This window comes from Vulpes lagopus, chromosome 9 (genome assembly GCF_018345385.1).
Source record: "Vulpes lagopus strain Blue_001 chromosome 9, ASM1834538v1, whole genome shotgun sequence".
In the NCBI taxonomy this organism is placed as follows: domain Eukaryota; kingdom Metazoa; phylum Chordata; class Mammalia; order Carnivora; family Canidae; genus Vulpes; species Vulpes lagopus.
The window spans coordinates 33,858,632-33,930,720 of record NC_054832.1 but is presented as its reverse complement, the minus strand read 5'-3'; the positions used below and the strand labels follow the sequence as shown (position 1 = coordinate 33,930,720).

The 72,089-nt window shown below is 39.4% G+C and overlaps 1 protein-coding gene across 2 annotated transcripts; it reads left to right on the top strand.

The window, feature by feature from the left end:
* The first annotated feature begins 30,498 nt into the window (after positions 1–30,498).
* ATP6V1C1 (ATPase H+ transporting V1 subunit C1) lies at positions 30,499–69,562 on the top strand. 2 transcript variants are annotated; one of them, XM_041769429.1, is made up of 14 exons: positions 30,514–30,648; positions 34,751–34,826; positions 44,059–44,229; positions 45,653–45,720; positions 51,795–51,880; positions 52,485–52,579; positions 54,151–54,242; positions 55,270–55,368; positions 57,220–57,288; positions 64,310–64,402; positions 64,489–64,582; positions 66,182–66,279; positions 67,232–67,358; positions 68,641–69,562. In XM_041769429.1, exons 3-14 carry the CDS (start codon positions 44,098–44,100, stop codon positions 68,734–68,736), a joined length of 1,149 nt encoding a protein of 382 aa, XP_041625363.1. In that variant the 5' UTR covers positions 30,514–30,648; positions 34,751–34,826; positions 44,059–44,097; the 3' UTR covers positions 68,737–69,562. The 2 variants fall into 2 exon arrangements, with proteins under 2 accessions (XP_041625361.1, XP_041625363.1); XM_041769427.1 differs by lacking the exon at positions 34,751–34,826 and having other exon boundaries at positions 30,499–30,648.
* The last annotated feature ends 2,527 nt before the right edge of the window (positions 69,563–72,089 follow it).

Below are 72,089 nucleotides of genomic sequence, written 5' to 3'. Positions count from 1 at the left end.
ATTGATGTAGATCTATAATTATTGCTTATGCATTTGCATTTTAAACCATCTAGCGGAAAAATGAATTACAAACTAAAAATATAATACCTGGCTTTGTATTTACCTTTGTAGTTCTACTTCTATGTTAACATTTCTTCTAGGGCAGGTCTTCAAGTTGGCATGTGTGAGGATGTGAAGATGTGAACCAACTGGGGAGTTGGGAGGACACCTGGCAATCTTTTCCCAAGAAACCTAGATCAGAGCTAAATTCCACCAAAGGACCCCATTTTGAGCTGGATTCATGGAAGTGCCATTTTCTCTGCCTTATATAGGCCTTGTCCTGGGAGTCAAGGCATCTGAGTAATAGTCCTGCTTCTGTCCCTAATTAACCATGTGACTTTGGACCAAATTGCTTATCTTATTGAGGCTTTCTTACTTATTTATAAAATTAGGTGTTCAAGAGCAGGTGGTCATAACTTTTCTGTAGAAGGCCAGATGGTATTTTAGATCTCACAGGCCATAAAGTCTCTGTAACAAGTACTCAGCTTTGCTGCTGTAGTGCAAAAGCAGCCATACAAAACAAGTAAATGAATGGCTGTGTTCCAATAAAACTTTATTTATTAAAACAGGAAGCAGGCCAATTTGGTCTATGGGCCATAGTTTGCCAACCCCTAAGAGTCCTTCTAACTTTGAAATATAAAAGATCTGATGATCTGCACTGTCATTATGGGTATCCTTTTATTCCTTCACACCATTCTAGAACATTATCTCTATCAACCAACACACAATGGCAAGAATCCACTAGCACTGTTTGTGTACCTATAGACCAATAATTTTTTTTTGTATTTTATTTATTCCTCCCAACAAGACTACTAGATGTATACTATTATAATTACTATTTTAGTATGAAGGAATGAAGAGAGGTTCCCTACCAGGTCCCAGACCATAGTGTTGGCAATAGCAGAAAGCAGGCTGGTAGGCCTCCAAAACCTTGTGATATGTCCTCCATCTCAGGTCTCCTAGTTTAAAGGTTTTTTAGCACAGTAGAGAATCCAATTTTCTTGACAGGGAAAACAATTTTTAAATATACTAATCTTAGGATTAAGCCACAAACATTCCACACAGACCATCTTTTAATTATAAACAACTAAAGTGATCAGTTCCTGACTTAAAATGCTATCTCTCAAGATGCAAAGCCGGCAAAAGAATATATTGATACCCTCAAAAATCTCTCCATCTGTCTGGCTAGACATATGAAAGAATTAGTGAGCAAAATACAGTTCCAAATTAATTACAGTAGAAGCACTTTTGATTACTCTTCACTGACTGCAGTTTCCAGGCAGACTGACATATTTCCTCAGGACCATTCTGCCCACAGCACTCTGAGTACCTCTCCAGAGCAGGACCCCTGGGTCCTGTCTTAGTACCCATGGAAGGCTGTGGCAAATTACTGCAGCCCTAATGGCTTAAAACACAGTTCTCTTATCTTACAACTCCAGAGGTCAGAAGTCCTAAATCAGTCTCACTGGGCTAAGGGCAAGTGTTGGGCCAGGATAGTTCCTTTGGAGGTTATGAGGGGGGAAATCTGTTCTCTTCCCTTTTTCAGCTTCTAGAAAACTTCTGTATTCTGGTTCATGGCGCCTTCCTCATGTCACTCCGACTTCTTGTTTGTAAATGTTATATGTTATACCACCAACTGCCTCTTTCTTTTAAAGACCCTTATAAGAGATTATGTTGGGGTCATCCAGATAACCCAGGATAATCTCCCCATTTCAAAATCCTTCTCTTCCTCGCATCTGCAAATCCCATTTGCCATTACGAGTAAAACAGCTAGTTATTTTACCAGCAGCATGGGTTTGAGAATAGCAGAGAATTTGCAAGTCAGAACAAGCAAGCTATAGCAAAAACCAGAGGCAAGTCCAGAGAACAAGGGAGAGGAACGCTCTTTTATGGAAGAAAGGTGGAAGTTGAGGAGGCTGTTATAAACAAAGAGTCCATTGGAATAAACTGGGAATTCAAATTGCAGTGGCTTTTCACTGGCTGGATTGTGACTGTATCATTGTCTGGGCTGTTGCCAGGCAAAGAGAAAAATCTTCCTTCCTCTTGCTGGAGTAGTAAAGCAGCATCAACTAGCAACATGCCTCTCTTCCTGTTGAGGTCCTTAATTGCAGATTCTTCCTGTTGGGGTCTGTAGCTGATATCAAGTGGTAGTGCCTGTGGGCTCCCCCTTCTGGCCTCTGGAGTCTATGAGAAGTGAGGTTTCCCTGTATGAATTTTCATAGCCATATAAGGTAACATTCATATGTTCCTGGGATTAGGAGAGGGGCATCTTTGCCAGGTCCCACCTGCCCCTCCCCCTTCCACTCTCATGGATGAATCATACTTTTAGCAACAGTTGGTTGTGTTGGTTTCCAGCACTGTTTCTGTGCTTCTTGTAACTACCTAATGTAACTTAAATATTATGAAGCCAGTGAAATCTGGGGGCAAAAAGAAAGCATTGCAGTGGCTATGGAACAATTAAATAAATGAAGGCAAGTCATTTAAAAAAAAATGTGATCAGATTAGTGTAGCCAGGCAATCTGTGGAAATTTGAGAAAAAAATGTCAGACCCAGTGGAATTAAACAATGTGTGATAGGGATGCATTGGAAGAAAGCTGAAGCAAAACGCTTCTTAAGGAAGACCTACTTGAACAGGCCTCATGTAAAAAAAATTTTTGGTCAAAAAATGTATATTTAGATGTTTGTATTAAAAGTTTAAAGCAGGTATATTTAAATTATTTTCCCACTTTAACTTTTTAGGTTAACTAACCAATTACTCTTCAGTCTTATTAAATTTGATTCAGGGCTTCAGAGATGATATTAATCATTTAGGGCTGCAAAAATTGGGGAAGAAGCTTTTATCAAGAGTGGGGCTTAAAATACTCCTTGAAAGTTATGGAGGATCTGAAAAGGTGATTGGGGTAGAAGAAGGCACGTGGGATGAAACAACATATTCACAACTGTCAGGTGGAAATAAGTAGGACTGATCCTTTTGTAAAAACGTAATATCTAGGGGCATCTGAGGGTCTCCGTCAGTTAAGGGTCTGCCCCGCATCAGGGCTCCTTGCTCGGTGAGAGGCTTGCTTCTCCTTCTCCCTCTGCTTGCTGCTCTGCCTACTTGTGCTCTCTCTCTCTCTGTCAAATAGATAAATAAAATCTTAGAAAAAAAAAGTAATCTCTACACCAATGTGGTACTCAAACTCACAACCTCTGAGATCAAGAGTCACATGCTATCATATGATGTTGATCAAAAATCTGACCTGAGGGACGCCTGGGTGTCTCAGTGGTTAAGCATCTGCCTTTGTCTCAGGACGTGATCCCCCAGTCCTGGGATCAAGTCCCACATCGGGCTCCCTGCATGGAGCCTGCTTCTCCCTCTGTCTATGTATCTGCCTCTCTGTGTGTGTGTGTGTGTGTGTGTGTGTGTGTGATGAATAAATAAAAAAATCTTAAAAAAAAAAAGTCTGACCTGAAATGAAATGAAAGAGAAAAAAAAAAAAAGCCACACACTCTTCCAACTGAGCCAGTCAGATAGACGCCCTAGGACAAGGGACAATTTTAACCCCTAAGGTAGAACCTTGATAGTTCAAATGGATCTCATTTCAGCAACCTCAGCAACACCAGGAAGCTGGCTTGAAATTTGGATGGTCAGACCTCATCCCAGACCCACTGAGCCAGAATCTACAATTTAACAAAAGCCCCAGGTAATTTTATTTGCACATAACCTGTGACAAGGGCTGTTCTAGAGAGAGCAAGAATCTTCTTCTTCTTCTTCTTCTTCTTCTTCTTCTTCTTCTTCTTCTTCTTCTTCTTCTTTAAAGAATCTTCTTAACTGGAAGAGTTAATTTGGTATAAGCAAAACAGAGTGGCAACTGAGTTTATTAAGTACCTAATATGAGCCAGGCAAACTAGCAAGTGCTTTGCAAACCCTGTCCTAATTCTCAAATGTCCCAGTCTTGTGAAATAGAGGTGAACTTCATTCTCAGTAATGAAACAATCTTCTCTGCTCTCTGTGATGCCTTTGGTTGAACTTGATGTAAAGAATACATTAGTGTCTCAAAGCCTCAAAAATTGCTTCTTAAAATTCAATATTTAAAATATTTTGACAGAATATTTTTTGCTCTCTTTATTCCCTGGATTGCAAACTCTTACAGTTGGGATGATCTCAGACGCCTTAATAATTTCCACCTATGAGAAATGAGATGTAACTCAGAAGCCTGGTTAGAGCAGGGGCTTTAGTATATGTGCTGCCGAAGCGAGCACAAGAACAGGGGCTTAAAATAAAAAAAGGCAAGAAATACATACTGCTAAGAGGACTTTAGGAATGATAAATCAGGGATCCCTGGGTGGCTCAGCGGTTTAGCGCCTGCCTTTGGCCCAGGGCGCGATCCTGGAGACCCGGGATCGAATCACGCGTCCGGCTCCCGGCATGGAGCCTGTTTCTCCCTCCTCCTCTGCCTTTCTCTCTCTCTCTCTCTCTATCCTTCTATCACGAATAAATAAATCAGATCGAGCCAAATCTCAGAGAGTTTGGAATAGATTCTGGGTACTCTTGTAGCACCGCATGCCCCAGCAGTTTATGCAAAAGGGACCAAGTCCTTGCTTTCCTGAGGAAGCATTGAGACTTGCCTTGTTCAGACTAGGAAAGATAATTGTACCTTCTTGCTTATCTCTGAGCTCAGTGCTCAGCCCTACTGAACAAGGTAGAAATACCAGTAGCAATCCAGAATTGGGCATTTTCGGGGTGCCTGGGTGGCTCAGGGGTGCCTTGGTGGCTCAGGTCATGATCCCAGGGTCCTGGGATTGAGTCCCCCATCAGGCTCCCCATTGGGAACCTGAGTCTCCCTCTGCCAGTGCCTCTGCCTCTCTCTCTGTATCTCTCATGAATACATAAACAAAGTCTTAAAAAAAAATAAAGAATTGGGCATTATCAAGAGCCAGGAAGACATGTGTGCCTTGCTCCCTGAGTTGGTTTTCAATGGACTTCCCATTCTTTTTCTTTCTTTCTTTCTTTCTTTTTTTTTAAGATTTATTTATTTATTTATTCAGAGAGAACGAAGAGAGAGACAGAGACACAGGCAGAGAGAGAAGCAGGCCCCATGCAGGGAGCCCGATGACTCAATCATGGATCTTCAGGATCACACCCCAGGCTGCAGGCGGCGCTAAACCTCCGCGCCACCGGGGCTGCCCTGGACTTCCCATTCTAATTAAATGACTTTCAATAAGAAAGAGTCCATGGACCACACCCAGCTGTTCTCTTTATACAATCAGGGAGGGCAGACAGAGGGTCCCTAAAACTGACCCAAGTGCTGGGTGAGCGGCAGGATAACTAGTGCTTACCATTACTGGGTTTAACCCCAGAACTAAACCTCCTCATGATGGAGATGTGGTGCCGCTGAGGGGCTGGCAGGGTTGAGGTGTGCGGGCATTCCTTTGCCTCAGACTTTCATAGAGCACACGTTGTATTCTAGAGTCAGAAATCTGAGTGTGGGAAGAAGTGGCTTAGCCCTGGAGAAAGAGAAATGAGAATCATGGGTCTCTGTAAAGAGCTGGAAGTTTAAAAAATCTAGGCTGTGCTTACTTACCGTCCGTAATTCAATGGGATTTTTCTTTGCCAGCTCCCAATACAGCCATAAAAGTGCCTGGAATCAAAGAAAAATTCCTACAGAGCAAGGGATCTTCCCTGCCTTTACGCTTTAAACCTTATGGGATGTATAGCGCGTATCTGATCAGTCTATTTAAAAATACTTAAAACGTTTGGGGTGCCTGGCTGGCTCAGAAGAGCATGAGATGCTTGAGTTCAAGCCCTATATTGGGTGCAGAGATTACTAAAAATAAATAAATAAATAAATAAGCTTTTAAAAAATAAAAATGCTTAAAACGTTCTATACATGTATTAATGTTTAGTATTGTTTTTACATTATTTAAAAATTTACTTAAATGATATCATAGCATATATATATATTGAAATTTTCTGTTCAGTGACTCAATATTATGTTCAGAGATTTATATTGAGGTTTAATATGTTTTATTTTATTTTTTTAAAGATTTTATTTATTTATTCATGAGAGACACACACACACACACACACACACACACAGAGGCAGAGACACAGGCAAAGGGAGAAACAGGCTCCATACAGGGAGCCTGATGTGGGACTCTATCCCGGGACTCCAGGATCACGCCCTGGGCTGAGTGCGGCAGTAAACCGCTGAACCACCTGGGCTGCCCTGATATGTTTTATAAATTATGTATTATATTTCATCTGTTTTAACTATATGGTTTTGTAATTTGTGAATATGGCACATTTTATTTATCTATTCCCTTACTGATAGGCATTTAGGTTGTTCCAATCTTTCACTATTTCAATTTTTCACCTATATGAATAACCTTGTATTTTCTTTTTGAGCACAGGTGGGGAATTTTCTCTGGGATTTATGCCTAGACATTCTGCAGTTTATCTTAATTTTTTTTCTTAAAAGAGAGAATACAAATATCTGCCTAGTGCATGGAATAGCTGTTTGAACAAGTAACACAGTAAATATAAAAATGCTTTGTAAATTGTGAGACATCGTATAAATAAACAGCATTATCATTCACAACTTAGTATAGTGATCTCTGCAATCTGGTTTAGTAGAGAGTTTATATTTAGGAGACTGAGAGCGTTCCTCCAATTATAACATCTTTACCATCACAGAATAAATTTTTTAAAAAGTTACTTCTAACATAAAACTGAAATAAAATTATTTGATGGATTGTTTAACACAAAAAGGTCTTAGGATATGGACACATATTGTTGGAGAAGTAGTAGACATGGGATGAAATTTGGGGTATAAGATATTTATTAGGGATCAATACTTAGAAAAGTATCAGGGAGGAGGAGAAGGATTAAGCAGAAGTTGAACTGTGATATAGTGCCACAAAGCTTTCAACCTGGTGGGGAGCCCTGAAGTGTGGATTGCCCATCTATGTCCTGCATCAGATTGAAAGGGCTGGGTGTTTACACTCCTACCTTACTAGGCACCAGAGAAAGGTGTGAGCTCAGGTGAAATGGCTCTCTGCTGCTGTGGCAACTCTGAAGAAAAGGACAACCAGAGGTTATTTATGGACCGCTCTCCCTGCAGCTGGGCTGCACCTCTGTCCTTCCTTGAAGGGAGATTCTGGGCTGTGTATCCCCATACCCTCCATCTCTTTATGCTGCTTGGATCCATTCTCTGTGGGCATTGATTGAGAGAGCAGCTTCTCCAGGATTCCAATGGCCTCTATTCTTAAGATACCCTTTTGGAGAAACAAATCCTGCCCCCATCACTACAGTTGGCCTTGGGCCACAGTTGACCTACATCATTTTCCTCCTTCACTATCCATTCTAGATCCCCCTCACCCTTGGCTATCACCTCTTCTGGCCTTGGAGTCTTACCTGGAGGCTTGAACTAGACTAGAACATCAATGTGGGGTCTGAGTCCTGGTCACCATTTCCTTCTCAGGTCAGGCTCCTGTGTACCTGTCCATTTACAGTCATGATTGGGCCATATTTATTCCTGACCATGGTATAATAGCCTTACCTGCTCCTAATGCTTGGGGTCAATCACCCCTGCCAAAATGATGGCTTTTCTTCTTGCCTGCCAGTCCTTGGACACAAGAAGCTCAAAGTGTTTGGGCAACAGCTATAGCTTATGATTCAATGCTCTCCTGCTGGGTCTCCTGGCAAAAGTGAGTCCTCTTTGGGGTCAAGGAACTGTAACCCTCCCTACAAAGCCCAGCAATGTGGGGACAGGAAACACAAAGTACCTCAGAGGTGGGTCATTGAGAATGATGAGTAAATGGGGCCATTGGGCTTATTTATTATTCCTATTGGGGATATAAGCTATCTAAAGATTGTTCAATGCACATGTTGTGCCCTGCAGGATGCATCCTCATAGAATAATGTCTCTGGCTGGCACTTTAGGTCTATCTTTAGCAGGCTGTTCCAACCCCATCAGGCTTGCAATGTTTGAGTGATAGGATTGATGAATCCCATGGTCATGGCAACTCCTTCCTGGTTAAGTTAGTTCCCTTGTCTGACACAATGTGGGATCTGTTGTGGGTCAGACACTCTGTAAGTCCTCAGATAGTGGTGTTGGATGAGGCTTTACAGGTAGGAGAGGAAAGCTCATACCAGAATATGTCCTGTGGGAATAAACTGCTGACCCTTCCAAAATGGAAGGGGCCTAATGTCCTAATGAGGCATGAGGGGCTCAGTATCGGTCTCTGTTGCAGACAAATTGGACATTGGACAGTGGCCTAGGTAGATCAGTCTTCGCAAGTGTTGAAAGTACAGTAAGTCCTGGGGCACCTTGGTGGCTCAGTCAGTTAAGATCTGTCTTTGGCTCAGGTTATGATCCCAGGGTCCTGGGATCGAGTCCCACATCGTGCTCCCTGCTCAGTGGGGTGTCTGCTTCTCCCTCTCCCTCTGCTGCTTCCCCTGCTTGTGCTTGCTCTCGCTGTCTTAATAAATAAATAAATAAATAAATAAATAAATAAATAAATAAAATCTTTTTAAAAAAGGAAATACAGTTAGTCCTTGCCTTTACATGGTTTCAATATGCAGAAACTTCAGTTACCATGATTTAAATAATAACACCAGTCCCCTAAAAACCATGGTTCAAATTTCAATTTCAATAGTGTACTCTGTGCATAATTGCATAGATTGCAAACCCCCATGTTAGCTCTGTAGTCCAGAGATTGCTATGTAACTAGAAGGCTGCATGTCATGATCAGTACTGATCACATTACTTCTTTCAAAATCAGTTGACAATTGTTCACTGCCCATCTTTGCTCAGTTCACACACAGGCAGCTGAGCATCCAGTCGTGTTGCCTGCTTCCCTGTGGAGAACCCCCCCCCCCCCCCCCGGGACAGTCAACAATAATGGATACTCAAAAGAGAGAATTGGCCAACAAAGATGAAAGTGCAGCAAAAAAATTCCAAAAGTGACAATGCTGGAAGTGAAATTTGAGTTATAAATTAATTACAGAAGAAACAGCAGACTGTGGGAACACATACCCAGCTGCCCTTGAGGAGCCTTTAGAGAGATGGACAGCAGAGGCCCCGGGTGAAGGCTGAAGGTAGTGACAGGGATTGAGAAAGAGGCAAGAGAGAGAGAGAGAGGATGGAGATGTCCCAGAGGAAGTGGACCTGGCAAACACGTCATGCTGAAGCAACTCTGAAAATTTTCATGAAATTCAATTTCAGTTTCAATTTCATTGAAAGCACAAAGCATAAAATGTGGGGAGCTGATCCAGACCTAGAAAGGAACATAACAGTTCCCCACAGAGGCATAGAAAGATGTTCTTTCTGTGTCAAAAATTATATAATAAGGTGTCCAAACTATTTTGGCTAAGTTTACTTACCTAGGAGTAAACCACTAGTTTCTATGCATTCCCATGTTTTAAGTTATAGTGTACTGAATAAATATTAGTTGTACTATTGTCTTTCATTTCCCTATACATTTATAACCAACAGTAAAACAGTTTTTAATATTTTGACAAAGCTTTTAAAAAGTCACAGAACAATTGTAACTTTTTCCATTGACTATTAAGATTGTTCTGCATGGTTTCAGGGTGCATGGTCATTTTTTTTAAAGATTTATTTATTTCTTAGAGAGAGCACCTGCATGCACTGGGGACAGGGGCAGAGGGAAAGGGAGAGAAAGTCTCAGGCAGACTTCCTGCTGAGTGCAGAGCCTGCCACAGGGTTCCATCTCATGACCCGAGATCAAGACCTGAGCTGAAACCAAGAGCTGGGGCAGCCTGGTGGTACTGCAGTTTGGTGCCGCCTGCAGCCTGGGGTGTGATCCTGGAGACCCGGGATCGAGTCCCATGTCGGTGCTCCCTGCGTGGAGCCTGCTTCTCCCTCTGCCTCTCAGTCTCTCTCTCTCTCTCTGAATAAAATAAATAAATCTTAAAAAAAAAAAAAAGAAAAGAAAAGAAACCAAGGGCTGGACGCATAACCAGCTGCACGACCCAGACACCCCTGGGTGCATGGTCATTTTTACCATCCTGCACTAGTGTGCAAGGTGAGAATTGCCTTTATGTGCTCTTGGAAATATTCTTAGTCTGCATCTCTGTCACTGTGGCCTCTCCATTCACGTGCCTGCCCATCAGGCCAGTCCTAGGGTGGCCAATGGCTTAGGAAGTTCAGAGTCTGAGATGTCAAAATCTTTGGGGACAGTCACCAAGATATATCCATTCCATCTGTCAGGATTAAAAGTTTTTCTAACTGAGACCCCAATCTTGACGCAGACCTGCCTTAATTTTTTATGGAGTCCTATCTCTTAGCTGAAAAAGTCTAAAACTTTTCTTGTCCCCCCCACTGCCGGGCTGAAGGAGCACCTTTGAATATCCAATGAGCCTCCTGGCTTTCAGAGCTTGATCTCATACTTGGTTTTCACCTTAGCTGCTCCTTAACTTTCTATAGTCATGGTTGGGACTTAGCAATAGCCACCGAATCCCATTATCCTTGTATCTACCTTCTTCCAAGTCTCAAATGCTTGATACATTGCACCCAGTGGTGCATTTGCTCCCCCTGGGACTCCTGACCAAATCACCCCTGCCCCTGTGGGAGATGTAACAATTGAATGGCAACCCGTACTGGCGGTGTCTGGACTCTACTTGCCACCAGCGATGGGGTCCTTGGGGCCAGCCCAGGAGTGTGTGACCCACTTCCCAACCCACACTTTATTGCCTGCTTTCTGGTGACACCCCCAGCCTCAACTGTTACAGGTTAGAGTCTCCAGAAGTTTGGGGAGCAAGGTGTTGATTAGAGTCTAACATCTGGGGCAGCCCGGGTGGCTCAGCGGTTTAGCGTCACCTTCAGCCCAGGGCCTGATCCTGGAGACCTGGGATTGAGTCCCACATCGGGCTCCCTGCATGGAGCCTGCTTCTCCTTCTGCCTGTGTCTCTGCCTCTCTCTGTCTCTGTGTCTCTCATGAATAAATAAATAAAAATCTTTTTAAGAAAAGAGTCTAACATCTGTAAAAGGATGTGATAGGAGGCAGGACCACTTTGAGGAAGACATGAGCTACCACATCCACTCAACAAAGCCTTGAGCAACCCAACAGCAAAATCTGGAGGAAGCATTTATTGTCATCATGGTTTCCCCAGTTAGGCCAAAACAGTTATGCTAAATATCCCCACTTTTTTCTCAGTCACCAGACATGGGCATGGAAAGGGTGTGACCTTGGGTAAATCAGTTCAAGCAGCTGGGGCCCACCTGGAAGGAGCTGACAGCTGGTGGCACTGTTCCCGGCCCCTGCTGGGCAACACATCCCCCTTGAAGGGGGACCTGGGGATGCCTCTGTGCCTACCTCTCAGGGGAGAGACCTCCCTTACTCCCAACTCTGCCTCACGTAACAGTGTTGACAATGTTCCTTCTAGTTGTAAACCGATCAGAGAAAACCACAAAACTGGAGTACAAGTCTAACAGCATAAACCTCAACCTGAGAAAGAAAAAAAAAAAGAGAGAGAGAGAGAGAGAATCATTTATTCATATATTTTGTAGAAAAAGCTTTGTTATTTCTTTATCACACACGGGTACTTACAAAAGAAAATAGTCATTTATATTTTCCTCTTTTAAGTCTCCTAGAGAAAACATCTTGAATGATTTTTCCTTGGAAGAGTGGAGTCATCTAGTCAACCCTGTTGCTAATATACGATTAAACTGTACAACATTAAAACACATCCCACATGACAGTCACAAGTTTCTTCTGAAGAGCTGAATCACATATACAAAAACAAGCTCCTCCAGAAGAGTTACAGAGACATGGAAACCAGGAGGAAGCCTCGGTGCTAAAGACCCAGCGGGAAGGGAGCTTGGAGGTTAGCCACGACCTAAATTCCTACTGTGCGGAAATCATACCATTTTAGTCAACCAACAAGTGTTCTGTTGGCATCATCATTGTTGCCTCTGAGGTTGCATGGGGTCCCCAGGGGCAGCTGAGGGCCACAGGGCCAGACCGGCTCCCCCAGGGTCTGTGGTTGCACAAACCAGGACTGAGCCCTGCCTCCCCCCTTGGAAGAACGCGCTCCTGACTCTCTTCCTCTCTTCAGGTTGCTTTTTCTTCAGCAGGGAATGATGTTTGGTATCCATATGGATATAAAATGGCAAAATCAAAGCTATCTTGTTTCCTTTCATAATCTCCTTTTTTTTTTTGAGATCCCCTCAGCAGATGCCATCAGCGTGCCCTGACTCTGGGTGTGCTTTCCACCACCAGCCACACCTCTACCACAGCCCCCTTTACCTGTGCTCCAGGGAGCTGGATTTCCCTGGCAAGGATCCCCCTCCCAGCCTCCACCCCCCAGGGCAGCCCTTAATCAATGACTGGCAGATATGGGGACTTAAATGTTCCCATCCCTGTCCTCTGATGGGACAACTCTTGAGGTGTGACCTACCCCTCCGCAACTCACCTATGCTTCATGTCACTCCCTTACTTGGCCCTCTTTTCTTCCCTGCTCTACTTCCTTATTCTCCTAAAGATTTTTCCTGGGAACACTCTGTAATACATCATTTTCCTATGAATTTTCCTTGTCTCAGAATCTGTTTCCAGAGAGTACAAGTGGAAAACCACCAACTCTGAAATAATAAAAATATTGCATCAATACTTATTAATATGATAATATATTTATTATTGTTATTCTTGATTTTAGACAGGTTATTGAGCCTCTCATGTCTAAATTTCTTCCTGAGCCTCTCATGTCTAAATTTCCTCCATAAAACGTGAAAAATTCTCTCCCTCTCTTCCCTCCCCTCCTCTCCTTCCCCTGCTTTTCTCCCCTCCCCTGCCTTTCTCTCTCTCTCTCTCTCTCAACTGCCTGTTTTTATGTGGGTGTGAGTTGGGGACTTGGCACTCAATTAGAGACGCTGACCAGGTCAGTGCTTTGGTGTGCAGTGAGGCTGCAGCCACGTAACTTGCTGACATGTCTATTACTAATGCCTACGACTACAGGGTGAAAAAAAATGTTTTCCAAATCTGGCTGATCAGTAGGGCAAGAGAAATGGTATTTTTCCATATCCCTCATGGGACTAGACCACTGAACGATTTTGTAAGCCCTTGTTGGCAGACTGGAAAACACAGCCAGGTAACTCCCAGAGGGGACAGGAGCTTTGTGAGGGACACAGTGGCAAGTAGAAGCTGAAGGAGAGAGAGTGGAAGAGGCACAGGCTAGAGCTTTGAGCTCGACCTGGGGAGGGGACAGGAGGCCTGGTCTAGTGAGGTCCTAGGAGCCTCTGAAGATTCCACAGAGGGATGGGATGGTGGTGGGAAGGCCTGAGGGGCCTCACTGAAATAGGTGAACCTGCAAGGGGACACAGGACAAACACCTGGAGGAAGAGAAGCTTCCAAGACGTTTGTAATCCCTTACTAACTGCCAGGCAATTAGTGGTGGGTAACTGTCAGAGGATTATGGTTCAAAACACCAACACACCCTATTTGTGTAAGAAGAGCCTAAACTGGCCAACCACGGTGACTGGAATTTCCACAATTAAGCCATTTATCAAGACAAGTTTTCTTAGCTTGGACACACAGCCCAAGGACCTTGAATTCAGCCGGGGGGGGGGGGGGGGGGGGGGGGGATCCATGAACTTGCGCGAAGAGAAAATTTTTATCTTTATTTTCATTCTCATCTAACTGAGTGTTGAATTATGAATGTAGTCAACAAACCTCAGCACTACCTAAGACTTTGTCACCAATATAAATCATAGATGTGTTCATATAACGTTACAGTTGTTATGAATATTTCAAAATATCATTTATACTCACTGTATTTTAAAATTAAGAAAACTACTAAACAGGCCTCTAGATCTTGTTTTCTAGTATATTAATAAAGAACATGTTTCTATTTCACCTTTTAGAACATAATTTGAAATTAGCCAGGCCCCAGTTCACCTGGAAGGTGACAAGGGGCAGTCACTTCCCAGACCTACTAGAACATAATTTGAGAACAGTATTTCAATATAATTGGTTTCCTTTTTATTTTATTTTATGAATTTAAAACCATTATTCTGAAGAGGGATCTGTGGGGAAAAAAAATAATGAAGTCACTGAAAGCCACAGATGAAAGCTCACATGAGTAATTATTACCGGTTTCTCTTACATTCATTGGAAGAGCTTCATCCCCCCACTCCCAAGAAAGGATACAACAGAAAAGGTGAATATTGATGAGAGGGAAAAAAAGAGAAAGATCTGCTTGAGAGGACAGAGCTGGATGTTGGCACCACGCTTGGGGAATCTTCAGCATACGGGAGGATATGCTTCAAGAAAGAGAAACCAGAGGATCTGTTACCAAAACAAACAAAAAACAACCTTCTTTACAAAGTGGTGTAGATTGAAGGATGAGTCAGCCAAAACGTGTACAGATTCCTACATTCAACCCAAAGCCTGAAAATCTGGATTTTTAACAACTCTAGGCAATTTGGTGATAAAACCTAAGCAGAGAGTCTTGACTATACCCGAATGTTGGGATAGAAGAGAATGCTGTAGCTTTCCTGGGAACAACTCGGCTGTCCTTGACATGCTAATTTACACCTGACTCCTCAAGAAATGGAGTTTGCATCCCTGTGTGTTATAATCCAGGCCCCTACTGGGGGCAGGTGGACCTTCTCCCTCTAGGAATTTTATTATTTTTTTTTTTTAAAGAAACTCTTGATTTTTTTTTAAATTATTTATGATAGTCATACAGAGAGAGAGAGAGAGAGAGAGAGGCAGAGACACAGGCAGAGGGAGAAGCAGGCTCCATGCACCGGGAACCTGACGTGGGATTCGATCCCGGGTCTCCAGGATCGCGCCCTGGGCCAAAGGCAGGCGCCAAACCGCTGCGCCACCCAGGGATCCCTCCCTCTAGGAATTTTAAACCCTGTGTCATTCATGAATGTATGGTGCCATATTTTTCAAAGCACCAGGTTGGGGCTTTCCTTGGACTAAATGAATCTTTTTAAGTAAGTCTAAATTCTAACTACATTTCCTATCTCAGTTTTATAAAGAGCGGAGTATTTACTTATTATCAAATACTTATGTAAATCATAACATTCTAACCTTAGTGTAATTGAACGCAGTTTGGGATTTGTAGGGAAGTTCTGAGGAGTAAATCCACAGTATGTTTCAAAGAGAGATTTAAATTGCTAATTTCCTTCTTAGTGTTGGAATGTGAGTAAGGATTGTCACAGATTTAGTATGCAAACCACGTATTTAACATTCGTATTCAGTAACAGTCTCTTAAATTGTGTTTTGGTTTGAGAAACAGAATAAATACAGCAAGAAGGGGAAACTTTGTTGTCTATTTTAAAGGGGATAAAAATGTATGAGGAGCTTTTGCCCACCAGAAAAGAACTTTTTTTTAGTCTCTCTCATGACTTTATACCTCTAATCACACTGGAAAGAACTTTTTTCTCTAATGCTATCTGAGTTCTACATTTTGGTGCCCAGAACAAGGAAGTGAAGAGCTATGTAACACACACACACACACACACACACACGCACGCACGCACACGCACACACACACAATAGAAATATAAAGAACAAGCAGATCACCAGACAATATATGTGATTTGGAACAAAGACATAATTATTTGCCTAAGACTCAGAAACTTGTGCTGGGAATGCTGTGAGGAGCTAGAACTGGCTCTTTCCTTTCCCAAGCCCAACGGTAATCTTAGGCACTTCCTCCACATGTATTCTGTTTTGATGGGACAAGACATGGCATTTTGACTGGTAGCAAAACCTCGTTGTGACATTTTAATGGCATAATTAGTGACAATTCAGCCAATTTGTATTGGGCACCTTCCATATATACCAGGGTCTGGGCTCAGCCTCGTATGTCCATCAGCTCATTGAATCCTCATAGTAACTCCATTAGGTAGGTCTTAATCATCCACATTTTATAAGTGGTTGGCACAGAGTAAGTACTCATTGAATAGTGCTCATTGTGGTAAATCATCATTATTACTTTTATGAATAACTTCCATGTGAGATAATCCACTTTCAGACTCTTACTTGGGCCTTGGAAAATAGGTTTAGTTTTGCTAGCCAGAGACAGGGAGGAGGCAAAGGGTAGGCTAGTGTAAACCCACGGCTGAAGGAAGGAACTATAAGGAGTATGTGGAAAATGAGGAGTAAAGTTGCTTATCTGAATTGAAGAGTTTGGAAAGAGGCATGTTTGGAGCCATGCCTGGAAAGTTAACTGTGGGTCTCATTTTGGAAACTTGTGAGGCCAGGGAGTTTTGACATGAATTTAAAGGCAATAGGAACAGGGATGCCTGGGTGGCTCAGCAGTTGAGCATCTGCCTTCAACTCCGGGCATGATCCCAGAGTCCAGGGATCGAATCCCACATCAAGCTCCCTGCATGGAGCCTGCTTCTCCCTCTGCCTGTGACTCTGCCTCTCTCTCTCTTTGTGTTTCCCATGAATAAATAATAAAATTTTAAAATAAATAAATAAATAAATAAATAGAGGCAGTAGGAACTCACTGAGGGTTTCTGATTTTGAGAGCTGTTTTGGAGTACATAGGAAGGACTAGGCACACAGCAGGGGGAAAGCACAGGGAGTAATGCGTTTTAGAGATACTGCAGTATTCCAGGTCTGAAGTGATAAAGGCAGAGCCTGAACCAAGGTAGTGGTTGTAAGAACAGAAGGAAGGGGTGTGTGTGAGAGAAATTATGTAAGAGGGCTTATTAGGACTTGGAGCCAGGTGAAGATTGTGGAGAAGATGAAGAAATCAAAGATCGTAATCAAGGTCTTAATCTTGAAAAAACTATAGTATCATTTCTAGATAAAGGAGATAGTGTTCAGATATAATTTGGTAGGTCTGACTTTGAACACATTGATTTTGATTAGAGTGCAATATATAGATGAAACTGTGTGCTAGGCAATCACAAACTATAATGGAAGAAATGGAGACTGGAGGGCCCATTCTTTAGAAAGACTCATCTTTCGTGGTACAGGAGGAAGGGAGCCATAGAAATAGAAGGAAAACAGTTTTGACATGTAAGGAAGAGAAGTTACAGTAAACAAGTGTCAGGTAAGCCAAGAGAGGAGACAGATTAAAGCTGGGGGGGGAGGGGTGGCCAAAGTGGTGGCCACTGGACATTTGTGGGAGCCACTCATGTTCTCCTGACCTTCCTGCGTCTGAAAGGCACACACAGAGGTTATAGAGGCTTAAGAGAATGAGGTTAACTTTGTAAAGATTGTAGAACTTACATTCATGTTTTTATTCATAGCCCCAATAAACCTTACTTGTGTCAGTAGCACCATCTGTGAATATGGCATAGACATTGCTTTTTATTTTTAATCTAAAAATTTTTTTTGTATATTCTTTTATTGGAGTTCGATTTGCCAACATATAGTATAACACGCAGTGCTCACCCATCCAGTGCCCCCTTCAGGCATAGACATTGTCATTGTCAATGTCATCTTAAACCATCAGGATATACATTGGCAGCAAATACAGAAGCAGCTGCAAATACAGATACAGACCCAAACTAGTGTTAATGAATTGGAAGTCCTGAGGTAGGGTAGATGTTGCCGTTGGTTGATTAGAGGCTCCTCAACAAAGTAATTAAGGACCAAAATATTTCCCATTTCTCCTCTCTGCTGTCCCCAGTGGAAACTTCTCCAGAGAAGTAGCAAGATGGCTCCTGCAGTTCCAGATATCACAGAAGGATAGCTGTTTGGAGGAAAGAGATCACCTTTTCTTGGAGCTCTCTCGGAAGAGGCAGGAAAGTTGGCAGAAGCACCCCAGCAGACTTCCCCTCATGACTCATTGGCCAGAAATAGGTCACATGTAAATACCTAACACAATCTTGGTAAGGTAATGGCATCACCTTCGGAGGAATCAGCTCTATTCCTGATAATTTCCTCTGACATACTTGGCTATATGGATGGGTCCCTGGACAAAACTAGGATTCTGTTAGAAAGGAAGGAAGGAGGAGTGAATGGACCCTGAGTGGGCAACTCTTAAGTAGAGGTTATGTTATTAGTCTCTAGGATTACAAAGAAATGTTTGCTTAGGATTCCTATCTGAGAGAGCCTTTTAATCTAGTTGGTGGTAGACACTCCAAAAATGACAGCAGATTTTTCAGTAGAATTTAGATACACAGTAAGCACTTATATTTGTTGGATGCATGAATGTATCTAGTACACTCTAAATGCTAAATGAATAATACAACCAGGCACAGAGTTTCACATCTACTACTGAACCAGTTCTAGTGAAAAGATTTATCAAATTTAGTGAAGTTCTACTAAAATACCCTAGGGCACCTGGGTGACTTAGTTAAACATTTGACTCTTGGTTTTGGCTCAGGTCACTATCTCAGGGTCTCTGCTCCTGCTGTGGAGTCTGCTGGAGATTCTTTCTCTCCCTCTGCCCCTGCCCCTCCCCCTGCCTATGCTAATTCTCTCTCAAAATAAATAGATAAAATCTTTAAAAATAAAATAAAATACAGATACTCAAGCTGCATTTCCCCAGAATTCAAATTCAGTTTTTTTTCATGGCTCCAGTTACCTGCATTTTTAAAAAATAGTTTTTTTAGTTACTTGCATTTTAAACAAGAAGCCTAGGGGGTTCTAGTACAAGTTCCATGGGTGTTAGGGAGGGTAGCTGTAAGGGTGTGGTTGAGGTAGGTAGGCACAATTTCTTTAAAAAGCATTTAATGAATCATCAAATTAAAGAACTAGTGATTTACCTTCTGATATTTGTAAAGTGGTTGCTAGGATTTACAAAATAGTATTTTATGGTTCTTATCAAAGAACCACATGTAAAAAGTAAGCTTGTTGTGCAACTGTTCCCTTCTGGTCCTAAACTTATTGGCTGCTGAGGTAAAGTTGAATTAAACAAATTCCAAATTTGAAGGTGTTTGTTTTATTTTAGAATACAATCACATAAAATTATCAGGTTGCTTTTTAATAATGGATTGAAAACATTTTCTCCTATTTATCCTTCCCCAACACCAGTTAACCTCCCTCCCCCCGATTTCTTTATAATTTGTCATACTCAGAAACTTATAGGTGGAAGGAGAGACTCTTCTTTCCTTCTGGATTGCAAAACTTACATTTATTGGAAGAAAACCTTAGTTTGCCACAGCTCTTATTTAACAATCTTAAATCCAACCAGCAGATTCACCTGCCTGCTTTCACGTTGCCAATGTCATTTTCATTTATATCTGGTATTTACCTCTTTCTTAATTCACCCTTTTACTTGTGCATTATACTCAGACCTTTTGCTGGTGTGTGTGTGTGTGTGTGTGTGTGTGTGTATGTGCATATTTTATTTCTCTCTCTCTCTCTTTTTAAGATTTTGTTTATTCATGAGAGACAGAGACAGAGAGAGGCAGAGATATAGGCAGAGGGAGAAGCAGGCTCCCCACAAGGAACCTGATGCGGGACTGAATACTGGAACCCCAGGATCACGACCTGAGCCACACGCAGTTGCTCAACTGCTGAGCCACCAGGGTGTCCCTTTTCTCAGTGAATGCACTGGTATTGATATGACATTTGGATTGGATATTTGTAAAGCCTGGTTGGAATGCATATAATAATAATAAATCTAATACAAATTACATAGGAAGCATGATTTCAAGGCACTCTCACTTCCCTTATCTCAAACTTCAAAACTTACAAGGTGCAATCATATCATTTAACAAGTTAGGAATTTGAAAAAAAAAAAAAAGTTAGGTATTTGATATTTTTCCAGGATCACAGAGCCAGTAAATGATACAGCCAGGAAAAAAATAAAACAAAACAAAACCATATATGCTATGATGGATTTGGTAGTGTCATATAAGCTGGATTTAATTTTATAGGATTATTTTTTTTGAACCTAAAAGATCATCTTAGATGCTTTTACACAGCAATAGCTATATTTGGATGCTCTTGCAGGGGTTATAAATGAGAAAACTGAGATTCAGACAGAGCAGCAAGTGGCAGAGCCAGGGTCACCTGAGCTGGTGTTTTGAGTCCCTGCCTAATACCCAGTCTGTCTAAGATCGTGCTTTATAACACCCTTTCCTTTTATCCAGGCCACCCTCACTCTTGATAATCACAAAACTCTCATGTTCTCCAGAGAATCAGTTATGCCAAGATTATTTTGTCAGATATTCATTTGTGTTGAACATACTGTTTCCCTCCCCTACAAACAAAGTGATATTAATAGTACCTTTCAAAGTTCACCCTCACCCTGTTTGAGGATCCTTGCTTTGGAACCAGGTCACACATCATGCATGACTTTGCCGCTGTACAGTTCAGGACTTTCGATCAGTAGGCAACGATTGATCGACAGGACCAAGCTCTACACAGGTATTAGCCTGAACTTTAACCTCAAATTCATTCTTCACAAATGTTAAATGATTAGCTCATTTTAGCTCAGTCCAATATCTATTTATTGAACAGGAACTTATGCCATGCCTTTAATGAGTTGGGTAGGTGGAAGAAGAGAGAGTTTGTCAAAGAATGTGCAGAGTGGGATTTTACCTTGCTTACAAGATAACAAGTGTATCTGCCAAGTTTTAATGGATGCTGGTATAAGGCACAAATCTCTGGGGTCAGAGAAAAAGGACATATTTTTTAATTTAAATTAAATTATTATTATTATTTTTTAAGTAAGCTCTATACCCAACATGGGGCTTGAATTCATGACCCTGAGATCAAGTCACATGCTCCACCAACTGAGCCAGCCAGGAGCCCCCAAAAGGGCTTTGTTTAAAACTCACCACATGGTAAGCAGCATAGTTATAAACATATTTATGTCTGCTACCCCTGCCTCTGAGTCCTATAGGGGTGATGTGGACAGACCCAGGTGGGTGTCTGGAGACACAGTGGGTTGCATTATAGGAGAGGGCTCTGAGCTTAGGGAACCCAAATCTTTCAGACTACATGGCATAAAAGCTTACTTGGACAAACGTACCATACTAATATAGGATGATAATTGTGCAAACTGAGTAGAGGGTTCATGGGAACTCTGCTATCTTCACAACCTTTGTATAAATCTGAAACTATTCTAAAATAAATATTTGTTTTGAAAATTGCTTACCAATGGGCTTCTGGGTGGCTCAGTCAGTTAAATGCTCAGTCAGTTGGGCATTTAACTACTCAGGGTCATGATCTCAGGGTAATGAACCCCATGTGGAGTTCTGCACACATCATGGAGTCTGCTTGAGATTCTCTCTCCCCCTGCCTCTCTCTCCTCCCCTGGCCCTCATCCTGCTTGATGTGTGCTCTCTCTCTCTCTCTCTCTGTCTCTCAAATAAATAAATAAATAAATAAATAAATAAATAAATAAAATCTTTAAAAAAATGCTTACCAGAATTTTGTTCTAGAAAGAGATAATATCTCTATCTTCTAATACTGTTTGTTACAGAAACATCCTTAATAAGAGAGGCCAACCAGGACAGTGGCCATGGAGGTCAAAATCTGCTGAGAAGTAGATATAACAACTTACCTGCTGAATTAACTATTCCTGAAAATGGAGGGAAAGAAAGAAGAGTTCAGAACAACAGGAAAAATGCAAGAAACCCAGGAAGCATTATCTCCCAGTGATATCCACCCCTCCTTTCTACACTGTCTTGGTTTCTTGTGAATTTTTTTATGAATATTTTTAATGAATATTAACCCGACCGAGTCTGGCACCACATAGGTTCAATATGTCTCCTATAGCATCTTATTAAGGCCACTATTTACAAGAATCCCAGCAAAAGGAGGCAGCCATCCCACAGCAATGGGTTCAGCTACATATCTCAGGATCTTAGAATCAACCCATTGAACAGATCCCATAACCCAGAGTCTAACTTAAGAGAAGTCAGGGGACTCTTCCAAGTTTCTCTGCTGGTCTTTCCCCTTGGCCCAGAGCATTAGTGCAGGCATAATAAGTCAATAATATTGACTCTGCCTTTGCCCCTGAGGAAGAAGTTTAAAGGAATTCTACCATTGATAATATCCCTGGCAAGTTAGTTGAGCCTGACCTGAATGGTTTCCAAGGCCAAGCTGGTGTCACTGGTCACTTCAGTTAAACTCAGAGACAAATTTTGTACTGCTTTTTCTAATTGGATCGCTTTCATTGTAGCAGTAACTGAACATCAACTGACATAAAAAATGAGCCCGTTATCCCTTTGGGAAGCTTTTCCAGGTAATCAAAGTCTTGATTTTGAACTTCATTTTGGGTTCACAGTCAATTGAGGGCTTTGTGGTCTGCTAGTAGTGTTTCCTTAAACCCTTGATGGTCTCGTGATCATTCCTAAGGTACTAGTCACCATGTTTCTGGAAGTAGGTCAAGAAAATGCCTGGATGCCATGCAATCACTACAGTTCTGGGGACATACATGGTAGTCCTGGAAAGAAAGTGTGTGTTTTTAAGGTTTTTAAAATTTATTTATTCATGAGAGACACAGAGAGAGCAGAGACATAGGCAGAGGAAGGAGAAGCAGACTCCCTGCTGGGAACCCCGATGCGGGACTTGATCCTGGAACTCTGGGATCACTTCCTGAGCTGAAGGTAAATGCTCAACCGCTGAGCCACCCAGGCATCCCAAAAGTGTTTATAATTGTTGGTGCACCCCAAATAAACCTACATTATTCAATGGGAATAACTCCACAGTACCACTAACATGGTTGCCCACCAGCTGTTAAATTGTAGGCTTCTCAGGTCACTTTGATTAATTGAGTCTAGTCCTGTTTAAAGAAGAGCTGCCTGAGGAAGCCAGACTGAAATAGTCTATGTAACCAGGCATGTGGCATTTATCCACCCCCTGGAATGGCTGAGCAATGGCTACAGGAATGGGGTTGGGGAAGACATCTAGAGGTGTGACAGGTGTTTTGTGTGGGACAAGCAGGAGCTGGGACCACTCCTTGCTACTTCAGACACACATGTTGGTAAGGTTAAGGGATATGACGATCAAACCTCAAACTGTTCTTGAAGCCATCTGGCAGGGGAAAGCACTGAATTAAATTGCAAGTGCTTGCAACTGTTTATGAGAATCACAGTAACATATTCTCCTACCTGAAGAAGGCTCCAGGGAGGTCTAGGGTGTTACTTGCCCAGGTGCTGGGTTGTTCTTCCTCCATCACAAAATCAGTGTGTCCTATTCCAGTTGGCTACCCCCTCACTTTTCCTCAGTCATTCCCTATTCTCACCCAGACCTTTCATCTGGAAAAACCATGCAAGAAGGACAGGCAAGAGGATTTGTTATTCCCTCACCCCAGGGAGACTTGGCAAGTGGTGTACTCAACCAAGCAGTCATTATCCTTATGATCTCTAACTATGCTTTGATTGGGGGTGGGTGACTTTCTGTTCACCCAGGACAAGTATTAGTGCTAGTCATTATGAAGGGAGGACCTGAGGCTGATTGTCAGAATGGTGAGGAAGTGCCTCTGCCTGGAGAAGAGTTAGCAGCATGGCAACCAGGGCCCTATCTAGAGTCTTTGAGATGGCATGGCCTGCAACCACCTCTGCAATTCCTCCTCAGTAACAAGCTATAAAGCAGAGGGCCATATATTTCTCAGAAGATATACAATTTAGCCTACAACTGATTCCCAGGGACTGTACAATTTAGCTTATTATCTATTTTCATGGCCATCTTACACTAATCAGCCCATAAGATCCTCATCCTTACTCTTACAAAAAGCTGTGTCTCTGATGTATTATTTACTATCACAAACACTATCAAGAACTGGGAAGGGTCTGATATTTAACCCTACAAGGTAATTTGGCTTCTCAGAGTTTCATGGATGCTAGCTGCAGACACAAGGCCTTTGGGTCAGAGACAGAGGACTTTTACTCACAGCACAGACTTTTATCACATCAGCATATTTGTATTAGTTCCCCTACCCAAATTCCCACAGGGGGGACATGGATGGGCCCTGGTGGATGTGGGGACACACAGTCAATTTCATTACCTGAGAATAGCCCTAAGCTCAGGGAACCCAGATCTTTCATACTGTACAGTAAATGTGGCTGTTCAACACTTCAGAAGGAAACGTTAGCTCTATGTTCCAAAGCTGTGTGCTATACAAACATCCTTGCAAAGACAGTCCAGAGAAAAAGGTTGTTAGTATCTCTACTAATAGGGCATGCAGAAATGTTAGAGACCCATGAAGAATTGTTTCCCTACAGGAGTCACATAAATCAATACATTTAATAAAATAGTAAGGGCTGAGATGAAAGTATTGAAAGGGTACTTAAAATGAGTGTTCATCATTTCTGTTGGTAATTTTAAAAAACACATTCTCTTGTCAGTAAATCAATTGTATTATTAACTGTTTTGAAAGATATATGCCTGTAAATTGAGGAATTAAATGTAATAATAAATGGGCAACTAAAGAAAACATGCTTCTAATTATTATCAGTTGTTTTGTTGCATAATTTTCCTTTTTTTTCTTTAACTGATTGGTTCCTTATAACTACCAAGTGCTAACTTCTTCACTTGATCATAGCCAAAAGGCTGAGAAGTGATCCAAATGCTAACTTCTTGTGCTATTACTTTTAGGTTACTGGTATAAATAAGATGAAAATTGAATAGATTTAGTCTGTAACCAGCCACTTCCTAGTAGAGAACAGTAGTCGTTCAATATCTTTCCTACTGGGTTAAAGTTGGAATGAGCAAATTAAAAATTAATAATAAAGTGAACAAAATCTTGAAATACAGGTGAAAGGACAGAACTGCTTTTTTTTTTTTTTTTTTTTTAAGATTTTATTTATTCATGAGAGACAGAGAGAGAGGGAGAGAGAGAGGCAGAGACACAGGCAGAGTGAGAAGCAGGCTCCATGCAGGGAGTCTGACGTGGGACTCGATCCCCGATCTCCAGGATCACACCCTGGGCTGAAGGCGGTACTAAACCACTGAGCCACCTGGGCTGCCCCAGGACTGCTTTTTTTTTTTTTTTTTTTTTTTTAATTTTATCTTCCTACTTCTCTGAACATTTGCTGCTCCCAAGAAGCTTTCATAACATTTCCAAGGAGATATGACAAAGATAATAATTTCTATTAGTTCAGGGACCAATAACACAGGGAACAGAAGAAAGGAACTGACAGGTTTAATTACTCAGTAAGCTCTTTCCTTCCCCTCTGTCATTAAATGTTTGAAAATCCAAACTTTAATTGTAAAACCTATTCAATCGTCTATTGGATGTACAATACACATTCAAGACTAAGTAAAAGGTGGTCTTGGTAAGGTTGATAAATTGTAATGCAAGTAAAATTAGCTAAATGCCATAAGAATGCCATGAAAATTCAGAGTATAAAATAAGTATGTCCAAAAGATAGTGCAAGAAGCTTTATGCTGCAGAGGTTAAGAACATGGACTTAGGAGCCAGAAAGTTTGGCTTCAAAACTCCGATCTGCCCCTTACTAATTAGTAAAATTACATTATCACCTCATGCCTCAGTTTCCTCATATGTAAAATGGGGATAATAGTACTTGTATCAAAGGGTTGTTCTGAGGATTAAGTGAGTTAATGTATGCAAAGCACACAGAACAGTGTTGAGCACAAAGCTAAGGGCTTTAAAAGTTCAGCTCTAATTGCTGTTGTTATATGTATGATTATGCGACTCAGAAAAAACTTTTATGAACGAGGATGCACTGCAGGTGACTCTGGTTAACAGCAGGAAATGGAATGGAGACAATGTCAGACATCCCTCAGCTGACAGCCCAGCTGAGGCACCAGAGGGATGGATGTCCTAGACTCTTGCTCTGAGAGAAGACTAGACACAGACATTCCCCACCTGCTGCTCTGAGCCTATGGCAAAGGTTGCATATGTGTATGCATCTCAATCAAAATATTCTTGAAGGATGTACCAAATTCATTTTCCCTGAGCTGCGGAATAATGGGTGATGTTAATTTTCTTCTTTTTCTTAACTATACTTTCTAATTATGAAATAATTAATATCTATTATTATAGGAATAAATGAAAATCTATTTTAAGAAGCCATTATTCATCAAATAGTTGGCATTTATTGTTTTAAAAATTTCTGTCTCTATTCTTCCCAAGCAAGGGGCACGATATGCAGAAATTTGTGACTGTGACAAGTCCAGAATTCACTATGAGGCTGGCATATGGGAACCAATCTTTTAGCTACTGAGTGAGTCTGGTTGACAACCCAAAGTGGCAATGTGACTATAATTTATTACATGATTCCATATAATTCTTATATGACAATAGAGGTAGATATTATTGCCTCAATTTTATGGATAGAAAACTAAGAGTAGTATATACCATCTTAGTAATCAAGAATTTGGGAATCTAATGAGATGTGGGCTGGCTCAGTCAGAAGAGTATGTGACTCTTGATCCTGGGGCTATGAGTTTGAGCACCACATTGGGCATAGAGATAACTTAAAAAAAATAAAAGTTAAAAAAATTTTCAGGGCACCTGGGTAGTACTGTCAGTTAAGCGTCCAACTCTTTTTTTTTTTTAAGATTTTTATTTATTTATTCATGAAAGACACAGTAAGAGAGAGAGGCAGAGACGTAGGTTGAGGGAGGAGCAGGCTCCCTGCAAGGAGCCTGATGTGGGACTCAATCCCGGATCCCAAGATCACACTTTGGGCCAAAGGAGATGGCTCAACTGCTGAGCCACCCAGGCATCCCAAGTGTCCAACTCTTGGTTTTGGCTCAGGTCATGATCTCAGGGTCGTGGGATTGAGCTCTGTGCCAGGTTCCATGCTCAGCATGGAGTCTGCTAAAGTTTCTCTCTCCCTTTGCCCCCCCCCCCACATGCTCTCTCTCTCTCTCTCATAAATAAATAAATGACAAATAAATAAATATTTTAAAAAATAACCTTTGGAATCTGAGAATATCATAAGGTCTAGTACTAGAATTTTCATTTCTTAGCACTATTGATATTTTGGATCAGATAATCCTTTGTTGTGGAGGCTGTCCTGTGCATTGTAGGATGTTTAGCAGCATCCCTAGTTTCTACTCACTAAATACTTGTCATATCCCTCTCCTCACAGGTTGTGACAAGCAAAAACATCTCCAGACATTGCCAAATATCCTGATTGAGAACCACTGGTTTAGTGTATTCTATTCATTAATTATGAATATTAAACTCCAAACATTCAAGATATAAACCTCAAACCATTTTCAACACTTCACCTTCATAGGGGGCTTAGTTCTTCAACTAAATCTTCAATTGATATCATTGTTGATGACAACAGATATTATGACATAATGGACATATTATGCATAAAGATTTTCCTATCTTGTGAATTACTTCCATCCTAATGTAGATCAAATAGACATTTTTAAGCCTTCACTTTCATTAGTCAAATTGCTGACCGTAGAAGTTTACGTTTCTGCTACCAGTATGAGAGTCTATCATACCACATTCTCATCAGCATTGGTTGTTATGTATACATTCCTACCTTTGCTAATATAAGTTCTCATTTATATTTATATATTTTTGTAGATACTTGTACCGTCTTATTTACATAAGATTTATTTATTTGAAAAAGAGAGACAGAGACAGAGTGCAGGGGGGGAGGGGCAGAAGGAGAAGGAGGGAGAAACTCTAAGCAGACTCCATGCTAAATGCAGAGCTGGATATAGGGCTGGATCTCAGGACCCTGAGATCATGACCTGAGCTGAAACCAGGGGTTGGAGGCTCAACCAACTGCATCCAGGTGGCCCTTGTCTTATTTATATTTTTGAACACTAGTAAGGGTGAATATTTTCCCGTATGTTTTAGCTAGTGGTGTTGCTTCCTTCCCTAATTGTGTCTTTTCTTCACTTTTGTGTTGGGAGTCTTGTTGATTGTTCTTATCCATTTGAGCTCTTTATGTAATGTAACCTGATAGTAGAAATTTCTACAAACCAAAAGCATATATGAAGCATTTGAACTTAGACTTTATTAAAAATTTGGGCAGATGGCAAAAGATTTACATCAAGGCAATCTCAATTGGAGTTCTGAGCACTCTTGCTTTTGTAAGCCCTTTAATCATGTTGCTTTCTCTTCTCTTTTCCTTTCACTTCCCTATGCTTTCCTCCAACCTCTTCACCCCAATTCTGTTTTTTTTCCAGTCTGAAAACTAGTTTAGTTATGTATTTGGCTTGTCTCCATTTACCCAAGCTCAGTTTATCTTCTGTTTTGCTAATTTATCAAAGTGTTTTCCTAAGCAAGCACATTTCCTTTTCTCAGGGAGATACCAGTACCAACTTTCAAGATATTTATATTATAGGAGGGCGAAGTGATTTTTTTATTTCTATTGTGCTATTAGTTTCAAATACTTCCCCCACTTTAATTAAAACATTTATCTTTTTCCTTGAAAAAATTGTTAGGAAAAATTAGGTATTCTCTATGCATTTTTTCAGTGCCTTTAAGCTCAGAAGGTACTTCCTGGTGGGGAGAATATAGACAGTTGGAAATGGAGGGAAAAGTGTGGCATGTCTGCTATACATACTGACATACTTAGCATGATCCTACCTGTATTATAGAAAAGTGAGCTTCCTCTTTTTGCAAAACATTCTCTTACTATTAGAAGGTATTAGAAAGCAATCATGTGCTGTTTGTATTAAATATGCTTGCTAGATTTTTTAATGAGATAGGCTAGACCTAATAACTAGAGCTAACATTTATTGAACACTACATTACACTGCCTCTCAAGTATCACATGTTTTGTTTTTACGAATTTATTTATTCATGAGAGACAGAGAGAGAGAGAGAGAGAAAGAGAGAGAGGCAGAGACACAGGCAGAGGGAGAAGCAGGCTCCATGCAGGGAGCCCAACGTGGGACTCGATCCCAGGACTCCAGGATCATGCCCTGGGCCAAAGGCAAGCGCTAAACCGCTGAGCCACCCAGTTGTTCCAGTGTTTAAAACATTGGAAAGTATCAGGAGGTCTAGAAGTGGATGCACTTGAGTTTAAAACTTAAGAAACTGAGATGAGAATTCTGCTTCAGTGCCACATACAAACAAAAAACTCCAAAAGGTTTCAAATGCAGACCCTAAAATTGCACTGTCCAAAGCAGTTGCTAACCTCTTGCGTGTATTTGAATTTTAATTAAAGTGAAATAAAATTTAAAATTCAGTTTTGGTCACACCAGCCACATTTCAACTGCTCAGTAGCCCCATAACGTTAGTGGGTTCCATATCGGCAGCACTGAACAGCATTTCCATCATTGAAGAAGGTTCTATTGGACAGTACAGTGCTAACAAAATATTGCCTTTAGGCCCGCTTTTGGATGCCAGATAAGGCTTTTGGAATTCCTGACAAGTTTCCAAAGCTGTGTTATAGAACTGGTTGTTGGAATTGCCTGAACTTCATCCAGAACTGGTGAAGCATCTGGTTGGGGATGGTTTGGTTGGTTGTCGCTTTCTGTCCAATTTAATATTGAGGCTTTAAGAAATTCTGTGTTGAGTTTCTCCAGGGACACAAGAGCAGAAAAGGCATGGAATAGCTCAGAACACCTGGTCGGGTCACCTACAGTAATACCGGTGACCCTTTCCTGGGTGTTTCCTCTGCCAGACACTGTGCTAACTGCATACTTCCTTCAACCCTCACAATACGTCTAAAAGGCGTGTACCGTTACCACCGTTTTGTAGGTGAAGAAGGCTGAACGTTAGCGGCCTGAGGTCACACAGTTAGTAGTAGTGTAGCCGGAATTTAAGACAGATATGTTTATGCCCCTGTGCTAACCAGCTCTGTGACCCCTGGTTCTTCACTTTCCTCATCTACAAATCTAAAAAGACTAGAAAATCCTAAAGTTCTCTATCGTTTCTAAAACTAAGTTCTAAATGAGAATACGACCTCCTTATTTTCCCAAGCCAAAGAAATACGCAGGTCGGAAGAGCGCTTTCTACCTTCTTCTCTCCCACCACCTCCCCCCGCCCCCAGCCCCCAGGATGTGCTTTTCCTCGTCCACATCTCTGTCCCGAAACCTTTCTTGGTTTCCCATCATGTAACGTGGTTCCAACTATTGTGATGTTTATTACACGCCACACAGACTCCTGAACTAGATAACGTGCCCTCTCAGGGCAAGAAGTGCATCGCTCTGGGAGATAAAGCCCTTAAAAAAAATTAGCAGAATGCCTGCAGTGCGCAGCAAATGCTCCACGAACATTTATGGAATTAACTGGAAGTGGACCGGAAGGAAAATGTGAATCAGCTGAAGTAAACGATTAAGGCTATTACTCAGAAAACGGGGCCGCCCGCAGAAACCCCGCGTGGAGTAGCCCGTGTCGGCTGCTGGACACAAAGCCCGACCCGCAGAAACCTGAAAAAGCGGGGTCGCGTCGGGGACGCCGGCGGTGACGGTCACCAGGGGCGGGCCAGACGGCGCCAGGGCCCGGGGCAGGCGGCTACCCCACCCCGCCCGAGCGGCGGCCTCCAGCCCTCCGGGTCTCCCAGGCTGTCGGAAGCGCCGCCCCGCCCCGCCCTCGGCGGACGGTCGCGGCGGCGGCGGCGGCTGCGCAGTGGCGCGCGCGTAGGCGAAGCGGCGCGCGCCGCGGTCAGCTGACTGCTCCGGCTGGCACGTGACTTGCTCCGTAGGCGCTGGGGTCGGAGAGCCGTGAGGCCGCCGCTTAGGGCCGGGAGGCATGGAACGCTGAGCCGTTAACGTCCGCAAGGCTGTCCGCCCCCGTAGCTGTTAGTGAAGCCACTTCGCTGTTTGACAGCTTCCTGGGTCAGTGAGCGATGGCTGCCCCGGGTGGGGAGTCCTGGTCGGGCCGAACCTTGCACCGCGGTCGCCGTCCGGGAGGAACGGGGGTGGGTGCAGGGGCCGAGGCTGTGGCGTTGAAGCTGGCTGGGTGGTTGTGTCTGTTTTCTCGACGCCGGTTTGTTGAAATCTTGCGCGTGGGTTCCTTTTCTGAGGAAGAGGAAGAAGGGAAAAAGAAATGGCCCTAGTAGCCGAGGCAGAAGGAGAAACACTGAGGGTCTAGGACATTTTTCATTAGAAAGGGGGGGGGGGAGCGAATCCACGCCCCTTGATCGAGAGGGATGAAATGTGACAGAGTGGCCCAGATGGGGGATCTGGGGTGGTGTGTGTGAGGTCACAGCGAGCTCTAGAGCCTTCACTGGGTGTACGCGCTTGTGAGTAGGGAGATGGCAGGTTCAGGGGTCTGGGAGCCCCTCGCTGTAGGCACTGGACTCTCACAGAGGATGCAGGGTCTTTGTAGGCAAGGGAAAGTACAAGAATCCAGAGAACTCAAATCATTTTTTATTAGGATGGGGGAAGGGTAGGCAAGAAACCCCCGTAAAGGAACTTGAGGGGAGAGTCACATCAGGCAAATTGAATCACCTGAGAAACGAGTAAAGAGAAGCTCTTGTTCTTTTCAGAGGAAAAAGCTGGTATGTTAGGGAAAAATCAAATATTTCAGTGAGAGCTCAGTACTTAGCACTGCTCTGGGAGTGCAGGAGTGGGGCTGTAAACAGTTCAGCCTTAGGAGTTCCCACCAAGGCTGAGACACACACACGACACGTTGAAGTACTGTGAGGTTGGTTATATGTAATTATATAAAAAAAAAAAGCCAAGTGCTTTGGAATTGTGGAGCAGGGACAGAGGTATGAACTGACGCTATCAGGAAATATCCTGGAGGAAAGATAACTGGGGTTGGAGCTTTGCAAGCCAGTGGGATTTGAACCGGTGGTGAGAAACGAGAACTTTCTAGGCAGGGAAAGCCACAGGATTAGAAGGCCTGAAGATGAGAAGAAAGAGTGCACCTAGGGAAGTTAAAAGTCTAGGTTTGTGGTGGATTTGAATTGCAGAGAAGTGAAAAATAAAGTTGAGGTCAGATAACGAAAGCTTTGGATGATATTTACTCATTCATGCAACTGATCTATATTGAGCTGTATACCAAATACTATGCTGGTACTGAGATTTAGAAAACAGGATCTCTGTCATAGAGCTACAGTCAAGTGGGGGAGATGGGTTTTAGTAAATAATTATGCAAGTGTAAAATTGCTTGGAAGAAATAAGAGTGGTATGAAAGTTTGTAAAGGACATGGCCTTCATAGAAAGTTCAAAATAGACTTTTTCGTGCATATAACTTTCAAACTGACATCTGAAAAGAGGCTATAAAGGATGTGAAGGTGTGATTAAAAATGTTCCATACAGAAGGAACAGCTTATGTCAATGCCCTGAGATGTGAAGAGGAATAAAGATTTTGAGAAGTTGTGGGGGTACTAGCAGGGTCGAATCTGGAGGGAACTATGTGAGAGAGACAGGGGAAGGCTGGGATCAGGCCCAGCAGGGCTTTTATCCTAAAAGTAAAGGGAAGCCAGTGAAGATGATAGACAGTAGAGTGAGTTAGACATGTTTGGTTTTTTTTTTTAATTTATTTTTGTAGAGAATGTGGAGAGTGCAAAAGTGAATGAGGGGAAATTACTTTGGGAGGACGTTGTTGTAATTCCTGCCAAGAGATGGCAAAGCAATTTAAGTTTCCTCCTATAGGAAATGGAGAGCCAGTGAAGTATTTGAAGGCAGGATACCTTCTCTCTCCACTAAGGAATTAAGGAGTTTTAACCATATTCACTTCTGGAAGAGCTAAGGAGTTGGGGAAGGGAAAGAATGATTAGATTTCATTTTGACCCTTCACTGAGGTACAGTTATAACTACCCCCTCAGCAGCCTTGACAGGGGAGGCTGGATCATTTGGGGGTTGACTGGAGATTCCTTTGTAAAAATCTGTTCTGGCCTTCCAGACTTACCCTTTGGTAATGTTATCTCCTCCTCAATACCTTTTATTGAATAAGAGTAACAGAGTGGATTCCATTACCTTTCATGTTTATTTTGTTCTCATAGGTCTTTGAGAGAGAGTAGATGAAAACGCATTTCATTTTATGGATAGGAACCTATCCAGACCCTTGGAACTAGAAACAGATTTATCTCAGTCTGGCATAAGTGCCACAGTGTGTTGACTGCTGGTGTATTGTCCCTGCTGATTACCTACATAATACTTAACCACAATCGTATCTAGAGAGAAGGATGAGTTTTCCTGAAGTAAGTTGTAATCTTTGATTCAGCACTTTTGGTGAACTTTTTCGATTAGGACACCGTCAAAGGATTTGGCAGTAGTGGTCAGTGTTTTAAAAACTGCTTTTCTGTAAGCTTGGGTAAAGCTAGTCAATTCACAGTTCAGCTGGAGGAGATAATGAGCAACAAAGTGGAGCTCAAAGTGCTTAGGTTGTCAATCACGGTTCTTTGGCAACAAGCAAGTCTCAAGTTGTGCCGAAGACTGAGCCTTGAGGTTGTGTCTTAGAACTCCCAGATCCTTTTCTCTTTTGGTGTATCTTGCAGGGACTAGATAAAATCTAAAGAAACAGTACTCAGGATCTGACTGAAGTAAATGCTGAGAGCTAGGTAATTAGTGTAATTCTGCTTTTAAAACTGGGCAGGAGATACTTGTTTTTAATTGTTGGCATAGCAGTCTTAGCAGCCACATTTACACTGGCTTTTACAACCGAAAAAGAAAAATTTAGGGCTTCAAAAATTTGATTCTGTGATTATTTCCATAACTAATGAAATGATTCCATTGGCCAAAGAACAAAACTGGAATGCCAAAATAAACCTTTGCAGAAGAATTGCTTTGTAGTCCACCAGTTCAGAAGCAGTCTTCCTATTGAACTTGAGTCTGTTTAGGGGTATCTATGGTTTTAAGTATCTCCTAGTTAAATTTTATTCTTGTATGTATTTTCATCTGTCTGCAGAAGTAAATCTTTTTCACCCTTAAAAAAAAAAAAGATTTTATTTATTTATTCATGAGAGACACACAGAGAGGCAGAGACACAGGCGGAGGGAGAAGCAGGCTCCTCACAGGGAGCCTGATGTGGGACACGATCCTGGGACTCCAGGATCATGCCCTGGGCTGGAGGCAGGGCTAAACCGCTGAGCCACCCGGGCTTCCCGACCTTTTTCACCCTTTGGATGTGGAATTATACGCTATTTTAGTTATAGACTAATTCATGTTAGAGTCTCATTCATTGACGTTTTTAAGACATAGTAGAAACCATTAGTATAGTGCCCTTAGAAAGATAGCTTGGTGCATTCTAAAATTTCTTACTGACACGAGTGACTCTTGGAACTAGAAATTTCAAAATATAATCTTGATAATGAAGCAAAATTATTTTTCGTGGGAAATATACTTCTAATGTTATATCACTGTGTGAATCTGCTATACATTTATTGAGTTTAAAAAGGAGCCAGGTGGGCAGTGGAGGAGAGGTGCTTTGGTTATAGCAGAGGATGAAAGAACATTTGCTCTTTATCTAGAATAAGGTGTGTGTAGATTTGAAAGTACAAAAATGGTGTTTTATAGAAAGAAACTGGTGTATTTTTAAAGATACTGCAAGCAAATTGTTGATGAATAGGAAGTTATTTGTAAATTAAGCTGATTAATAGGTGGGTTCACTTTACCATGAAGGGTTTTCTTTATGAACTGGGCTATAGTTCAGTGTTTTTGTCTGGGTGCTACCTACTGGCGTTTTGGACAGAATTGTCTGTTCTGTGGCCGCCCACTTCACTAAATGCAGTTAGTAGCCTCCATGTTGGGAGAACCTAAAATGTTCCGTACATTTCCAAACTCCTCCTGGAGGAGAGAGGTACCATTTGATTACAAAACACCTGCATGCAATGCTACCATTTATTTGTTGGACAGATATTTGAGTGCATGTTAGATGTTGGGGGTATAGAAGTTAAGAGCAGTGTTTTCATTAGCATGTAAAATGTGTATAGTCAGTGGCTGTGTGATCTTAGGCAGATAATTTCATTAACTGTTCTTTCATCTACAGGTGGGGGTAATAACATCTGTGAAGAAAAACACAATTGCATGGCATATTGAAGTGCTTATCACATAGTGCCTGCTCAGTAAGTGGTTGTCACTACAATACAATAAACAGAATCTTAAGCTTACTAGAGTGATGAATTGGGAAAAACGAACTTGTTTTAAGTCTATAACTTGATGAATTTTAGGCCGCATTGTGTTAGAGATATAAGCATCTAATGGTGGAATGTGATATTGTGGTCCAATCACTGTTATAAAATGTCAGCCCAAAAGAAAAGGGAAGTAAGACTTTGGGAACCATGAGTGTAGGTTCAGGGATTCCCCTGGCTTGGAAGGAATTGTTTGTTCCTCGGGTCATTGCTGAGTTGCCTGCGGCAGAGAGGAAGTCTCTGGGAGCTGAGGTCTTGATGATTACTTTCCATAATAGGTATACAGTGCTCTCCTTCGATGTCTGCCAATTCATCTAGCTTAATCAGAAATTACAAGAAAATTTCCCTAACTGCCCCTCCCCTGCACATTTCAGTTTTTATGACATGTCTATTGCAAAAGTTAAGGCTTGGCTTTTACAAATTTATTTCCAGTCAACTGTGAAAAAGATGGTAGTTTAGGGGTACCCGGGTGTCTCAGTTAAGCATTGGACTCTGTTTTTCGGCTCAAGTCATGAACTTGCGGGTTATGGGATCAAGTCCTGCATCGGGCTCTGTGCTTAGCTGGGAATTGCTTGAGATTCTCCCTCTCCCTCTCAAATCTTTAAAAAAAGATGGTAGCTTATAAAATATGTCTATTGAAGAAAAAATTGTCTTACATACTTAAATGTATTTATGGCATGAAACTCAGATAATTTGTAATGGGATTATGGAGCAATTTTAAATATTTCAGTTGAAGACAAAGGCAAAAATTAAGATTTATTTAAAGAAGGTATATGTTCTGACAGTTATTTTTATTTTTAATTTTTTAAATTATTTATTTTTTTAAAACATTTTTAAAAAAATTTATTCAGAGAGAGAGAGAGAGACTGAGAGGCAGAGACACGGGCAGAGGGAGAAGCGGGCTCCATGCAGGGAGCCTGACACGGGACTCGATCCTGGGTCTCCAGGATCAGACCCTGGGCTGCAGGTGGCGCTAAACCGCTGCGCCACCGGGGGTGCCCATGTTCTGACAGTTTTTAAATTTCATTCTATATGAATCATGAAACTACTCCTTGAAGGGTAAAATTCTCCTTTTAATTATTGGAAACTTTTAAACAAATTTTAGTATTAGTAGGCCCTTCCCACAATCTCAGCTAAGAGGCTTCTGTTTTGAAGGGCAGAATTTAACTTTGAAAGAGGAAACAGTTCTTAGTTTTGATTTGTATGGTGTTAACAATTTCTAAGGTAGGATATGATAACTTTTTTAAATGAATGGATTGTGGTAGATCATTTGCACTGGTCAGTTCTTTTAAAAGTTGATGTATTGTATGTAGTTGGAATAGTGTGTGATATTTCGCTGACATGTAAGGTATTTCTTCTTGTGCTTGTTGAAATAGGCCACTTTAGTAAACCTGGTATTTTCAAGGACTGAAAAGGAGGTGGTTCTGCATGTAAACCACTTTCAATCTTAATTTATTGTGCAATTTTATTTACTGTGAAAGGTGGTTACAAAGGACTCTTGATTTCTTGAAAGCATTAAAGTGAGTTAAGTATTGGAGCACTTACTGTGTTTATAGCCTGCCATAGAAAGTGTGCAAAAAGTACGTTGATGTATAAGATTTCTAAACTCTACAGAACAAAATAATTTCTGTATTGTAGAACAAGCAATATTGGGGATGTCAATAATGGCAAGTTATGTTTTTTTAATGCTTTAAAATTTATATTTTATCAATCATGTTAGCATGCCATACATTTCCAAATTAATGACACATGTATGAATATAGGGAACATTTATTCAAGCTCCATCTGATCCTTTTTTTGTTTTTTAACTAAAATGAACATTTATCTCCTTATTACCAATACATTTTCATTGTTGAGCCTATAGGATTACTATAGTCAAGCCCTGCTTTCAAGCCTACTTTTTAAAAAATGGAACTTAAAAAGCTGAAAAATATATCTAAAATGAAAAATTCACTTTGTGAGATGAATAGCAGAATACTGTAAAGAAAAGTTAGCACCCTAGAAGATAGAGCAAGAGTGTACCTGAACTGAAGCATACGGAAACAACTGAAAAAAATGAATAGAGGCTTTTTGACTTGGGGCAATACTAGGTGGTTTAACATGTGGTTTTTGTCTCAAAAAAAAAAAAAAAAAAGATAGGGAAGCAGAAAAAAATCGAAAAAGATAATGGGTGAATTTTTTTCAAATTTGTTGAAAACTTAACACAGTTTCAAGAAGCTAAGAGAAGTCCAAGCTGTGGAGTAGGCAGATATTCCTTATGCCACAGGTTCATAGCACTTTTGTTGTCAATGGTCCCAAACCAGAAACAGTCTAAATGTCCCATCAGTGGACAGATAAATAAGCAAACTGTAGTATACATTCATGTAATGAAATATTAAACAATAAAACGATGTACCTCTGATAAACATAACATAGACAAATATCAAAGACTTGCTGAGCAAAATGGATCAGGTACAAAAGAGTATATATTGTATTTTCCGTTTACAGTGAACTTCTAGATCAGGCAAAACTAATCTCTGGTGTGACAGCAGATCAGCATCTGCTCCAGGCTGGTAGTGTAGTAGGGATTGGCTGGGACTGGCCATGAGGGAAGGCTTTGGGATGACAGAAGTATTTATAATCTTAGTTGTGGTGATCGTTATAGATGTGTACATTTGTTAAAAACTCACCAAACTGTACCTTTATAATGAGTGCATTTTGTTGTATATAAATTATATTTCAATAAAGTTGATTTTAAAAAATACAGGGGAAGTGAAGAGAGAGCTCGAACCAGTTATAAACCAGGTGCTTTGTATTATCTCATTTAATCCTCACAGTTCATTCAAGAATATTCAGGGATGCCTGGATGGCTCAGTCAGTTAAGCGTCTGACTTTGACTTAGGTCTTGATCTCAGGTCCTGGGATTGAGCCCTGTGTTGGGCTCTCTGCTTAGTGGGGAGTCTGCTTCTCCCTCTCCCACTGCCCCTCCCCCCACTCATGAGCATGTGCACTCTCTATCTCAAAGTCTTTTTTAAAAAAAATTCAGATACTTTTTGAGGTTCTACATACTGGCCTCTATGCCAGGCACTGAGGATACTGAGTTGTGAGCAAAAACTGTCATGGTTTCCATGTACTCTAAGGGGCAGTTTATGTGCAAGAAAGACATTAATAAAAAGTGTCCCTCAGGGAAATACTGAAAAGAACATGTTATGAGAGCATATAATACATTTCATTCTTAGCATATATATATGCTGTCGTGATATATGATACATATCATATTTCTAATTTATGAGGCACTTTCTGTGCCTTGGTTCTTTGTAATTACTACCCACCTGATAAGGTTGTTTTAAACATACTAAATGAGTTAATATATATGAAGTGTTTTGATTAGTGGTAGTAAATAGGAAGTGCCCAGCAAGTATTGGCTGTTATCTTGATGACATTTGACAATTCTAATTACCTAATGTTGCAGGGGTACACCTGTAACTAAGGGAACACTGGAGAAGGACAAGGTTTGGGGAAGAGATTATGAGTTTGACTAGAAATTTGGATTTTAGGATGCTTTTGAGGCATCCTAGTGGAGACATCTTATAGTTGGTTGAGGAGCCTTGTTGGGTACAGCTCTAGATGTAGCAGAGGGGCCTGGGCTGGATATAAAAATTTGGGAGAGTGTTCAGTCTAGCTTGGAATCACCTTGAATATAGATAACATCTTTAAGAGAAAAAGTATGCACATACCTTTTTTTTAATGTTTTAAAGATGTTTAAAAGAATTTCTTTTAGAGAGAGAGACAGACTGACAGACAGCCATGAACAGGAACTGGGGCAAAGAAGAGAAGTGGGCTCCTGGCTGAGGGTGGAGTCCGTCACGGGGTTTGATCCCACAACCCTGAGATCATGACCTGAGCTGAAATCAAGAGTTGGACGCTTAACTGACTGAGCCACCCAGGCGCCCTGTTTACACACATTTATACCCACATATAACAGAGGAACTTAGACCTAGATCTGGGCCTTGAGGAACTCCAGCATTTGATTGGGGTGCCTTTTAATTTTCTCTTTTGCTTAACATATGATTTGTCTGTATTTATGCCTGACTTCCAATATACAAGATGAAATAAAGGGAAATGATTAGGAATAAAAACAGAAGTTATTTGAAGCATTCAGAGGAGGTGGAAATGTCCAGGATTTTGATGAGAAGATAACCAGTGGACACCCAGTTTAGATGGTTTCCATGTAGCTGAGAGAAAAGGGGAAATGTGTTTAGCAAGGTGGATTTCATTTTCTGATCCCAAAGAGTACATATGTCTATTCATCTGCAAAGATAAATTTTAGTTGGAACTGTGCTTAAAGTTTCTTAAATTTCAAGGAGAATTTTTTCTCTAATTAATTAAGCTCTACACCCAATGCAAGGCTTGAACTCAGTGACCCCGAGATCAGGTGTCACATCTCTGCCAACTGAACCAGCCAGGCACCCCTTAAGGAAAAAAAGTTGTGTGGTTTTTTCTTTTTCTTTTTTTTTTTTTTAAGATTTTATTTATTTATTCATGAGAGACAGAGGAGAGAGAGAGAGAGAGAGAGAGAGAGGCAGAGACAGGCAGAGGGAGAAGCAGGCTCCATGCAGGGAGCCTGACGTAGGACTCGATCCTGGGTCTCCAGGATCACACCCTGGGCTGAAGGTGGTGCTAAACCACTGAGCACCTGGGCTGCCCAGAAAAAGTTTTTTTCTGTGACTTGTGTCCACAGGATAACAGTGGACATTGTTCAGAAATAGAGAAGGATTTTGCAAAAGACTTACTAATGCTTGTTCTCATGGATGGTTCCTTAATGTTCATCATTTTGTTGATTCCTTCCAGCAGCTCTGTGAAGAGATTTGTAGTATTCCACAGATGAGGAAACTAGTGAGTTAGGATTTTAACTATCATGGACTCCAAAGTTTGTGCTTTTTTTTTTTTTTTTCCTCTGATCTCTAGGTCTCTTTTTAAATTTAAATTTTATCTCCAGGTCTCTTGAATCTCTATTTTATTTTATTTTATTTTATTTTATTTTATATTTTATTTATTTTATTTTATTTTATTATTATTTTATTTTTTTGCTTTTTTGTTTGGAGGTATCATTGTTCCTTCTGGGAGCTAGGATTGTTTGGGGATGCTGAGTTTTGCTATTTTAGAAATTGTGATGATCCTGGATGAATAGAAAAGGGAAGGGAGGGATCCCTGGGTGGCGCAGCGGTTTAGCGCCTGCCTTTGGCCCAGGGCGCAATCCTGGAGACCCAGGATTGAATCCCACGTCGGGCTCCCGGTGCATGGAGCCTGCTTCTCCCTCTGCCTCTCTCTCTCTCTCTCTCTCTCTCTCTCTCTCTCTGTGTGTGTGTGTGTGACTATCATAAAAAAAAAAAAAAAAAAAAAAAGAAAAGGGAAGGGAAGCTCAGAGCAGGTCCCTTTATCTAGCAGAATTCCTTGGGCATACAGGTTGCTTGGAGCCTGGAAGGAAACAGGACAAAAAGGTTTAAGGTTACATCTCTCCAAATAGGAGAGCTCAGGTGGGTCTGAGTGCAGAACATTTTCTTCTAGCATGACACAATAGAAAGAACATAGCCTTTACAGTCAGACATAGTGAGATTTGAACCCCATTTGCTGCTTGTGTAACCTTGGTAAATTAGTAACCTCTCCAAGTACTGCCTAGCTCATAGGGCTGTCTTTAGAATTAAACGAGGTAGCAGAGGAGTTTTGTATTAACACAGTACCAAAAATAGAGGACACCTCCTCCCCCTCATTGCCAAACAGACCCTAGAGAGGGCTCTAGTTGAAAGATGGAATTAAAGAACTTTCTGTATGTTTCCTAGACATTTCTAAGTTTATTATTTTTTTAATAATCTCTATACCCAGCATGAGGCTTAAACTCAAACCCTGAGATAAAGTTGCATGTTCCACTGAACATAGTATAAACAGAAAGCATCTTTACTAGTATTAAAACAAAAGTTGTGCTCAGAGGATTAGTGTAGTAACAATACTGCTTTATTCTCTGGATATTCCATTTGGAAGCTCATTAAAATTATAATTTTCAGAAATTTGCTAAGTACTGTTTTATCACAAAGGAATTACATTCTTATAAAAATACTTAATTTTGAAGTATTTCAAGTATATGGAAAAGCTCAAATATTTCAGATCGACAGACATCCATGTACTTACTACTTAGATTTAATAGGTATTAATATTTTGTCATATTTGTCCCAGAAACTTTTTAAAGAAATCTTAAATACGTATCTAAAGCACTTTTCTCCTATGCATATCTCTGTACTTTCTGTAAAGACGTAATTGAACAAAGTATACCATCGTGTGGGAATTTAAGTTGGTAACTGCTTTGGAGAACAGTTTGACAGTACCCAGCAAAGTTGAAGATGGTTTTCTCATCTCGTGTAACAAACCAACCCAAACTTTAGTGGCTTAAAACAGTGATTTCTTGTTTCTCCTGATTCTGTGGGTTGTCTCAGTGCGTCTTTTGCTTGTTTCACTTGGGCTTGTTGGTGAGGCTGCATTCAGTTGGAATATTGACTATGCTGGAAGTTTCAAGAAACTCAGCTATTTTGCAGTTTATGCTGTTTGTCAGCCCCGGTGTTGCTGACAAGAGGCCATGTGGCCTCTTATTTTCCAGTAGACTAGAGTACATGGCTTCCTTCCATGGTTGTCTGAGGACTATCCAAGAAATAGAAGTGGAAGTTGCAAGGCCTTTGAGGCCTGGGCTCTGAAATCACATAGTATAGCTTCCTTGAGGTTTTTTTTTTTGGTCAGAATAAGTCACAAAGCCAGCCCAAATTCAACATTAGGGGAAATAAAATCCACCTTTTGATGGGTGGGGTGGCAGTCATATTGCATAGGAGCACGGAAAGATTTGCCAACATCTATATCATACTCATTTAGCTGTTTTCCTTCTATCTGTCCTTTCACAAAAACAGACATGCACAAATTTGTTCACTGCAGAATTGTTTGTAATAGCAAAAAAGTAAAATGTGACTATCCTTCCAAAGGAAAAATGAATGATAAATTTTAGGTTATTCATAAAATACCGTATAGCAATTAAAATGAAGGAACTACACATGTGGATCACCTTGAATAATTCTAAAAACAGGTTGAATGAAAAAATTAAATTGGAAAAGAATACGGATAGAATGATCTTTATATAATAGCTTTAAAATTTAACATTTGAAGTTTCTCAGTCTAGTTATGGCTTTGTTTTTGCTTTTGCTTTCAAGTCAAAGCTTTTCTTTGGATGGCTTTAGAACTTGGTGCTCTGAGTGGCTTCCTTCTATGGATGGCCAGTTAAGCTGTACTATTTTCTGGCCAGACTGAATGCTTTGGGCTTGCCATCACTAACAAGCCTGTGTTTAATTTGTTGACCATTTGCCAGAGTATAGCTCTTTTTTTTTTTTTTTTTTTTGTATTTATGTATTCATGAAAGAGAGAGAGAGACAGAGAGAGATAGAGACACAGGCAGAGGGAGAAGCAGGCTCATGCAGGGAGCCCAATGTGGGATTCGATCCCAGGACTCCAGGATCATGCCATGGGCCAAAGGCAAGCGCTAAACCGCTGAGCCACCCAGGCATCCTGAGTATAGCTCTTAAGTGCATCTTTATCATTAACTTTGGGAAAATCATTTTAGAGTAGAACTTTTGAGATAGTCATTTAATACTACCATCTATATTTATACCAGTTTAACCTATCTGAATTTCTTATATGTAAATGTTGAGGATAATACGTATCTCATACAGGTGTTGAATGTATAAAACATTTACAACAGTACCTGGTATATAGTAGATGCTCTATAAACAGAAATTGGAAAAAAATAAGTATATAGAATGGCATCTGTGTTCACCTTCAGTTGTATAATAATTGCATAGGATTACTTTCATTACAATTCTAAAAATAGGTTGAGTGAAATTAATAAAAGTCCATTACGACTATAATACTTTACATTTTAAAGGAAATTTAAATTTACAAATCTTTTCACATTCATTATATGATTTTGTTATCAGGACAACTCTGTACGGCAGTCATTTTCTATTTAGGAGACCGTAAACAGTCACTGGTAGTAAGAAAGTTTATGGTGGTTCTAATGAAGACATATTAAAGTGGAAATAATGGTACAGTAATATTTTTGGTGTTTTTATGTTTTTGTGTACTTTACCTACTTAGATTCTGAACAGATTTGGCTCTGGGCTTTTGTTTTTCTTGTGAGAGGGAGGGAGAAATGGAGGGAGATTGTAGAAGGGGGTTAGTTGTGTCTTAATGGAACTCTTTGGAAAGGGGATCCACAGCCTCTCACTCAGATCCAGTATCACTGCCCCCCAATCATATTTTTATGTGTAAGGCCAATTGGCAAGTTTTTTTTTTTTTTCAAATTTGTAAATGTCTGATGGCAGCTAAATATATGCCAGGGTTTTGAGGAGATTCCTTTATGTCAAATATGGATTAAAGTTAATGACCCACTTGGCTAATAACTTTGTAGGATTTGCTAAGTAAGATGTGACAAATTTATTTGGTGGCTACTGTTCAGTTCCTCCCCAAAGGTAAAAGTTACGTATATTTTTAAATTTCCTATTTTGGTTTTATGTTTTCAAAGTTGAAGATAAATCTATACATTTATGACTTTCCTACTTTTGTGAAATGAAACTTGATGGTAGCTGGTATTTTTGAGTAGTCTCACTTTGAATAATTCCCATTTTAGGATTTTTCGTAATTTAACAATACTAGATATTTCATGTGTTCGGTCTTTTTTTTTTTTTTTTTTTTTTTTAATTTATTTATTCATTCATTCAGAGAGAGCGAAAAGAGAGGCAGAGACACAGGCAGAGGGAGAAGCAGGCTCCATGCAGGAAGCCCGACATGGGACTCGATCCCGGGTCTCCAGGATCACACCCCAGGCTGCAGGCGGCGCTAAACCGCTGCGCCACAGGGGCTGCCCATGTGTTCGGTCTTTATCATTTTTTCCCTCATAACATAAAAATAAATCTCCTTTTACCACTTATGTGGATTTACTTCCAGATAAGTAAATTTGACTTTGTTTGGGATCATCTGCCAGTGTTGGATTAGTTTTGAAACAGGTTAATATTTATCACTTATCCTGTGACTCTGAAATACTTTAGAAACAAATGGTATTAAAGATATTTTTTGTTTGTTTTGTTTTACCTTTCAGAGTCACTCTTGATTTTGGAAGAAATACTTGGTAACAAATATGACTGAGTTCTGGCTTATATCTGCTCCTGGGGAGAAAACATGTCAGCAAACTTGGGAGAAATTGCATGCGGCAACTTCGAAGAACAATAATCTTGCTGTTGCTTCAAAGTTTAACATTCCTGACTTAAAGGTAAAACTGCATGGTGCAGAATAGCATATGAGTTTATCATGAAGAGGACAGTTGTGTCTGCTTACCTTTTGGGAGAAATGAGTTATCTGGGTTCCTTCAAAAAAGCTTACTTCTAGGGACGCCTGGGTGGCTCAGCGGTTGAGCACCTGCCTTCGGCCCAGGGCATGATCCTGGAGTCCCAGGATCGAGTCCCACATCGGGCTCCCTTCATGGAGCCTGCTTCTCTCTCTGCCCCTCTCTCTCTCTCTCTCTCTCTCTCTCTGTGTCTCTCATGAATATATAAATAAAAATCTTAAAAAAAAAGGCTCATTCCTAGCCATTGGCATAATTGAAAATTTATCTTGTTCTTTCTAGTCTTCAGATTTTAAATAATGGGGAAATTGGGATTTTAAAAGTAAACTACCAAAATGAGATAACATTCTTTAAACCTTTGTGCTTTTCTAAATTATAATTTAAACTGTAATGCGAAATCTTATGAAAATATTTGATATATTACATTCATGAATACAGTCTTCAGAAATGAACAATCGTAGTTATACCTATTTTTTTTTTTTAATATTTATTTATTCACAGAGAGAGAGAGAGAGAGAGAGAGGCAGAGACACAGGCGGAGGGAGAGAGAAGCAGAGACACAGGTCTCCAGGATCATGCCCTGGGCCACAGGCAGCACTAAACTGCTGCGCCACTGGGGCTGCCCAGTAATACCTATTCTTAAATATCACAGTGAACCTAGTTTTTTGCTTTAGTTATGTATGTATGTATTTATTTATTTAATTTTTTTTTTTTTTTTTTTTTTTTTTTTAGTTTTTTGCTTTTAAATTCATATAATGTTCAGTAATGTTGTCAGTGTTTTTACCATTGTACCTCTTTAATCATACTTGGCACATCTCGCTTAAGTTATTTCATGTAGTTAACTTATTTAACATTTATTGAAGATCTGTAACCCAGCAGCCTCAAAGGGAAGCAAGCTATCAGTAATTTTATAGAATGGAAAAAATCATGATATTTTTATTTTACTGGTTAACATAGTATTCATTTAAGAAATACTTAAAATTGCTGGTTCTTAATATTTTTGTAGCTACGAATTCCTTTGAGACACTGATAGTCATGGACCCTTAGTTAAGAGCTGCTGTTGTAAACCATGACTTTAAATGATCCACCCGTCACTGGGCAGTTCCTGCAGAGGCATAGGCCTGCCATTATGGAATCTGCACGTCTTAAATAGTGTTGTACCCATGAATTAGAGGATTCGCTTGTACATGTAAATAGCTCTGAAATGTCTGTGCTAGCCACACTTGCACATTATGAAGTAAAATACAGAAAAACTTAAGATTTGTGGGCCCTTCAAGATGTTGTATCACCTTGTAAAAAAAAGGGGGGGGGAATGAAACCTACGTAGTAAAATGCTGTATTTCCCTCATAGGTTGGCACACTGGATGTCTTGGTTGGCTTGTCCGACGAACTGGCTAAACTGGATGCATTTGTAGAAGGGTAATGTACTTATATGCATAGACTAGAGCTAAATGAGAGTCACTTATCCAGCTACTTGGACATTGGATTTATTACCCATATGTATACTCTGCTTATTGGAATGGTTTTAGAAAATAATCTTTTTTTTCTTCGTAAATCTTTATGAAGGTACAATTTATATAAAATAAAATATACCTGAAGTAGAAAATGGTGACTATCTTTTTAATATTTTTTATTGAGATATAATTTACATACCATGCAGGGACGCCTGGGTGGCTCAGCAGTGGAACAGTCTGCCTTTGGCTCAGGGTGTGATCCCATTCAGGGGATCAAGTCCCACATTGGGCTCCCTGTAGGGAGCCTACTTCTCCCTCTTCCTATGTCTCTGCCTCTCTCTGTCTCTCATGAATAAATAAAATCTTTTAAAAAAAGAAAAATTTACATACCATGCAGTTCACCTATTTCAAGTGTACGGTGTGCACACTTGAAGTATACAGTAATTTTTAGTATGTCACAGAGTTGTGCAGCCATTGCCATAATCAGTTACAGTACATTTTCATCTCTGTCCCATTACCACCATTACAAACTCCTATTCCTTGTCCCCCTTACTCCCCACCCACTAATCTATTTTCTTACATATCTATAAGATTTCCTTATTCTGGATGTTCCATTTAAATGAAATTTTACATATGTGGTCTCTTGTGACTGGCTTCTTTTCCTTGGCATAATATTTCAAGATTTATCCATGTTGTAGCATGTATTGATATTATTTCAACCAAAGAATATTCCATTATACAAATATACTGTATTTTATTAATCTGTTTATCAGTTGGTGGACATTTAGGTTATTTATTTCCACTTTTTGGCTAATAATAATGCTGGCATGAATATTTGTGTACAAGTTTTTGTATGTTCCTATGTTTTCATTTCTCTGGATATGTACCTAGGAGTGGAGTTACTGGGTCATACAGTAGCTCTATTTTTAACAGTTTGAGGAACTGCCAAACTGTTCTTCAGGGTGGCTGCACCATTTTATAGTCCCACTAGCAGTGTATAGAGGTTCTAATTTCTCCACATTGTTGACAAATTTGTTACTATTCATCTTTTTTATTATAGCCATCCCAGGGGATATGAAGTATTTTATTGCATTTTTCAGTTTGCATTTCCCTAATGACTAGTGATGTGTTGAGCATCTTTTCATACATTTACACTTGCCATTTATGTTTCTTCTTTTGAGAAATGTCTTTTGGATCCTTTGCCCATTTTTTCATTGTCTTGTCTTTTTATTATTGTAAGAGTTCTTTATATATTCTAGAGACAAGTCACTTAATCAGATATGATTTGCACATATTTTCTTTCATTCTGTAGGTTGTCTTCACTTTCTTGATACTGTCCTTTGAGGCACAATTTTTTTTTAAGATTTACTTATTTATTTTAGAGAGCATGTATCTAAGCAGGGGGAGGGGCAGATGGAGCGGGAGAGAATCTCAAGCAGACTCCCCACTGAGCACAGACTCCCCACTGAGCACTGCAGGGCTTGATTTCAGACCCTGAGATCATGACCTGAGCTGAAATCAAGAATCAGCTTGATTAACTGATTGAGCCACCCAGGTGCCCCCCCCCCCATTTATTTTATTTTTTTTAAGTAATCTCTACACCCAGTGTGGGGCTTGAACTCACGACCCCGAGATCAAGAGTCACATGCTTCACCGACTAAGCCAGCTAGGTGCCCCTGAATCATAACATTTTTAATTTTAATATCCAGTGTTATTTTTTGTTGCTTGTGTTTTTAATATCATGTTTAAGAAACCATTACCTAATTTAAGGTGAGTTTTATAGCTATATTTTCTTTCATGAGTTTGAGTTTTAGCTTTTACATTAGGTCTTACATCTTTTTTTTTTTTTTTTTTAAGATTTTATTAATTTTTTTTAGAGAGTGAGTGAATGTCGGCAAGGGAAAGGTAGAGGGAAAGAATCTCAAGCAGACTCCATGCTGAGTAGGAAGACCGATGCAGGGCTCAATCCTATAAACCTGAGATCATCTGAGCTGAAATCAATAGTCAGACATTTAACTGACTGAGCCACTCAGGTTTTCCAGATCTTACATCCTTTTTGAGTTTTGTATATGATGTGAGGTAGGAGTCCCAAATTCATTTTTTTGTGTGAGCACCATTTGTTGAAAAGACTATTTTTTCTCCATTGAATTGTCCTGGCATCCTTGCTGAAAACCATCTGAACATGAATGTGGGACCTTATTTCTGGACTCTCAAGTTTTATTTTATATTTCCTTATTTCTGTCTTTATGCCAGTACCACATTGTCTTGATTATTGTAGCTTTGTAGTAAGTTTTGAAATTAGAATGTTTTTCGTTTTCAAGGTTGTCTTGGCTATTCTTATTCCTTTCATTTTCATATGAATTTCAGTATTATCGTGTCAAATTTCTGCAAAGAATTCAGCTCAAATTTTTATGGGGATTGTGTTGAATTTGTGGGTCAATTTGGGGAGTATTGCCATCCTAGCAATTTTAAGTCTTTGATTTATGAACATAAAATGTTATGCCATTGCCATTTATTGAAGATAGTGATGCTCTTGTGTTTAAAATTCAATTATAGTAAAAAAACGTTTTTCTAAACTAGTTTTAGTCAGGACACCTGGGTGGCTCAGTGGTTGAGTGTCTGCCTTTGGCTCTGGTCATGATCCCAGGTTCCCGGAATTGAGTCCCACATCGGGCTGCATGCGGGGAGCCTGCTTCTCTTTGCCTGTGTCTCTGCCTCTCTCTCTCTCTCTCTCTCTCTCTCTGTGTGTGTGTGTGTGTGTGTGTGTCTCACACGAATAAATAAATACAATCTTTAAAACAAAACAAAAACTAGAGTTAGTCACTTCTGAAATTTACTTGCTCTGTATTTTAGCTGAAGATGGATAGGGGATCCTTGATCACTTTTTGCATTTTGATTAATTGGCAGAACCAGTCTTCAATCCTTTGACTCTTGGAATACAGAGCTTTTAAATACTTAGGGTTTGGGTAAATAGGTACGATTTTGTAAAATTCACAATTTTGGAGAATCTTAGAAATATATATTTGATTGAAGCTTTAAGGGAACTTTTGAAGTCTTTGTGGAAGAGTTTCCCATGTATGGTATTAGGCTTTTCTTTATTGATGGAACTGCCATAATGCAGTGTCTGTGAGCAATAGAGGCTGATGTTGCAGAGAGACCTTTTAACAGAGCAGCATGTGGTAAGTAAATAGACCTAAACATGTACTGATGGTCTTTAATTTTGGAGGCAAAAAATCCGGTTAGGAAACAGGTTTACAGTAGACTAAGGCACTTGGCAATAAGAATGAGTAAAAGGATGATAGAAAAAGTAACAGAGTACTTTACAGGTAGTAATTCCATACATTCATTATAGGGCAAATGTGAAAATAACTATTGATGATATTCTCAGAGTACTAATAGATGATATCAATCATCACTTGGTTTCCTGATAACACATTTTTAGTTGAGAAAATGTTTGAGGAAACTCTTTGTAGTTGCCATCCCTGAGGTGATTATCTTCCCTACAGTCCCATCCCCTCATTACAGGTTCAGGTCGTGACATCCAGAGACATGAAGAAGGGAGGTCCCTGAGAATCTAATTATTTGGATCCTTTTTAACCACCTTGATGACTCTATAGGTCTTTCTTTAAATTGTCATTGGAATGTCCTGAATATAGTGTAAGATTTGCTCACAATTTTTAGGGAGGGGTCTGGAAAATATTTAGGATAAGTGTAGTTCATTTGGTTGTGGAATTAAAAGTTACCTGTGCAGTTTGTCCCCTTGTTTTTTGTCAGTTTTCCTGAAACATACGAGGAATTTATAAATTTTGTAGTTGTTAGACCTTGGGAGAATTGACAGATGGTGGCTTAATGATTTAAAGTTCCAGTTTTAAAGTCTGAACATTGTCATATGTGAAGTAAATGACAGTACTTATCAAGTAATCATCAGAGCAGTTTTTAAGGTGACCATGTGTACTTTGACATAGATACTCTTAGATGCACAGGGAGATTGGGAAAGTTCTGAATTACAAACTAAGTTTATAAATTCGACACTAGGCAGTTCTACACTGAACTATTTCTATGGCAAACATATGAGCATTTTTGCATGTTCATAGCAAATGGTTCTGTTCACAAGATGCTTGTGAAATTATACAGGAATAATGGCTTATCTCCTTTGAAGGGATAAGTGAATTTTGGAGATAAAGCCAAATATATGTACAAATTCCAAGTTAAATGTGTTAAAGACTTAGCCACTTACATCATTTTTTCTACAGTTCTACTTTATTAGGTTTGAGGTCATTTAGCATAGGATTTTTTCTGGCCCTTATTGGTTCATATTGCAGGAGTTGCTTTTTCTTTTTTCTTTTTTTCTCTAAAGATTGATTAGAGAGAGAGAATGCATGCACATTCGCACACATGCACTCTTTTTCGAATTAGGAACACAAAAGCATCTAAGACCAACAGATGGAGAGACTCTCACATTCCCCACTGAGTGCAGAGCCAGGAGTGGGGCTCCTCCCACGGACCCATGAGATCATGACCTAAACCAAAACCAAGAGTCCTACGTTCAGCTGACTGAGCCACCCAGGCATCCCTTGGAGAAGTTTCTTAATTTGTCTGCCTGTTTACCCTCCCTGACATTGAGCATATGGTCCTTAGATTAAGTGTCCAAAGCCCTGTTTTGACCTTGTCACACTTCTCTGACTTCAGAGGCAATCTGCAGTATGGCCCCAGGCTACCTTCTCCTAGCCTAACCTCCCCTTCTCAGCATAGCACTCTTGGTAGTCTGGATCCTGCCCTTGCTTTTCTGCCCCTCCCAATTTTGACTTAAAGGGTGCCCTGCAGCAAGAATGTTCTTTCTTCCCATCTGATCATCCTTTCAGAACTATTCCTGTACTTCATTGCCCTGCTCTTGAGTCATGCTTTTTTGATTACAGTAGCTGGAAGTGATCCCTGTTTTCTTTATGCTTCTCTCGCTGTAACTTGGTATTCTCTGCTGACCTTTAACCACAGATTGCTTTGTATTTAGTCATTTGTGTCTTTTGATATCTCTCCCAATTCAATTTTTTTTTTAAAGATTGTATTTATTCATGAAAGAGAAAGAGAGAGAGAGAGAGGCAGAGACACAGGCAGAGGGAGAAGCAGGCTCCATGCAGGGAGCCCGACGTGGGACTTGATCCCCGGTCTCCAGGATCATGCCCTGGGCCAAAGGCAGGCGCTAAACCATTGAGCCACCCAGGGATTCCCACTCTCCCAAATCGGTTTTAAGCAATGTGAAAGTGATTTTTTTCTTCTTCTTCTTCTTCTTTTTTTTTTTTTTTGGTCTTGTATGCTTTTGTGTCCCACTCAAGGCCTAGAAGCAGACATGGAAATGGAGAAAACACCAAAGTCCAGATGCTATGTTTCTAGTTGCAACTCTGCCATTAGCTAGTTTTGTGACTTTTGACTTTTTGTGATTAAGTTACTTACCAACTCTTTATATCTTGGTGTCTTTAACATAAAATGTGAAGGCTTTGAGAAGGTGATATCCAGATGCTTCAGTAGTTATGGCACTGTGGTTTCTCTTTAGCATTGTTCCTTGAACATAGATGTTCAATAAATAGTGAATGAATAAATAATCCAATACCTCATTTTTCATCATTACTGTTGCCTACCAGATCTCTTTTGTTCTAAGTAAAAGCATATAATTGGTGAATGCTAGCTTCCAGCCTCTGTCCTTTGTTCTTGGTCCTCGCAGTCAGATTCATTGACCCATTTTTGTCATATAATGTATGTTTCTCACTAGTTTCCCATTACTTTCTTACCAGACTTAATAAACATTGAATGTAGGTTCTTTAAAACTCTCAAGTTAATCAGTTGAACATATGTAACAAAATCTTGGTCCGTTTTATCCTTAAAGCATTATTCATAGAAATTATGGCCCATTCTATATTATGCAGCTATGTGTAATGGGGACATATATAGTCAAATTCATATGTGTTTTAATGTGTTCATTGTGTAGCATGGAATTTAGGTCTTTTTTCTGAAAATGGTTGTTGATTTTTTTTTCCCCCTCCCAAGGGTGGTTAAGAAGGTGGCTCAATATATGGCTGATGTATTGGAGGATAGTAAAGATAAAGTTCAGGAGAATCTGTTGGCCAATGGAGGTAAGCTAATGTTTCAGGATTTGATATTGACTTATATAAGGTGAATGACTTTGCTACGAAAACGGAATAGTTGTGGAGTGTCTCTTTGCGCCTACATTTTTTATTCTTTTCATTTGAATGTGAAAGGATCTGTGTTTTTTGAAGATTGTTGTAGACTCCTACAAACAATTATCACCTGGTTTTAATAGGTTTATTTTCAGTTTGGATAAGTTGGCAAAGAAAGAACATATTTTTGTCAAATTCTGCTTATTGAAGAGACAGTTGGAGGTAGTTAATCTTTGTATCTCTTTCTCCTACATATGAAGCAAATCATGGGTATGCGCATATTCCATTTTTTAAGTCATCAAAGTAGAAGGAGCATTTTAATATTTATATGTATAAATTTTGAGTAAGGAGAAGAGATCCAGCCAGATTACAAGGTAAAAATGTTTATTAATCCATGTTACTTAATATAGTTCCACATTTTTAAAATCGAGACTCTCCAGCAATGATGACGTCTTTACTGATTTTTCTCAGCAGATTTCAGCGTTAAAATTTATTACTGTGTAGGAAAACTATACACAGTCTATTGCTTCTTAGTAATTAATTTGTTTCCTTATTTCAGTTGACTTGGTTACTTATATAACAAGGTTTCAGTGGGACATGGCTAAATATCCAATCAAGCAGTCCCTGAAAAATATATCTGAAATAATTGCCAAGGTAAGATAAAAAATGACAAAAGTGGGACACATTGATTTATTTATTTCATAAGTATTTGGCTGTGAAGTATTCTTTAGGTTTTGACAAAGTAAATGATATGTGACTAATACAAATAGGAGGTACACTTCTTAGTACAAATTTTACAAAAAGGAAAGATGTTAAAAAGTGTAACACTTTGCTGTGCACGTTATCCAAGTTGTGTCATTTAAGTGGCTAACTTAAGTATTGCATCAGTGGTGGCTAACTTAAGTATTGCATCAGTGGTCTCTAAGTAAGAAAATAAACTTTAAAATTCTATAATTATTATTTATACAAATTTTAAGGGTAACTGAAGTTATGTAGAACAGGAAATTGGAATCTATTAAAAATTTAGCAGTCATCCAGGTAGGTGACAGTGATTACTTCAGCATGTTTTCTGTACAGTACTGATTCAGACATTAAACTTTATGGGTTCTCTGATGCCTTCTGACATTCAATATTGATCCTCTACCCAGAAAAATTCCTATATTTATGCAAACATGACTTTATGTACAGTTTCAGGGAGTACACAGATCTTGAAGTTCATCCATGAACTTTTAAGAGTTCCTTTTATATTGTAGTCATTGAAATTGAGAGAAAATGTAAAAGTCTTCCTAAAACTACAAACAGGGCAATAGACAAGGCCCTTTTAATCATCAACATTGTCATGACCTGACTAGGATGAAAAAGTATGGTTTAAATTGCCTGGACAGACTTTTTCCTGGCTCCCAATGACTCTATTTGAATAGTGTACTCTATAGTTAAATATGAATGAGTAGATTATAAAGAATTTAAAAACTGAAATCATCATTATAATTTAATGAAAACAAGTAATTTGATTATACAGAGTGGTATTCTTACTATGACTGAGCCTTATTTTCTTTTGATCCTTATCAAAGATCTAATCATCATCTTCTGATACTGGTATAGATGAGGAAACTGGATCATAGAGGTGAATTGACTTCTCCTGGGGGCACACAACTAATAATGGTAGAGCCAAGTCTAAACTGGTTTTTCAAATGTTAAATCTGCTGATTTGTATTTTCTCCCTAAATTGTTAGTAGTTTTAGGCCTCATTTTGAAAAATTATCTTCTGTAACATTTATAAATACATTCAACCACAATTTTAATTTGATCGCTAAAATATTTTGTGTAAGAATAGTGTAAAACAAAACTGTGTAGTTTATTACTTTTGGAAATTGATCCTTTAGCCTTATGAATTTAAAGTCTTTTAATCAATAATATCTATACCCAGTGGCCTAGATTCCATTCACATGGTTTAAGAAGTAATATCGTAACAGTAATTAAAATATATGTGGACTAAAACATTATCTTTAGTACAAAAATTTCATATGGAAATTACCAAGGTTGTTTTAAAATGAAGTAGGTTATTTTTTAACATGAACTTTTAAAGTTGTGCTTTTAAAATAATAGTTCTTACATCAGCAACTAGTGGTGTTTTTTAAAGTAAATGTTCAGGTACAGCTACTTTATTTGCGTTAGTAGAGGCAGATTTAGGAAAATTTGCCTGTTTTTCCTTTTCGTTTTTAAAGGGAGTGACTCAGATTGACAATGACCTGAAATCTAGAGCATCCGCATATAATAACTTGAAAGGAAATCTTCAGAATTTGGAACGGAAGAATGCGTAAGCATATTAAGTATATGTGAATATTAAGCAGTGGGGGAGCATTCTAGCATGCACTAAATGAGCTATTGTTGGGTTAATTTCAGTTTATGCTGTTTCTGTAATCAAAACGGTGTTTGTTTACTTCATGGAGAAAAGTTTATTAATTTGGGCTAGTCAAAACAGATGTGAGGCTGATTTATTATGCTTGTTTCATAAAACTTGTGAGTTGAGTCCTAGTTTATCCCTTTATACATTTTGAGTTTTTACTGAAAAATTGTCTAAAACTGTTTAAAATCAAATCATAGTTTAATTACATAGCAGTTACCTGCTCCTTAAAATAATTCTATTGAAGAATCCTTTTGCAGTGTAATTTATCTGTTTTTCTGTTTTCCAGGCTTAGCTTTTTTACATGTTAGGTTTTCAAAAATTAAAACATGTTTGTTTTCTTGATCTTATTGTATGACTACTGCAAGCTTTAAGCATAAACAAGTTATGCATTTGTATTCCAGAGGGAAAGTTGGTGGGATGCCTTCAGTGGTACAAATAACGCAGGTCATTTTCATTATGAAATGTACTGGGAGACCAAATGAAGACTGATTTGGAAGAGTTAATTATTGAGTTAACTAACCAAAATTGCTTAGTATCAGATGATACCCAGGGAGAGGAAGGAAAATCAAAGGTTGTCCTTAGACGATATAATTTTATAATTATGATGAAATAGACTTTAATTGACATATAATGAATAACACTTGCCCAGTCAAGATATTATATATGTAATCAAGAGAAGAGCTGAGTTACACTAATTAAAGCAAACACAAAGGGAGATACTAGAGGCAAATTTTGATAAATGTTGACATTTCTTTGATAATGGGAGTGGGAAATAGCTACATTTTGGTTTCATATAAATAAAAATGTTAACTAAAATTAATCTGTTTCTCAAGATGTATATATAGTATATATATGTGAATGTAATTAGCCTGCTCTTTCTTTACTTGTATTATGGAGGCATTATCAGCCTGATTATTATTATTTTTTTATTCCTCAGAGGAAGTTTGCTAACTAGAAGTTTAGCGGAAATTGTGAAGAAGGATGATTTTGTTCTTGATTCAGAGTATCTCGTCACATTACTGGTCGTAGTTCCCAAGTATGTCTTTTAATTACAAAAGTTTTTTACTTGTTAAAATATAAGAAAAATATTAGTATCTGATATTGTAATTTGAAGTGTTCCATAGAACTCAATTGTAGAGGGACTATTACCTTGTCATTCATTCTGTCAACCAGTACGACTCATGGCACATGTAGTAGAATTTAGTTCTTAATTTGGTAATGGAGACATCAATTATAAATTGGGATTCCAAATCAAATTTAGCAGCTTAGTAGAATTGGCTTATTTAAAAATTAAATAATACTAAATTACTAGATTTTTTTAAAATACAGATTTTGGATTTTTCGATACTAGGAAGCTCTTTGTCTTTTTGAAAAATCTTTATGATTGTTGAAGATGAGTGAAACCCTTTAAGAATCAAAGGATAGATTAGGTCAAGGGTTATTAGCAAAGGTTTTCTGTAAAGGGCCGCCATGTAGTTAATATCTCACAATTTGTGAGCCATAAGATCTCTTACAACTATTCAGCTCTGCGATGTCAACTCTGTAGTTGTAGCTGAAAGCAGCCATACACAGTATATACAGATCAGATGTGGCTGTGTTTCACTAAAACGTTATTTATGAAAACAGGCTCTGCGCATAGTTTGCTGGATTAGATAACCCTTTGAAATCTTCTTTACTCCCACCACCCCAAAAAAGAAATCTTCTTTAGGTCTTCTGTGTTAACGTTTGATTATAGTTAATCTTGGTAAAATGAAACCTTTGGACACGCATAGAAAGGATTAGAACTCTGTGCACATATGTGTGTGTGTGTGTGTGTGTGTGTGTGTGTGTGTGTGTATGAGAGAGAAACACTGGTAATGGTTTTACTTCTGACTTGGACTGAAGTCTCGCTATTGGGGAATCTTTGGAGGATCCAAACTGAGGTGGGATTTGGAGATTCTTCACAGTATCATTGCATGAATTCTTGCTTTGCTGTGCTCTCCATTTTTATATCGTTAAGGAGCTGGGATTGGAAAATGATACCTCCTAGAAAGGGTGGGAAAACACCCCCATTGAATTTACTGTAGCTACAATATTATCTGACTCCTGCTTTTCCCCCTTTATTGCAGAATACTAGAGCACTGATTATTTATAATAAATTTCTGTGTATCTGTGTTTTTATACTATTAGGAAAATAACCTTTGCTCAGATAAAAGATTTGTCTCAGTCTTTATTGAAAATTGGTGTTTAAAATCAGAAGTTTTTACAATCTTCTGTACATTATAATTGAAACATAGGACCTAGAGTACCTTATGTGTTGAATCATTCACTATCTGGTCTACAAATACTGCAATTCTTTATATTGCAAACATAACTGTCTTTCCGCACACACCCAAAACCGTTGGTCTCTAGAGAAGGTGGTTGTTGTACAACGTTCTGTGCAGCATGGTTTGCTGTCACTTAATTTACTCAATGCTTCCTGGCATGCTGTGCTTTTAGTAAATACAGTTTGATCCAGCCTTTCATAACAGCCAGTGAATAGAAATGGTAGGGATTTCAGTATGGCATTTAAATTAATTTATTTTTAACAAGGTAATATGTATTAACTCAAGTTTGAAAGTCATTTAGAATCTGTACTTTACTTGCTTTCCACACTTAGTTCTAGGATGTACCTCTTTTGCAATACTTACTGGATATAAGAGTGGTGAACTGCATTTCCTGCTTCACCAGTTACTATATTTGAAATTCATTTTCAGTAGGAAACTTGGATTTTTCTTGTTGTTGTTGTTACATAGATTTGAGGTATGCTTTAGTCAAAATTCCTGTTTTTCTCATATTTTTTCTCCTAGATATGGCAGTAGGTAAGACATGTTTTTTCATTTCTAGTACTTACTGTACCTTTTTGCAGGTTAAACCACAATGACTGGATTAAGCAGTATGAAACACTAGCTGAAATGGTAGTTCCAAGGTCTAGCAAGTAAGTAGTACTCTGTAAAAACCCATTTCTTTCCTAGATTTCCTCTTTATAGCTGGAATATTGGGTTGGGAAGTATCTTTATCTTTTCTTTGTAGAAAATTGACAATTTCAGGACCATATCTTTCACCTTATAAATAAGTTATTTTAACTCTAGTTATCACAGTTATAGACCTGGAAGGGACTCTCTATAGTCGAATCGACTGCCTCATGTTTATAGATGTAGAAGTTTGAGGCCTCAGGGGTGAAGTGGGTTGCCCAGTCACACATCTCACTAATGGCAGGACTAGAATTAGAACCCCGGTCACTGGTATGGTACTTTTTCTGCCATGCTGTGCCACCTTCTGAAAATTCTTTATTCAGTATTTATTGTATAATCACTATGTGTCTATGTATAATTCTTCATTTCTCTTGCAAAGGAAGTGTACCAAAATGGCTGCTAGAGTGCCGTGTTGATCTCTAAATATCCACCATCACTTTCCAGTGAGCATAGATTCAGCCTAACCTATATTTTCCATTAAGAAAACCCTTGTATTAAGTGTTTTTAAATTTATGGATTGATATACATTGTCTAATTTGATTTTACAACACTTCTGAGAAGTGTTGGAGCAGTTATTCTTGTTGCTAAAGAAGTAAAGATACAGAAGAATTGAGTAGTTCCCCAAGGCATATGGCTGCATTTGACTGTGTAAGTGTCCAATGACAAAGGACTAAAAGTCAGGTATTTATTTTAATGTTAGGGCTTATACTGTTGACACTACCTTGTCATTTTTTTCTGTATTAGTTTCACACTAGAAGTTCTTTGAAAAAATATTAAATACAGTGTATATGCACCCCCCAGGAATCTTTTGTGTGGCTATGCCTCAAGAGGTGGCAGCATGTGGTGAGAGAAAGATATAGCAGATAGTAAAGAAGTGGTATTAGTAAGGTTAGGCCCATGAAATATTTTCTTTTCCAGTTTCATTGTGTCATATGGGAGGTAGCTTAGTATAATGGAAAGAGTGCTGGACCCAGGGATCTGAGTTCTATTGCTGGTTCTGCTACCAACTTGCTATGTGACCTGGGGTAAGTCATTTACCTTCTTTGGGCCTCATTTTCTTTGTCTATAAAATGAGCATAGCACCTTCCCAGTACACATTATGAGGCTATTTAAGGCTTGATAAGATATACAAAATATACAGTATACGATTATCATAGTTTCACAGATGTTGATTTATTTTTTTATTTTTTTTGAGAATTAAACCGCAAACCTCTGCTCATCACAATCCCCCCCCCCCCCCCCCCCCGTTTTGGGGGATGCCTTCCATTCACACCAGCCCCTCACATGGTGAACTAAAGACTAAGGTTGTATCTTCATATTAGTCTTCTTCTTTTTTTTTTTTTCGTATTAGTCTTCTCCTGAAGCTGTTTATTCTAACAAATAACAACTTCTTCTATCTTTGTACTCTGTAGGATGTTAAAGCCATAGAGGTTGACTTTATGTCTGAGAGGCAGGGGAAGGAGGAGACCCAAGGACCCAGTGTATACAGAATATCCTCACAGGTTGTAATATGCCAGACTTAGGGTCCAGGGAAGTGGTGTGTAGATAAGTTTCAGATTTATTTTGAAAAGACTTAAAAAATACTACTTTAGAGATTTACATCTCTTGAACATCACTATAGTAGTTTAAAGGAAAAAATTCTAAGCGGTAAGAGTTCATTGTAGACAGCCTCAGCTTCTGAATGATGAATAACTGCTCTCTGACCACCAGTCAGTGAGAACCACTGTTGTACCTGTTTCTCAGTTCAGAGAGACATTCAGAACCACTGACATGAAAGTTTAGCTATTTAAATTTAGTCCACAAGAACAACAGCTATACCAGCACTGTGAAGAGGATGGTTCACTTGTGTGGGGCAGACAGGTGATAGTGGGCTACATTGGAATTTTGTCCACTGTTCAGGAAAGATCTCTATGACTTGATGCTGGATTTTTTGCTTATCATAACAACTAACATTTTTGAATAGCTGCTTTGTGCTAGTAATTGTTCTAAGTGCTTCATTTTTAAGTCATTTTGTAAGTAGTAATACTTTCAGTTGTTGCTTTTTGGCTCTTGAGTCCTTAGTCTTGAGCGCAGTGAAGATGAAAGTGAAATTCTGAGGTAGGAGAATCCTGTCTTCAAACCTGAAGGAAATAATTTCACTTAAAAAATGCTTAGAATCCAGCTATTTGTAAAATATTCTACTTAAGTCTTAAAATTATTGGACAGCTTGAACTACTATCTTTGTTGTGTGGATAAGTGTAGGGAGGTATGTAAATGCCATGCAAAGTTATGGCCAAAGAAGTGGAGGCTGGGTTGCTCTTCTGCTTCTTGTTGGAAAAACTGTTCAGAGAGAGGTGTTTTTCACTTGTACTCAGGATTACCACTTTCCTTTTTGTCTGTCTACTTTTACTTGTGAAGAGAGTCTGACCGGATCCCATCACTAGTAAACTTGTGCCTTTTCTGTGTTATTGGAAAGTACCACAAACACATTGGTGCTTCACAGAGGTTTTTGGTCAGGGAGCTAGAGGAACCTCACTAGGAAAGCTTAAGAAAAACTGTACAAGCCATTGTGCAGAGAAAAGTTCCCTTGTGTTGTGAGGGTTGTAAAAATAACTTTCATGAAGAAAAGCAGAAGAGCTGCCTTAGCAGTAACATAGGAAGATGAATTAGGGGACGGAAGATTGCAGGTCTGAGTTTTAGGACAGAGCTAAGAAATCAGAAGCAGCAGGCAGAACTAGTGAGCTCCAGAAGCACAGCTACTCACTTGGATGACTGAAAATGCCATGAAATGTGTGGAAAACATTGCTGCTTCCTTCAGGCCTGGTTAGGCCTGTATGAAGATGGTGCTACTACTACTGCATAACAATAGAACTAAAGGAAGACATGTTTTGTGGTCATTTATTTGAACCTAGTCCAACTTATACATCCTGTTTTAAGCTAAACTAAGCTCCCTTTCAGGCACGGTTCCAAGTCCATGTTTAATCATAAGAAGATGGCACTTTCTTGCCTGCCTCTTCTCCTTCTGGCTTTCATTTTGTTTCTCTGTCTTGGTCTCATGTCACTTCAGATCGCTGCTGGTTTTGCTTGGTTTGAAATCCCTCCAACTTCTGGCTTCCTGCAGCTCACAAAGCATCACCTCCACTTGAATTTTGTGGGCTCTTTTCTTGCTTCACCCTTGACCTCTAGAAAGGCTTTACTTCTGTAACTTTAAATCCAGTTCTTGAACCAGAGCCTGCTTTCCATCTTTTCCACTGTTATAGAACCTGCTCTTTGTTGTTTTTAAGATTTTAAGATTTTATTTATTCATGAGAGACAGAGAGAGAGAGAGGCAGAGACACAAGCAGAGGGAAAAGCGACTCCTCAAGGGAAGTCCGATGTGGGACTCGATCCCAGGACTCTGGGATCATGCCCTGAACCGAAAGCAGAAGCTCAACCACTTAGCCACCCAGGTGTCCCAGAACCTGCTCTTTGACCTTGTCCATCTCTAGTCCCCACCCTTTGCACTGACATTGTTGGTTTCCTCAAGTCATGCTTCCTCTCCTGCTGAGCCTGGAGTCTTGAGTCATCACTTTAGCTGTTGTCTTGCCTGCACCATCTTTTCTGGCCCCTGTGACCTCTTACAAACTCCCCCAATTAATCTGTAATTCAGTCTGCCAGCTTCTATGCCTAAATTGCCTGAGTGAGCTGGAGAGAATCTGGTGGGTCTGAGTTGTGGCCAGGCTAGACTTGGGCTTTTCTGTCTTAGTGGGACAGAGTATTCTTCTGTCAGCGCATTTTTCAGCCACACCCTGGGCTCTGATCTCCGCCTGCAGCTTTGGGACTCCGAAATCTCCATCTGTGGCCTCACGATCCCTGTAGTTTCAGACTCCCACACTTGGTTTCCTCCTGGGCACTCTATGTGTCTGTGCCACAGGTAATAGGACATTATTCCCCCCCACCAGCCCCCAATCCCAGCCTCAGATGTTCATCTCTCCTGTAGTGTGTGGCAGCAGCCTCTGCCTAGTTATCAAACCAGACCATGGTAATCAGCTATTTTGGACTCTTACCTCTCCCTCACTCCGCCCCCGCCCCATGACCCAATCTAACAGCTATATTATTTCTACCTCCAGTAGCATTTGGTTGAGTCATATGGAATTGCTGTTTTGTAGGTCAAAAATGGTCAGATACCAACAACTTCATATGTTTCCACTGACTTTACACCCCCTGTCCCCTCTTGGCCCTGCCCTTGTAGCTACAGCTGCTGCTTTAGTTTAGGTTCCCATCTCTTGCCTGAACTATTGTAATTGCCATTAGCTGGTCTCCTTTATCTCCAATATTTTCCTTCTCTCATCACTCTCCTGCATTGCTGCCATTTTCATTTTCGTGGTGTACCAATCTACTTCTGGCACATACGTATGCATACACACACACCCCTTGTACTCTGTGTTCCAGCTACTTATTTCTGGTAGAACCCCAAATGTGCCATGCTATTCCACATCTGTATGCATTTGCTTGTGGGATTCTACTGGCATGTTCTCTCTTTTGCCTGTCTTTCAGACTTCCACTTGACATCACTGCTCTTGTGAAACTCTGTAATGTCCCCTGAGATAGTTATTTATTCCCTTTTTGCCCCAATATGTTACATATATCTTCTATTATAACATTTACAGTTCTGTATTATATTACTTGTTTCTGTCTCTTTTCTTGATTAGACCCCTGCCTTGAGGTCAGCAAACTACATTGTCTTAGCTTTATTCCTATTATGTAGCAAGAGCGGGGCACATTTATAGAGGCTTAGTACCTGTTACATAATTGAAAGTCCATTATACCAAGGACTCATGGTTTGTTTTTTTTATAATGTTTTAAGAAATACCTTTCCTAGGTATAGGAAGGAAAAGCAAATGGTTTCTATTTATTTTTTCTTAATAAGGTAGCACAGCAGGATTTAGTCAGAAAATAAGACTGAATTTTTATCTTGGCTTCCTTCCCCATGAGGATTTTGAATAAGCCAGACAACTTTGCTGTGACCCAGGTCTTTACATGATAAAGGAGCCTGCATAATAGACACCCTGTTCACTGTCATAGAGCCATGTCAAACATCAAATACTTTTGAAATGGTCTTTAAAATGGCAGAGTACTGCGTTAATTTAAAAGATAACTGTGACAATGGAGGAGTATTATAGGGGTCTGCACTAGCCTGTCAGGTTGGATTTGGATTTGTTTCGATCACAGTGTGCATTTTACAGAGTTAAGCCTGGGAGACCTGAAGATCATTAAAGGTTTTTTATGGCGTTCTGTCCACTTGGTAGCTGCCTTGCTTTGGATTTGATAGGCACCAGGAGCCAGAACTAAGAGTAATAGTTTTGAGAGAGCACCTTTTATTTACTTATTCATTTTTTAAGTCTTAAGCTTTTAAAAGATTTTATCATTTATTTTTTTAAGATTTAAGATTTTATTCTTAAGTAATCTCTACACCCAGTGTGTGACTTGAACTCTTAACCGTGAGATCAAGAGTTGTACACTCTACTGACTGAGCCAACCAGAGAGGGCACCGTTTTTTGTTGTTGTTGTTTTTTAAGAGAGGGAGAGGGCTGTAGGAAAAAAAGAGAAAGAGAGAAAGTGGACAAAGAAAATCTTAAGCAGGCTCCATGCCTGGCACAGAACCCGACATGGGGCTCAATCTCAGTGACCCTGAGATCATGACCTGAGCCAAAATCAGGAGTTGGATACTTCACTGACTGAGCCACCCAGGTGCCCCAAGAGGGCACCTTTGAAAAGGAAGTTTAGATGTTTTAAATTCAGAGTAGCTGAGTGATGACAGTGGTCAGTTCTCCTAGAGGTGTCTGCTGGTCCTGCTGCTGGAGAAGGTAGATTGAGAGTCAGGGTGGCTTCAGTTCTTAACAGCCATTCTGCCATTAAGTATTTTAGTTACCTCCTGAATTTACCTGAATTAACTGCTAACGAGGCAGTTCTTAAGACTTCTTGGAAAAACTAAACTTGCTTTTCTTTTCTCCCCCATATTTAGTAAAGTATCTTTGAATTCCACAAGCACTCCCTCAGGTTTGTAAAACATTTTTTTCTGATTTCAGAAGTACCACATTGTAAATAAAAACTATAAAGAAACAAACAAACAAAAAAACAACAACCTGATATTTGGAAGATAGAAGGGAAAAGAGACTCCCCTCCCCCCCATTAAGTGATATTTCTGTCCCAACATCATCATTGTTGAACAATTCAGTGTATAGCTTTGTAGACCTCCCACATGGGATTCTCTACATAAGTAGCTGTAGGTAGCTTTTGAAGAGTGAGAAGTATAGTGTACATAAACTGTACAGTTTGTCTTTCCACACAGCTTTTCCCCAGGGTATTACAAATTTATATCACAGTTAAAATCTCCCTACAGTTGTGTTTGGAAAGGACTTTCCAGTGATGTCCAATGAGACTCATAACTAGATAGAAGTTCTAACGTCACTGGGATCTTCTAGAGCCTAGGAGGAACCCCTGAGATGCATGAAAGTGTGTTTTGTCAGAAGTTATTTAGACTATTGCATTTGTTTGTTTTTGAGTTAGGATGTGGTGAGAGAAAAGGAAAGATCTGAGGTAGGAGGTACTGGCAGCTCAGAGAGGGTGAACCAGACCTCAGGGGGCTGGGCTGGAGACAGGTAGAGAGAATTTGGTTTCTGGAGGAGAAGGAGGAAGCAGGAAGAGTCTGGAATAAACTAGTTACTGGTTTTGCCTCAGCTAGCCTGGCACTGATAGATTGAAAAACATGGTTCTTAGAGTTTGAACATGTTACTTGAATTAATGTTGGATTTTGTTGGATTAGAAAGTGGTAAATGTCATAGGGCTGTTAAGACATCATAAATAAAAACAGTGTCTGAGGCAGTACAGGTGGTTAGCATTGAGGTGGTTTGGGAAGGGCTACCATATCTTCCTGTTCCTCCTCCTGCTTTGTGAATTCTGCCCTCAGTGTGAAAGAGAGCAGTAAACAGAAAGCTTTAAGTGGACCTTTCTTTCTCTTCATAGTGTTCTCTCAGAGGACCAAGACAGTTACCTTTGTAATGTCACCTTGTTTAGGAAGGCGGTTGATGACTTCAGACACAAAGCCAGGGAAAACAAGTAAGATGATTATTTTTTGTTTTTTAATTTGTTAGATCACCTGTAGACACAGCACAGATAATTTGTATTTCCCTCCCCAAATTTAGATTCATCGTTCGTGACTTCCAGTATAATGAAGAGGAGATGAAAGCAGATAAAGAAGAAATGAACAGGCTTTCTACTGACAAGAAAAAGCAGTTTGTATGTGTTCTTAATATTTAGTATTATCAGTGTTGAACAGAAGAAAAAGCAGTATTGCTATTTCCTTTTTATTTAAAAGAGAAGAAAACTGATTTTACTTTTAAGACATTTGATTTTAGTTATTTTTTCTGTTAAAATGAATTTTTTCTAAGCAAAACTTAGATCTGTAAATAGTTATCTTGAAGTCCATACCTTGAAATTAATTTAAGTCCATATAAGGAATTAATTTTAAATGCAGTGTTGATGCCTCTATAGTGAGGAATTATTTTAATTAAATAGTACTTCTTTTCAGTAAGAATTTTCATTTTCTTGAGGCAAATTTTTTTAATGCTGCAATCATACTGAACCAATTTCTGTTTAAACCACTGGAGAGTTAGTATGTTTTAGGCAAAATGGGGGAAGGGCATGGAATTGTGACAAGGGAAGATGGTGTCAGTTTCCTTGTTATCTTTAAGTGCTGGATTATTGTGAAGACTAGAAATTTGCATGGAAGGGGAAACCCGAATGAGTTGAATATTTATTTCTCTTATGATGCAAGAGAAGCAAATCGTCAGTACTTTATAAGCCATATCATCTCATTTGGGAGAAAACTAACCCTGACCAATAAAACCAACTTGTTAAAAGGTCCAGAGCCTTTTTAAAGAACAGATACTTTATTTTTTATTTTTACTTTTTTTAGATTTTATTTATTTATTCATGAGAGCGGGGGAGGGCAGAGACACAGGCAGAGGGAGAAGCAGGCTTCATGCAGGGACCCCGATGCGGGACTCGATCCCAGGTCTCCAGGATCAGGCCCTGGGCTGAAGGCGGCGCTAAACCGCTGAGCCACCGGGGCTGCCCAGAACAGATACTTTAACCAGAGATTTTCACTTTGTCTTAATTGGTTGGTACATCAGATGAGCCTAATGATGTTATCTAAATAACTTAGCTGAACTGATCATGTATGTCTTTTATGTATTGAGAGGCAGTATTAATTTTTTTGAAATCTGTTTTTTTAAAGGAGTATTTTTATTTAGTACTGTAAATAATACTGAAAATTTAAATTCAAAGAGAAGTTATTTTATGTAGTAGAATCATTAAAAGTTTAGAATATGAAGAGGATTAAGGGATCTAGATCAACATCTCTGATTATATAGATGAAAAAAATTAAGACCTGGGGATATGTATTGAATGACTTACTACGTAACTGTTTATCCTGTTCCCAAGAAGTTGTTTGTACATTGAATTCTGTTTGAAATGTCTGATATTTATTGCATAAGTTCGGGTTTTTATAATTTGGTTTTCAAACCTAGAGCACATCTATATTTTGTATTAGCTTATATATATATTAAAATGTATAACTTTTGTTGTGTAGTGAAGAGGTTCCATGAATTTTCATGTCTACTGAGGTTATAGAGTAGTTGCTAACCTTTTAATCTTATTTAAGATGAAGTGTCCAAGATAATGAGAATAATGAAACATTTTTAAAGTGAATTATAATGTGATTTAATTCTGTATATTCTTATTGAATGGTCGCTCCTTTAAAAATATTTGGTTTATCTCTAATTGCCATTTTCAAGATCAGATTTGTGGTGATGTTTTCTTTTTTCCTTTTTATAGGGACCACTTGTACGGTGGCTGAAAGTAAATTTCAGTGAGGCATTTATTGCATGGATTCATGTGAAAGCGTTGAGGGTTTTTGTTGAGTCTGTTTTAAGGTAAAGAAAGTTACTTGAAAAACTTGGAACTGAAGAGTTTATAGATCCTTTTGCATTAGACCTCTTTGTTACAGCACACAGTCCAGTAATAGGAAGTTGATGCGGAAAAACCAAAGGGACACCATGAGGCAGAGATTGTATCAGACATTTATATTAGTCTTGTTCTTTTTTTTTTTTTTAAGATTTTTTTTTTTTAATTTTTTTTTTATTCATGAGAGACACAGAGAGAGAGAGAGAGAGAGGCAGAGACACAGGCAGAGGGAAAAGCAGGCTCCATGCAGGGAGCCTGATGCGGGACTCGATCCCAGGTCCCCAGGATTAGGCCCTGGGCTGAAGGCGGCACTAAACTGCTGAGCCACCTGGGCTGCCCACTAGTGCTTATTTAAAAGAAGATCTTTTACATACTTTACGTGTAGTTTGGTACACAATATACTGATGATTTATTTGAAATCATTGTTTTGTATTGACCTGAAATATTTTACTATTCTGAGATACTTAAAAATCTCAATCATCTTGTGATCCTCTTTACATTTTACTCATATTAGAAGTAGTTCAAAATCCTTACCTGCAGCCATGCTATTTATACATTTCATTGTCTTTTCAAGATAGGAGTAATTATGTTGTTCCTTATTGTGAAGGTGTCTCCTCTAAGTGTATATATTATTGCTGTTTCCTGAGGGCATTCATATATTATCTTAAAAATTGAAGAAAAAAGTAATTCCTAGTAGACAGTGGGCTCTCATTTAAGGAAACATTTCTAGTGGAGTGAGGACCAGAGAAGATTTGATTTTCTTTGTATAGTAGTTGAACTTGTAAAGGTGGTCATTGAAATGAGATGCCGTGTCTCTGTTAACTGTGATTAAAGAAGACTATGAGAATATTTGCTTTGAAAAGAAAATCTCTTTATATGTTTATATTTGTGTTATATACTATATATTTGCTTCCTTATAAGGTATGGTTTGCCAGTGAACTTCCAAGCAATGCTACTTCAGCCCAATAAGAAAACAATGAAGAAACTAAGAGAAGTATTATATGAATTGTATAAACACCTAGACAGCAGTGCGGCAGCTATTATTGATGTAAGTTCTTATTAGGTACCTTTGTAAAGTAGGAACTGGAATGAATTTCAGAAAAAAATTACTGGAAGGAGAGAATGGAAAGGGGATAGTAGATATCGTATTTTTAATCTTTTTTTTTTTTAAATTACTTTGAGGTTCTCAATTTGTTAGGTAAGCATAGCAAGTAATTTACATTGTTTACCCTGTTTTATACTAGTTAGAGCGGTGCTTTGCTTCTAAACCAGTCATTGTCTTGCTATATAGATCAGGTATTTGTAGCTGCAGAAATAAAGAAGCAACCAGTGATACTACTTGTTTACCAAAGTTAATAAATTGCAGAGAAGAAAATAAGTAGTTAATTTGATTGTATTCGGTACAGGTAGTGAAGTCAGTAGAGGAGTGTTTTGAAGGGAACTACCATTTTTCTAAAGTGATGTATTTATATCTTTTTGCAAACAAAGATTATAATCAAAGTGTGTTGTTGCTATTGCCGTTTAAAATTGTAGTGGGCTTTTAGTTCATATTTTTAATTTCAAATATCTTATTATTTTCCACTTTAGGATGGTAGTATCTTACTTTTGCATTAGTTAGAACCTGTGAAACAGGTTTTTTTTGATAGAAGAAAATGCAGGAAATTGCTTTCTAGGTTTTCATTTATTGTCAATAAAATACAAGGTTCAACTATTTGATACCCAATTTCCTACCAGTATATTCTTTTTTTTTTTTTTTTTTAAGATTTTATTTATTTATTCATGAGAGACAGAGGCAGAGACACAGGCAGAGGGAGAAGCAGGCTCTATGCAGGGAGCCCAATGGTGGGACTCTATCCTGGGTCTCCAGGATCACACACCGGGCTGCAGGTGGCGCTAAACCGCTGCGCCACCAGGGCTGCCCCCTACCAGTATATTCTTAAAACATGTAAATAATAAGTGATATCATTAAAGTCATACTTAGTTTACTTCTGTTCAATATTTTAATAAGCCATGTGTCTGATAAACTCGATATCTCAAGCCTGAGATTTAAAAAGTAATTTTATGCCTATGCACAAAACAGGATCATAAGGTCCTGGTTAAACACATTCAGGCTTTGGAGTCAGTGAGTGCTTAAATCTGGCTTCACTATCCACTGTGTTAACTCATTGGCAAAATAGGAGTAATAATGCCTAACTCAGATTAAATTAGCATAAACACATAAACTTAGCTCAGAGTAGGTTTTCAATAAGAAGGTAGATGGTAATACTTAATTTCTTCTTTTTTTGATTTCTGTAAGTACTCAGTTGGATAATTGTCTGATTTTTCTATAGGCTCCTATGGATATTCCGGGCTTAAACCTGAGTCAACAGGAATACTACCCCTATGTGTACTACAAGATTGATTGCAACTTGCTGGAATTCAAGTAAAAATGAGCTCCTTCCCAGACAATCCTGTCCTTGTGTTGGTGTATTCTAACAGATATAAGTTGTAGTATGACAGTACTTTTAACTCTCTATTGTCCTTTGCTTGCTTCTGCCCCCCTTTCCTAGGTGAGTTCTTCCATAGTGGTCCATCTCTCAATATTTTCTTCTTAAAGGAAAATAGGTATCTTACTTCTTTTTATTGATCAGGTCTGTAAATGTGTACTAAAAAAAAAAATCAGAGTTTATTTATTAACAGAATAGTTTATTTAAAGAGAAGGTCTTTCTTTATTGATATTCTGGTATGCATTAAGTCCATTTGTTACTGTTGTGCACAAAAGCCTTGTTTACAAGGGAATGGTAAATGTTTATACCATTTTGTTCACTGTATTTAGCAGACATAACTGTCTAATAGTTACTGAATCATGATGTAAAAAAATGTGATAATATTCAGGTATGTGCTTTCTGAATGTTTCAAATTACAATCTGTGAGCACTGTTGACACCCACAGGAGATAATAAAATTACCTGTGCAAAGGTGTATTGTGTGTATAACTTCGGAAGATTATAGTTCAGTTTGAGAGTTTAATAAATGAGAGCATAGCTGACTTGCTATGCTGCTTCCCGGATTTTGTTCTGTATCAAGGGTTGACCACTTGTGTCTGACTCACATATGATTTAAGTGTGCCAATTTTGGGTCACAGTACAAATGTAAAGATTATTTTTCAATATATGATGGATATTTACATTTGGACACTAGATTTTGAGTTCCCTCAAATAATTAAGAAGTAGGGCCAACTTGGAATAAAGTGTAGCAAAACTGTGTAGCTTCAGTCATTTGTTCTGTGTCTTTTTTACATACTTCCTAAGATTTATTAATTATAAAAGCCTTCGTTTTGACCTATATATCATTTATGACATCATCTGAAAAGAGGCATTGTTTGTTTTAAAAATCTCTGAAATGGGGGATCCCTGGGTGGCGCAGCGGTTTGGCGCCTGCCTTTGGCCCAGGGCGCGATCCTGGAGACCCGGGATCGAATCCCACATCAGGCTCCCGGTGCATGGAGCCTGCTTCTCCCTCTGCCTGTGTCTCTGCCTCTCTCTGTCTCTCTGTGACTATCATAAATAAATAAAAAATTAAAAAAAAAAAATCTCTGAAATGGATGACTTAGTTTAGCATCCTGAAGGAGCTTCTAAAAGAGGTTTTTGTGGCAGTGCTACCTTTCCTCTGCCCTCCCAGGCTTGCAGATGAAAGAAGGAAGTTTCTATTTTAAGGGCATTTTTTAAAAAAGATTTATTTATTTAGAGAGAGTCAGAGACACAGGAGGAGAGAGAAGCAGGCTCCATGCCGGGAGCCCAACCCGGGACTCGATCTCGGGACTCCAGGATCGCGCCCTGGGCCAAAGGCAGGCGCTAAACCGCTAAGCCACCCAGGGATCCCCTTTAAGGGCATTTCTAAACTATGCCTATTTCTTCTAGAAATTAGCCTCCTAAATAAATCCTTTTTACTTCAAACATTTATTTTTTTTTATTTTTTTTTTTTTAAATTTTTTTTAAATTTTTTATTTATTTATGATAGTCACAGAGAGAGAGAGAGGCAGAGACACAGGCAGAGGGAGAAGCAGGCTCCATGCACCAGGAGCCTGATGTGGGATTCGATCCCGGGTCTCCAGGATCGCGCCCTGGGCCAAAGGCAGGCGCTAAACCGCTGCGCCACCCAGGGATCCCTACTTCAAACATTTATGTTGTTTTTCTTTTTTTTCAAAAGAAATAAACTTCAAACGTACTCAGAGTTCTAGAAAGTAAAAAATGAGAGATGACCCTTCCTGCCTCCCAGATTTCTTCTCAAGGGCATGTATTCTTGTAGACCCTTTTCTATATTTCCACAGCATATATATTATACACATGCAAACATAGTTTATTTTAAAATAAATGTAGGATCAGACTGCATATATTCTGTTACTTTTTTGTTTATTAGTAATGTCCAAAATCTCTGGATGTCAGTCTATCTAGAGCTACATCATTTTTTTCCACTGGCTGCATGGTTTTCCATCATATATTTCTGCTACAATATAGCTGACTTGTTGGATATTCAGGTTATTTTTTGTTTCAGTCATAACACACACTGCTGCAGTAAACCTCCTTCTACGGGTATCTTTACTTGTATCAGTATTTCTGTAAGAGAGATCCTGGACGTGGGGTTTGTAGGACATAGGGTATAATTAAAGTTTTGATATATGCTCCCAAGTTCCCTGTCAAAGTTCTAAATTTAAGACATGTTAAGAATGCAGATTTTATTTTCAATTTTCCTTTGGATAAGAGGAAGCTGAAAATGTTTGGTTTTGGTGTCAGAAAATTCTGGTTCTCTTTGTTTGCAGATGTTTTTTGAGTCTTGGTATCTGTACAATGGACATAATCTGTGATGGAGGATGTGTTTTGACAACTTAAGTAAAGGATTGGTAGGCCCACATGATGACTTTAACATTTTACCTGGATTGTAATATTGTTCTGACATGGGTAGGTAGGGATTGTTTCAAGTTTAAAGTCGCAATGTGTGTTTGGAATTCAGGACTTTCACTATAATTTCTCTGAGAGACGCAGGGTGCCTGGGTTGTAGCTGTGGAGTCCAGGCCTAGTTCTGCTACTGATTAGTCCTGTGGTCTCCATGCCTGGTCCCTCCTTCCTAGAATGGGGATAACTAGACTGTTATTCTGTGAAAGCGATCCCACCTGTGCGTGTAGTGCTTTGAAATGGTGCCCGGTGAAAGCTTGATGCACATGTACCCAGAATCCTAGACCAGTGCCTCTAGCTTCTTTTCACCTGTGTTTGATCTGGGAATTTAAAGGTCCATGACATTGTGGAGTCTGAAGGTTAGAAGGAAGTAATTGCATGTGTGTGGTGGGGGTAGGCAGAGTTTGTGTATGTCATATGATGTTAAAGCAATTTGTCTCTGAGCTTCGGTCCGTGTTGGGCTTTTTATATTGTCGATGGTAGCTACCATTCCTGGGAAAGCATTCTTCCTATTCTCCACATCTTGCCTTGTTTCAAGGCTTCAGAGTCTACTGGTTCTCCTCTAGGGTAGAGCTCAGATAACTGAGATTCACTCAACATTTATTGAGTGTTAGAGGCCATCCTGCCAGCGCTATCAGTATCGGTTGCCTTGCCCCTTCCCCGTGTTGTTTGTGCCGGGAGGACTGGTGGTCCCCATGCTACTTGTGGAGGCTTGGGGCAAAGGACTTTAGTGCTTTCTTTGCTAGATCTCACAGATTTTGAGTTAGAGTCAGAATTCAAACCTAAGTTTTTTTTTATATATATATTTATTTATTCATGACGGACACAGAGAAAGGCAGAGACATAGGC

Bases quoted from the DNA above. Each gene is read 5' to 3' on its own strand.
- ATP6V1C1 (XM_041769427.1), top strand. From the start codon at position 44,098: ATGACTGAGTTCTGGCTTATATCTGCTCCTGGGGAGAAAACATGTCAG. The intron at 44,230-45,652 runs GTAAAACTGCAT...TTTCCCTCATAG, and splicing joins TTAACATTCCTGACTTAAAG to GTTGGCACACTGGATGTCTT. The intron at 45,721-51,794 runs GTAATGTACTTA...CCCCCTCCCAAG, and splicing joins CTGGATGCATTTGTAGAAGG to GGTGGTTAAGAAGGTGGCTC.